General features: G+C 40.4%; 2 protein-coding genes across 2 annotated transcripts in view; both read left to right on the top strand.

Moving 5' to 3' along the window:
- Window positions 1-41,918, top strand: part of SLC35F4 (solute carrier family 35 member F4) — a 187,584-nt gene extending 145,666 nt beyond the window's left edge. The window contains exons 2-8 of the mRNA XM_058163007.1: window positions 16,788-16,976; window positions 23,565-23,862; window positions 24,595-24,814; window positions 32,927-33,052; window positions 37,089-37,281; window positions 40,219-40,308; window positions 41,478-41,918. Coding sequence (XP_058018990.1) covers window positions 16,788-16,976; window positions 23,565-23,862; window positions 24,595-24,814; window positions 32,927-33,052; window positions 37,089-37,281; window positions 40,219-40,308; window positions 41,478-41,719 — 1,358 coding nt within the window. The 3' untranslated portion in view covers window positions 41,720-41,918. The remainder of the gene's footprint in view (window positions 1-16,787; window positions 16,977-23,564; window positions 23,863-24,594; window positions 24,815-32,926; window positions 33,053-37,088; window positions 37,282-40,218; window positions 40,309-41,477) is intronic.
- Window positions 41,919-53,044: 11,126 nt separating this feature from the next.
- CCDC198 (coiled-coil domain containing 198) lies at window positions 53,045-71,607 on the top strand. Its single transcript, XM_058162737.1, has 6 exons — window positions 53,045-53,255; window positions 58,982-59,037; window positions 64,008-64,094; window positions 67,187-67,276; window positions 68,595-68,757; window positions 71,348-71,607. Exons 1-6 carry the CDS (start codon window positions 53,045-53,047, stop codon window positions 71,605-71,607), a joined length of 867 nt encoding a protein of 288 aa, XP_058018720.1.
- Window positions 71,608-72,089: the final 482 nt, after the last annotated feature.

Raw genomic sequence — 72,089 nt, 5'->3', positions numbered from 1 at the left:
GAGGTGCAAAACCAATCTGGTTATTTTGACACAAAGCAGAAAAGCCCTCAAACTTCTCTCCTATCATTAACTGTAACACACAGCAACAGAAGATGACATAAGTAATACTTTGGGCTGCCTGGCTCAATATAGCGCTTAAGGAAGGGCAGTCTAGATTTATCTGAAAATCAATCCCACTATTTTCTCCTGAAAAACAAAGTATTGTATGAACTTTCTTAGAAAAGCATGCCACTGGAGACCACTTCCTGATAGATCTAGAACCACTATTTTCAATGTTTGAAAACCTTCAAATAGTTTGAACCACAGATTTCATGTTAGCCTGGCCTTTGACCATATTGCTTTATTGAAGAGATTATTGAATTTGAAGTCTAGCACATGTAGGTGAACCCCAAAAGGGAGAAGGTTGTTGTATGGAAAGTTCAGTCATAACTACATCATATCCTCCAGATATTTTAAACCATAATTCTCATAATCTTTGAACACTGTTAGATGTAGTGCCGCAAATTTCTGGAGGATACCCAATCGGAATATAAGAAATGGATGGGTGAAATGTGCAATTCAGCACCAACAACTGTGACTAAACCAAAAGGACATATGACTAGGAAGTTTGAAGTGTGTAGAGCAGGGGTGTCAAACTTGATTTCATTGAGGGCTGCATCAGGGTTGTGTTTGACCTCTGGGGGCCGGAGTGGACATGGCCAGCTCAACATCACTCGCGTTGTGGGGGGGGCACTTGTAGTGGCCCGAGTGCTCTGCCAGAGAAAACAGGCTCATGAGCTCCATTTTCAGCTGTGTCGGCCTTCTGCAACTCTCTGCCAGCAAAAACGGAGCTTGGAAGGGCTGCGGGTAGCCCTCCCAAGCTCCATTTTTCCTGGCAGAGGCACCGTAGGCTAGTCTTTCGCTGTTTCCAGGGCAGCCCTGCAGGCCAGATCTAAGCATCCCGTGGGCCAGATCTGGCCCCCGGGCCTTGTTTTTAACACCCCTGGTGTAGAGTGTTCCCATTGTCCATCTGACCATTGCAGCAGGCTCTGTTGTGTATTATGGAAACCTTGGTTGATGTGGATGTAGTTCAGTGGTATTTTTTCCCAAGGAATTGAACTGGTTGTCTTTGTAGGGTAGCAAAGGTTTTTAATTAGGCATGGAAACTTGAGTTTAAATTTTTGTTCAGTTGTATTTATAATGTTGAAGGTATTTTACAACCCTAAATTATGGCCATGGCAAGCATGAACAAATTATGAGTGTTCTCTGCTCTAATTTCCCTAGTTGCTTTTTACCATCTCAGCTAATGTTTGCCTTTATCCAGAACATATGGACTTATTTCCAAACAAACACTACACAACAGTTATTCTTTTTTCCCCTAAGAGTATGTGGGATTTATGTGGGCCTAGAAACATTTTATGGCTAATTTCAAAATAGTATGCTAATTTCCCATATCATGAATTATGAATTAAAAGACGAAGTACAGGTAATCCTCGACTTATGACCTCGATAGAGCCCAAAATTTCTATTGCTAAGTGAGACATTTGTTAAGTGAATTTTGTCCTATTTTATGGTCTTTCTTGCCACAGTTGTTCAATGACTCACCTCAGTAGCTAAGACAGTAACACAATTGTTAAGTGAATCTGGATTTTGCTTGTCAAAACGTCACAAAAGTTGATCATGTGTCCCCGGGACACTGCAACCGTCATAAATATGAGTCAGTTGCCAAGTGTCCAATTTTTGATCATGTGACCAGGGGATGCTGCAACAGTCATTAGTGTGAAAAACTGTCACAAATCATTTTTCTGTGCCATTGTAGCAGTCACTAAATGAACTGTCGTAAATCAAGGATTATCTATACTTAAAAAGAGGGGTTGCTGAGCTGGTACAATGTTGGAATATGCAGACATATAACCCTTGCTTGCCTGATGACCTTGATTCACATACTGACCGTCACTGACCTATCTGACAGTATTGTAAGAGCTGTGGTGGTCCAGTGGTTAGAATCCAGTATTGCAGACTAACTCTGTTCTCACAGTGCCAGGAGTTTGAGTCCTTCAAACCTGACCAGCTCAAGGTTGACTCAGCCTTCTGTTTATTTATTTATTTATATTTATTTATTTATTTGTCACAACAGTATATATTATGATATATAAATATAAATATAATTTATATTTATAAGTATATAAATATAATCATAAGTATGTAATAACTATATGAAATTATAGGAATACAGGAATGGTAGGCACGTTGGTGCTCTTATGCACGCCTCTTACAGACCTCTTAGGAATGGGGTGAGGTCAATAGTAGATAGTTTTTGGTTAAAACTTTGGGGATTTTGGGAAGAGACAACAGAGTCTGGTAGTGCATTCCAGGCATTAACAATTCTGTTACTGAAGTCATCTTTTCTGCAATCAAGATTGGAGCGGTTCACATTAAGCTTAAATCTATTGTGTGCTTGTGTATTGTTGTGATTGAAGCTAAAGTAGTCTTCAACAGGAAGGACGTTGTAACAGATGATTCTATGAGTTAAACTCAAGTCATGTTGAAGGCGGCGGAGTTCTAAATTTTCTAAACCCAGGATTTCAAGTCTGGTGGCGTAAGGTATTTTGTTGTAATCAGAGGAGTGGAGAACTCTTCTTGTAAAATATTTCTGGACACGCTCAATTGTATTAATGTCCGAAATGAGGTATGGGTTCCAGACAGGAACATCCTTCTGAAGTTGGTAAAAGGACCCAGATTGTTGGGGGCAATATGCTAACTCTGTAAATCACTTAGAGAGGGCTGTAAAGCACTGGGAAGTGATATATACAGTAAGTCTAAGTGCTATTGCTATTCTTGTAAAGGTAAAAGAAGGAAGTTGTGAAGGAAAGAGATTTGTTCTTTTTTTCTTACACATTTTTTTGGAATATATGTTTTATTGGTGCATTTTTCCATTAAAAACATAACAAATTCTATGTCTATCTGAACAGCAAAATTGATTTTATGTTTTTACCTTTGTTTTTACCTTTGCTAATAGTCTTTTTTATTCGTACAATTTTGAGAATCAGAAACTCCTCTAGTCCTTTGTACCTAATCATACTTTTTATGATGATTTAGTCCCCCTCCATCCTTTTTAATAATGGGCTTGTTTTGGCTTTCCCTTAAAAAAAAAATTCTGGTAAGCTTAAAATGCAGTGGGGTTTATTTCACGTTATGAGGTCCCTCTCAGTACCCAGTTAGCTGTTTTTTGATGCAGTGCTGGTTTTCAAGACTTCCCTCCCATCCCATTATATTTGACTAAGCAGCAGGAAGCCTCCCCCCTCTTTCCCTCCACCCCCATCCCTCAGTATTAGACCAGAGAAAGGTTTGCAAGTTTAGTAGATGCAGCCCACATAACCTCTCATACGTTTTCGTAGCACGAAGTACCAGTAAATTGTACTGTATTGCATCTTTCCCTGCTGTTGTCGCCAAAGGATCGTGTGCCTGATTTGTGGGCATAGAGAGGAGCACTGTTTCATGCCAAAAGGTGCCGGCTTTCAGGAGGAGTTTACTCCGTCTTAGAAGTTGAAGGAAGGTGTATTTGGCAATACGTGTAGGGTATTGTTTTCTGAACCGCTGGCCGTGTCAGACTGACACCGAATGCAAGAGAAAAGTATTGGCTTTGAGGTCAAGCATTGTTTGCATGTGTTGCAAATGGTTTCCCCGGGAAACAGCAGATCTGCCCTCCAAGCTTGCTGCAGCATCTTCAGAACAGCATCTTGTCTCTAGACACAACAGAGAGGTACCTTTTGATATTGGGGGGGAGGGGGGGCAACCAAAAACAATGTGGAGGGAAAATGCGGAGAAGAGACCATAACATCTGCGAGCGGACGTTTCCAGAGAATGAAGAAACATACATCGAGAGTGGCACCGTTAGAACCTTTCAGTCTTTCCACATTAAATTCACCTAGATCAGACGGTAAATGCAATTTTATTTTCCTCCTATGTTATCTTACCTAAAGAAAGGAATTAGCTTCCATTCTGTTCTCTCTCTCCCCCCCCCCATTTTTCTTTTTGAGCCCATCTCTTCCTTTGAAAGATGACTGAAAGCCATTTGTAAAATGTTTAAAATGTAACTAAATTTTTTTTTTAAAAAAAATTGTGATTAAAAGCCCCCTAATGTCTGGCTTTTATGGCGTATAAAAACTGTTTTATGGGGGAAAGAAAGAGATTCAGCTGAGGGAGGAAAAGTTGGTTGTCTTTCATTGTTAGTTTGAGAAGTGCTAAACCAGCTCTCCCAGTCTGCCTGTGTCATCCAATAGTATTTCAGTATAAAATCTTTCCATTTTTCTCTATTTGAAATGCTGTATTGTGTCACGACAGTCTCTGAGGATTAGCTGCTTATTTGGAGGGATTCGTAGTTTAAAATAGCTGGAATTTGAAAGGGGAGAAAATCAGGACATCTTCCTTCAGCAAAATAGCAATCAATGACTTTAATGAGGTTCTAAATATGAAGGTAGGCAATTAATTACTCAAGGAGAAGGGGGGATTTCATCCTTCAGGTACTTTCTGTATCACCTGTTTGCAGGTGTGTATATTGGTTATGCATATTAGTCCTCTCACTGCTCTTTTTACCACAGAGTTGCAGATTTCTCTGAAGGAGGAATGTCCTCCAATGCCAGCTACCAGAGATTTAAACAATTTTGACAGCAAGAGACAGTCAAATATCACTTAAAGCAGCATTGGCAATTACTGACAATGGGTTTGTATTCATAGACGGGCTTTTGATATAGGATCAAGTTGGCATTGTTTTTGCTCAGGGATCCATTTCCCCCTTTAAAATTGCTCCCCTATCCATGGCAAGGAAGTGTCCCTTGACTGTAATAGCTACAACAGTGAATACCAAAGGCAATTTTCTAGACAGCCTAAATATAAAATGACATGGTGGATTTATATAAATGTAGTACAGAACTCATAATCCATAGGATTCCCTGGTGGCTGAAGTTAAAACTGATTTCCCAGAGGATGTGAAGTAGGGCTGAAAGCAAATATATCAAAGATACTTGGGCCAGGGAGGTCTGTATTCAAATTTAGTGAGAGAAGCTTATGTAAACTTTTTTTTAAAAAACACTTAACATTAAGGAAAGCAAAGAAAGTCTAGCGCAAAGGAAGGAATTTAAGCTAATTCTTCATCAGGATGAGCATTGATTCTTATACATTTTATTTAGAATTATTTATCAAGCAAGGAACAAAGTTTTGCTAAAGTCCGGGAAGTTAAATATATAAATTTTGAATCATCAGCACACAAATAATTGTAATAATAAAAACTGAACTTGTTCACATGCATTGGTGCCATAGAGTCTTTCAAAATACTTCCAGTTCAAACTAGAAACAGAGCCTGGTTTACAGCATTGATTTTTTTTTTGTGACAAACACAACTTATAGCTAGTTAATTTGTGTGGCAAGCAATGATTTGCTGGAAGCAAAGAGATAACTGAATAATCTGTATTGTTCATAGAAGGTGAAAAAAAGGAAGCACAATCCTAAAATTCTTCCAGAATAATAATTATTCTAGGGTTCCATGTTATGCCTGATTAAAACAAATGGGCATCATACTTACACTAGATATGAAAGGTTCTGGGTTAGTTTTGGTCTTGATTTTTAAGATGGCTTTTGATTTTTAAAGTTCATGATGGTTGTGGTTTAATTTTTCCTTCTTATGTGGTCGCATTATTATATGGGGTCCTGCTTTATTTAAGGTCAGGACCACCTTAGTAAAATGCAGGCAGGGCCTTGCTTGTTGTTGCTCCAAGGGTTGTGATTTCTCAGGAGAGGCACAAGCCTGGTCAGGATTTAGAAGAAGAAATAACTTAGGTATTAGAATCTTTTGGACTGGTAAGGTTTGATTGCTTCCAAGTAAATTTTAAGACTTTTAAAGGATAAAATGGCATTTAATAAAAAATGATAAGACTTCTTAAATAGAGTGGTCTTAAAGTTGTTAAATAAATTGGCCCTTACAGCATCTTTGTAATATAACCCAGATTTTGTAATTTAAAGATTTTATGTAGAAATAAAAAAATTTTAAAAATCGAAGCACAAATTGTGTGCTGCAATGATTCTCAGTCTTTTCTCCATCTGAACTGTGCTGTTTATGTCTGACTCTGCTAATTTCTTGGTCTGATGGGCAGACTAGGAAGAATTAGCACAGTGATGCTAGCAATTGCTTGCTAGATCAGACTTAGTCTATACTCATTTAGCTGAGTGTACTGTTTCAAACAGTAGTCAGCCAGGCATCGGAGCAGGAGAAATAAAAAAGAAAGTGAGGGCAGGCCACAAGGACAGAAATAAACACAGCTGCATATCTTCTTCAACTGCACCCATAACTCAAGGAGTTACTTATCATAAAACAGAATAACAGAGTTGGAGGGGACCTTGGAGGTATTGTAGTCCAACCCCCTGCTCAACAGGAGACCACCTACCGTAAATTGATTCATGATTATCCTGTTGGGGTGGATCCTAACAAATTTGTTGAAAAGATAAGTTGTACTGGAATCTGTGGCAAGGTAGGGGACTACAATATGGTGTTTATGAACCAGGGAAACCTCTTTGTTGCTTTTGCCATCACAATCTCCAGGAACCACAAAATATGTTGTTGTAAAAATAAGCATGATAGCCAATGGTTAATTCACAAAACAAATGTCTTCCTTAAGTATGCAGCAGCCAGAAAGGAGGGATGGAGAAATGTGTCAACAGAAATGGAAGCTTTTTGGTCAACAAATCACCTTTAAATTGGGAAATGTGTTTTTACATCAGATAAATTTGAAATACCGTGCATTTTGATGAAAGTACAATAGAATCATAGGGTTGGAAATGGCCCTGAAGGTCTCCTGGTCCATTCCCTTGTCCAGGGTAGGCATTCTCTGACTATCCTGAACAAATGGCCAACCAGCCTTTGTCTGAAAACCTCTAGTGACAGAGCCCCTATATCAGTGGTGGGATTCAGCCAGTTCGCACCTATTCGGGAGAACCGGTTGTTAACTTTCTAAGCAGCTCGGAGAACCGGTTTTTGGAAGAAATCATTTTACAGGGCTAATCCTGTAAGGAAGGCAGGAAGGAAACATTCTGGTGTTGTTTCTAGCCTGATCTTTACTGCCCTGCTTACAGAAACTGCCTCTCTGCTTAACCCTTATTACATTGTAACAGCTAAGGTGAAGCACCCATCAACATGAATGACATTAAGTTGGCCACACCCACATGGTCACATGACCACCGAGCCATGCCTACCCAGCTGGTCATTAGGGCAGAGAACCAGTTGTTAAATTATTTGAATCCCACCACTGCCCTCTATACTTTCAGAAGGTGGCTGTTCCTCTACTGAATAGTTCTCACAGTCAGGAAATTATTTCTTATTTTGAGTTTAGATCTCTCTTTGTAAAGCGTTTGTGTTTCTTTTCTACCCCTTAGCCTTCTCTTTTGTAGGTTAAACAATCCCAGCTTTTTAAACCATTCTTTACAAATTTTAACCTTCATAACCGCCGCTTATCATCTTTGTTGTTGCTCTTTGCATTCTTTCCAGTTCTTTAATATCCTTCTTGTGGACACAGTATTCCAGGCACACCTCAACCAAAACAGAACTATTACTTCCCATGATCTCAACATTAAGCGTTTCTTGATGCAGCCTAAGGATTCAAAGGGTGTTTTTTTTTTTGGAAGCTATAGCACACTATTGGTTCATGCTTAACTTGTGCTGTACCGCGACAACCAGCCATTCTCCTCAACATAGCTTGAGTATGTTCTGCTTTAGAATTTTATGTCCTTTACCCTTTAGGAATTATTTTCCAAGTAATTGACTCAAAGTTAGAGTAGGAAGTAAAAAGGATCTAGAAAAAGACCATTGAAAACTACTTCCATTGTGTTTCCAAGAAAACTACATGAATTGTATGTTCATGAAGCAACTGGCACTAAGTTTAGGTAAAAAAGACCTTTCCTTTCCCATTTGTTGTGTGTGTGTGTGTGTGTGTGTGTGTGTGTGTGTTTGTGTGTGTATCCACCAAAAAAACCAGGCTCAAAAATTCATCCAGTAAATTGAGACAGGGCAAAGACATTTCTCTTTTACAGGTAGTCCTTGACTTACAACAGTTCATTTAGTGACTGCTCAAAGTTACAACGGCACTGAAATAATGGACTTATGACCATTTTTCATACTTACCATCCCCAAAGTCACGTGATCAAAATTCAGATAATTGGCGAACTGGCATGTATTTATGAGGGTTGCAGTGTCCTGAGGTCAGGCGATTCTCTTTCGTGACCTTCTGATAAGCAATGTCAATGGGGAAGCCAAATTCACTTAACAGCCGTGTTACTAACTTAACAACTGCAGTGATTTACTTAACAACTGTGGCAAGAAAGGTCATAAAATGGAGCCAAACTCACTTAACAACTGTCTTGGTTAACAACAGAAATTTGGGGCTCAACTGCAGCCGTAAATTGAGGATTATCTGTAGATACCCTGTGCAAGCCTCTCCTTCTGTCCATAGATTGGCTGCCTCAATAGCTGAAATTTACACTATACTATGCCATCATGTAGTTTGCTTGTTTATGGTTTTCCGAGTTGTATGAAACCAATCTATTTTATGTTCTTCAGCAAAATGAGGTTAAGCAAATCAAGAGTTACACTGTATAGCAGAAACCCCAGAGAATTTCAAGATGAATGGCTTAAGCAGAGAGAACATAACCTAGTGTTTTTCACGCAGAAGCTCCCACATTCCAGCTGTTCGTTAACTATCAGGTAGCAAATCGCCTGTATCAGTTTTCTATGCTCCTGATGGATGACTGCAAAGTCAACTGCCTTTCTGGCCTTGATGTCACTTACATTGTCAGTACAAACTCCAGACGCCCTGGAGTAATAGAGGGCATAGGAGTAAGAAAAGTTAGAAAAATATGCTGGAATATGATAGTTTGCCTTGATGGTGAGGGCACATCCCTGCAACGGCTTGAGTTAGGGTAGTTGAAAGAGTTTTTCAGGGTTTTCTAATAGCTATGATGAAATATTTATAAGCACTTGTTCTTCAAACATCAAGGAAGAAGGTAGCTAAAGAAATCAGATTCGCTAAAGTAATGAGGGTCTCTTAAGAGCAGTCTGGAGGCTCTTTGCTGTTTTGGACATAGAAGACAAGGGGGGAAAAGGATTGACAACATTTGTCCTGGATTTGTAAACATCTAAGATTGTTCCGTATGTGAAAGGGGGAGAAATGAACTACTACACAGCTCAGAGAACTGATTCAGTGTCCGTTAATCTTGCATTTTCTCATCGCTTCCAATTCCTCCTGAGTTGAATTCCCACGAAGCACGTATCACTATCTTTGCAATTCTCAGTGTAAATGCAAACTGTCTCTTTTAATTATGTGAACTTTCTTTACAGCTCAACTTTAAATTTGCTTTACTTGCTTTTTTTTTTTAAAAAAAGGAAAGTAAGAAAAACCCAAGTTTTCTTTAGAATCTACCTGTGTTGTCAGTTATGAATATATTTTGTTGCATCAGGAATTATGATGGGGAGGATTTGCAAATCAACTCTTACAGTGGCAAACAATTACATGTGCTCATACAAAAGGACCATTTTCTGAGTAGTAACTGTTTATTCCAAAGGTAAAGTCCCAAGAAGTGATTTGCTATCATGTCTTCATTTTCCAGTCTAGTTTACTGAATAGCCGTCATCGTGTCTTGTGGTAATGAATTTCACAGGTTAATTATGTGCTGTGTGGAGAACTGTTTCCTTATGTTTTTTCTAAATCTCCTTTTAATCAGCTTGGTAAGCTATTATCTGTTAGTATCCCATCTAGCCATGTCCAGTTCTGTGTAGCTTTTTAAGAACCATTTGTTCTTCTTTCTTCTATTTAAATTCCACCCATCTTTTAGGATACTCATGGCAGAAAATGTTGGGTTTAGTCTCACATCACATTAACTTCACACCAGTCCTATAAAGTGCATTATTCAAAGGCAGTGCTAGATAAATTTTTATGCGTTGTGCTTTCCTTTTAATTTTTTTCAGCCTCCAGAGACTGCAGAGGCTGTCGGTGAAGCCAACATGTTCAACCTGGTTTTAAGTTTTATTTTTGGAAGTTTAGGACATTAACATAAAACAGTTATATGTATTGTTCTGGAAGCTTAAGGGGATTTAAAAAAAAACACCTTACAATGTTAAAATGCAAAAATCCCACCCTTTGTTTTCAAAAGAAAACTAGAACAAGGTTGTATTAAAGCTCCCAAGCATTAAAAGGTAAAGGTAAAGGTCCCCCTCACACATATAGGCTAGTCGTTCCTGACTCTAGGGGGCGGTGCTCGTCTCCGTTTCAAAGCCGAAGAACCAGCGCTGTCTGAAGATGTCTCATGTGGTCATGTGGCTGGCATGACTATACACCAAAGGTGCACGGAACGCTGTTACCTTCCCACCAAAGGTGGTCCCTATTTTTCTACTTGCATTTTTTACATGCTTTTGAACTGCTAGCTTGGCAGAAGCTGGGAAAGTAGGGATTTGAACCGCTGAACTGCCGACCTTTCGATCGACAAACTTACCAAAAGGCATTGCACTGCCACAAATGCTAACTTGCTACCAAATTGCTGAAATGCAATCCAGCAATGTTTGGGAGAATTGCAAAAATGAGGCTGGGGTATTGCATGAGATCCAAGCGCAGCTAAGCTACATTAAGAAAATCATATTACCTAAAAACAATACTGTGAAGAGGAAGCAGCATTATTTTGGATCGTGGAGAGGTAGCTGTCTTAGTCTGTAGCAGGGAAAAAAACCATAAAATACTTACATAGTACATCAACAGCCCAAAGATGTAAGTAGGTTATAAGATTTTGTAGTTCAGATTCCAGTTTTATCACAGGCATGAAATCTTATGCCTTCAATTTAGTCAGTATCTGAAACATGGATGCTTTTGGTACCATTTTGGTGGGGTTTTGCCTGACAAACATTCCAATAATATTAGATGGAAAGAAGTATCTTTGGTTTTGCCATTCCCTTTTTAAAAATAAAAAGCTTTTGAATTAGAAAAGGAGATTACTCACTGGGCCTCTGTATGACTCTGCTTTCTCACTTTTTCTCCTTTTAGTCAGCCTTTACTAAGAATAGCTGTTTTTACCCTGTTTCTAAGTTAAGTAAGATTGAAAGATTTGCTCAGACTGGATATAGCAGAATTATTCAGAGGAGTTATTTTTGTTTTGCTTTACTATATGATATACTACAGATAGTCCTTATCTGTAGACTTGTAGACTTATGATTACAATTAAGCCCAAATTTCTGTTGCTAAATGAGATAGTTGTTAAGTAAGTTTTGCCACATTTTATGACCGTTCTTATGTACTTTCATAGTTGTTAAGTGAATTGCTGCCGTGGTTAAGTTAGTAACACAATTGTTAAATGAATCTGGCTTCCCCATGGACTTTGCTTTTCAGAAAGTCACCAAAGGAGATCCCATGACCCTGGGACACTGCAACCTTCAGAAATATGAGCCAGTTGCCAAGTATCCAATTTTTGATCACATGACCACTGGGATCCTGCAACAGTCGTAAATGTGAAAATGGTCATGAGTCAATTTTTTGGTGCATTGTAGCTTTGAATGGTCACTAAATGAATGGTTGTAGGTCAAGGATGTACTGCGGTCTTCAAACAATGAGAAGGAATAATATGAACAAGGGATTCATACTATGAGATGAGAGGGGAAGGTTAAGTTTTTAGCCATCAAAAGTCTGGATATAACTGTTGTGGCCCGCCAGCAGAGCTGGCAGCAGATTCGGACAGTGAAGAGGTTAGGGAGGAATGTGGGCCAGTCCTAAAGTCTGGGGAAGGGTCGGATGAGGTCTCTGAGTCAGAGGCAGAGAGGGGGCCAAGGCCATCTGGTAGTTCTTTTCTGCCTCCAGAGTCTCTGGAATCTGACAACAGTGAGGCAGAAGAACAGCATGAGACTGTTCCCAGTGTGCGCATGCGCAGAGCTGCCAGGAGACAGGAACAATTAAGGAAACAGGGTCAACTTGGGAGTAAGACTTGGAGATGATTTGTCCCTCCCATAAGACATAAAAGAGAAGTGAATGGGACGTGAGCTTTTGCAGGAAGCAATTAGTTCATCTGGCAGATTCAAGAATTGAAAGTTCTGTTTGACTCTGTGCCAAGTTTGGCCTTGCCCTGTGTCTGGAAATTAGTTTTTTGGCAGCGTTCCATGTGAGATAGGTGGGTGTTGATAACCTTCCTCTGAAAGGCTGTTTATCAAGCCTTGCGGACTGTAAATTTACACTTGTATGAATTAAAGAGGTTTGCCTGGACTAGGTTTGGTTGTTTACTTTTTAAGGAAGCTTAGGTGAGAACAATAACTAGCATTAGGGAATACAACTAGATTTTAGTCAAATCCATCATTTGCACTAAAAAGTTAGAATTGACTGAGTTAAGTGAAGTACTTTACCTAGCAGGAATAGCTAAATCCCAGCAATATAATTGGGACATTTGCAAATATCAAATATATGACTAGTATATACTATTTACTACTGTGCTCTCCATTGATCTCGTAACATCATGCCTTGGAACAGGACAACCCCTTCTATAGAATGAGGCTTTAAATTTCAGTATGAAAGAGATTCTGATGGCCGTATCCAAATGAGCTAATCATTCATTTCAGCTACAGCTTCAAAACATATTTGTTAAGATGAGAAAATGTAGCTACTTCCTTGAAATATGGAGACCTTTTAGGTTGTCCTGTAACAATTCTCTAAGATATTCCATTTTCAAGAAAAGAAAACAATCTAGTCATTTCCAGAGTGTATTCAGATCTTCACAGAAGACTTCTATGAGATGCTTTTACAGCGTGGAACCAGGAAATGCTATCTTCAAGATGGCCATCATCAGGAAACTATAAGAGACTCTTAAATGAAATCTCCATGGAATGCTGGCTCACAGTATTTCATTTATTTAGAATTAGAATTAGAATTAGAATTAGAATTAGAATTAGAATTAGAATTTATTTGATTTCTATACTGCTCTTCTCCCAAAGGATTCATGGCGGTTTACAGCCAACATAAAATTTTTTATAAATAGAATTAAAAACATTTTAAAAATCTAATTCAATATGGCTAACCCCATTTAAAACTATTAATAGAAAAATGATTTAAAAAACCAATTAAAAACCATAATGCATTAGGCCAGCCCTGCGCGGTAAAACAGAAAGGTCTTGAGTTCACTTCGGAAGGTCCGGGGGTCAGGGAGTAATCGTAACCCCAGAGGAAGCTCATTCCATAGGGCAGGTGCTCCCACAGAGAAGGCTCTCTTCCTGGGGGTCGCCAGCCGACATTGTTTGGTTGACAGCACCCTGAGGAGACCCTCCCTGTGTGAGCGCACAGGTCGGTGGGAGGCTATCGGTGGCAGCAGGCGGTCCTGTAAATAGTCCGGTCCTATGCCATGGAGTGCTTTAAAGGTGGTAACCAACACCTTGAATTGCACCCAGAAGACCACTGGCAACCGGTGCAGCTTGCGCAGGAGAGGTGTTATATGGGAGCCACAAGTAGCTCCCTCTATTACCCGCACAGCCGCATTCTGGACCAGTTGGAGCCTCCGGGTGCTCTTCAAGGGGAAACCCATGTAGAGAGCGTTACAGTAGTCCAGGCGGGAAGTGACAAGGGCATGAGTGACCGTGCATAGGGAATCCCGGTCTATGAAGGGGCGCAACTGGCATATCAGGCGCACCTGATAAAAAGCTCCCCTGGCGATGGCCGTCATATGTTCTTCTAATGACAGCCGAGCATCCAGGAGAACGCCCAAGTCGCGAACCCTCTCCATAGGGGCCAATGACTTGGCTCCAACAGTCAGCGATGGAACCAGCTGGCTGTACCGGGATGCCGGCATCCACAGCCACTCAGTCTTGGAGGGATTGAGTCGAAGACCGTTCCTCCGCATCCAGACCCGCACGGCCTCCGGACACCGGGACATCACTTCAACGGCCTCGTTGGGGTGGAAATGTACAGCTGAGTATCATCAGCGTACTGATGATATTGCACCCCAAAACCATGGATGATCTCACCCAGCGGCTTCATATAGATGTTGAACAGGAGAGGCGAGAGAACCGACCCCTGTGGTACCCCACACGTAAGGCGCCATTTAATTGATGATCATGGTGTGGTTTTGAGATATTGGCCTAGACATTTAAAAAAAATATCAATTGTTAGCAAATTAAAGATGTTGCAGCTGAAACCCTAACTTCTACCATAGAATCCCTGCTCCTAACCCTAAGTGCAGGGGTGCTATTCAACAGGTTCTGACAGGTTCTAGAGAACTGCTAGCGGAATTTATTTATTTATTTATTATTTATTATTTAGATTTTTATACCGCCCTTCTCCTGAAGGACTCAGGGCGGTGTACAGCCAGATTAAAACAATACAATATACAATTTTAAAACAACAAATTAAAATAACATATTTTATTTTGAGTAGTTTGGAGAACTGACAAATACCACCTCTGGCTGGCCCCAGAGTGGGATAGGAATGGAGATTTTGCAGTATCCTTCCCCTGCCACACCCACCAAGCCACACCATGCCCACCAAGCCACAGCCACAGAACCGGTAGTAAAAAAAAATGAATTACACTACTGCCTAAATGTGTGTGCCTCCACAGTTGCTCACATATTGCAAAAAAGCATTCTGCACGTCTTGTGTTCCAAGGCTGATTCCTGCTAATATCTACGGAGATTCTCAGTCATCCAGGTCATGGTTGTCCCAAAGATGCTTTTTCAAGAGGCAACAGGACTTCCTTCCATTCCACGCCATCCAGTCAGAGCTGAAAAAGCTTCTTGGATGAGGAGCGAAACATCTTCAAATAAAACCAAGAAAGTCCAGTTGCCCCTTGAAAAAGCACTTTTAGGATTCCTGATACTGATGGTCCTCGACTTACAACAGTTCATTTAGTGACAATTCAAAGTTACAACGGCACTGAAAAAAATGCCTTATGACCATTTATCACACTTACGACTGTTGCAGCATCTTCAGGGTCATGTGATCAAACTTCGGATGCTTTGGCAACTGGCTGGTGTTTATGACGGTTGCAGTGTCCCAGAGTCACGTGATCACTTTTTGAGACCTTCTGGCAAGCCAGGAATGAGGAAAGGAGGAAACCAGATTCACTTTACAACCATGTTACCAAGTTAACAACTGCAGTGATTCACTTAACAACGGTGGCAAGAAAGTTTGTAAAATAAGGCAAATTTCACTGGCAAGAGAAAGTTTGGGCTCAGTTGTGGTCGTAAGTACCTGAAATTTTATTGGGAGGCTACTTATGAACTTGGAGTAACTACAGATGACACAATAGTGATCGGTCTCGTTTGAGACAATGATGAATCCGCATATAGACAGGAGGTTGAACAACTAGCCTCGTGGTGCGACCAGAACAATCTGGAACTGAACACATTCAAAACCGTGGAAAAGGTGGTAGACTTTAGGAGAAACCCTTCCATACTTCCACCTCTTACAATACTGGACAACACAGTATTAACAGTAGAGATCTTCAAATTTCTAGGTTCTAGAAAATGGACACCTAACATCAAAAACATCATCAAAAAAGTACAACAAAGAATGTTCTTTCTGCACCAACTCAGAAAGCTCAAACTGCCCAAGGAGCTGCTGATCCAGTTCTACAGAGGAATTATTGAGTCTGTCATCTGCACCTCTAAAACTGTCTGGTTTGGTTCTGCAACCCAACAAGAAAGACACAGACTTCAGAGGATAATTAGAACTGCAGAAAAAACAATGGCTACCAACCTGCCTTCCACTGAGGACCTGTATACTGCACAAATCAAAAAGAGGGCCGTGAAAATATTTACAGACCCCTCACATCCTGGACATAAACTGTTTCAACTCCTACCCTCAAAACAACACTACAGAGCACTGCACATCACAACAACTAGACACAAGAACAGTTTCTTCCCGAATGCCATCACTCTGCTAAACAAATAATTCCCTCAACACTGTCAAACCATTTACTAAATCTGCACTACTATTAATCTTCTCATCATTCCCACCACCTATCTCTTCCACTTATGACTGTATGACTGTAACTTTGTTGCTTGTATCCTTACGATTTATATTTATATTGATTGTTTCCTGATTGCTTATTTGTGCCTTATGACTATCATTAAGTGTTTTACCTTATGATTCTTGATGAACGTATCTTTTCTTCAATGAATACCGAGAGCGTATGTACCAAGACAAATTCCTTGTGTGTCCAATCACACTTGGCCAATAAAAAAAAATGCTATTCTATTCTATTCTATTCTATTCTATTCTATTCTATTCTATTCTATTCTATTCTATTCTATTCTATTCTATTCTATTCTATTCCTACATCAGAGAAACCTCATCTGAACATCCACTTGAAGTCTAAACTGCCACAGTGGAAAGAAATCAAGTCGGTTAGGATGACATGTTTCTTTACCAGCTGTGTGTGAGCAACACTTTATAACGCATGGACCGTCATGTATATAATAATTGCATGCATTTGTGGGAATGCTCCTCTAATTTGTTCTTTTCTACAGAAACAAATAACACTATTGCATCTGAGAACCCTTTTCTAATTCTTCCATTAACTTAATCATTTAACCGCATTTATAGATAGGAGGAAAAAAATAATAATTTTTGGCTTTCCATTGCTACGAGATGCATTTTTTTTCATCCAGTCAGCAAGCAGTTTACTTTCAGTTGCATGTATCTTTTAAAGCTTCAAGATGTTTTGATGGAACAAAACGTGAGTCAGTTGCGCATCTCTTGCTTCTAGGAAGTTTACCCACCAAACTGATGCAAACTCTTTCTTCTCAGGTGCCTCCCGATCCTCTGTCATCCGATGCAAGCCGGGAGCCAACTGCCCCAGCACACAGACTGGCCTCCGCAGGCAGCATTCCCCTTTATCCGCTGCTGAAGAGTCTGCTGCTCCCATTCTAGAGCTACAGAGTCGAAGTCCCTCTGGGTTTTGCCGGCACGGCAGAGGAGAGAGGCAGGACAGATCAGGTAGGCTTACAACAGACTTGAATTAAATGAAAATGAAATTTAATGGGGAGAAAAGCAGGGGTGTACATTTAGGCAGAAACAAAACAACAAAGGTACAAGTACAGATTAGGCAAAACGTGGCTCAAAAACAGTAACTATGAGAGGGACATTGGAGTCCTAGTGGACGGTCACTTAAATATGAGCCAGCAGTGGGTGTCAGCAGCCAAATAAGCTAGTACAACGGTTGCATAAACAAAGGCATTGAATCAAAATCATGTGAAGTATTCGTACTGATGTATAAATCCTTAGTAAGGCCGCACCTGGAATACTGCATCCAGTTTTGATCACTACATTACAAAAAAGAGTTTGAGACTTTGGAAAAAGTGGAGAGAAGAGCAACTAAGATGATTGAAGGCCTGGAGAGTAAAATATATGGAGAATGGTGGCAGGAATCGGGTATGGCTAGTCTAGGGAAAAGAGGGACTAGAGCCATGATGGTGAACCTATGGCATGCGTGCCAGAAGTGGCACACAGAGGCACATCTGGGTTCCGGTGCGCATGTGCATGCTGGCCAGCTGGTTTTCGTGTGTGTGGGAGCACTGGAAACTGGAAGAGTAACTCCCTGGCACACATGCGCATGCCGGGAAGCTGAGCTTCCGGTTTCCAACATGCCGAAGGCCAGGTGACTGGCACGCATGCGCACGCCGGAAACCGGAAGCTCAGCTTCCCGGTGTGCTAATGCGTGTGGGGGAATTTTTCTTCCGGTTTCGGATGCTCCCGTGCATGCGCACCAGGGAGCAGATCTTCTGGTTTCCGGTGCTCCCCTATGCGCGAAGACCAGTTGGCCATCCAGCTGGTTTTTGGGGTTCTGGCATGCACATGTGCACATTCCAGTTTTGGCACTCGGTGCCGAAAAGGTTCACCATCACTGGTATAGGGTTTCCTGCCTTTGCAGTGGGTTGGACTAGAAGACCTCTAAGGTCAGTTTGTTCTATTCTATTCTATTCTGTTCTGTTCTGTTCTGTTCTATTCTATTCTATTCTATTCTATTCTATTCTATTCTATTCTATTCTATTCTATTCTATTCTATTCTATTCTATTCTATTCTACTCTACTCTACTCTACTCTACTCTACTCTATTCTATTCTTTACCTCTAGACTAACCTGAACTTGATTCTACCATCAGAATACTAATTTTATCTATCTTGGTCATGATGAGAAGAGGAAGAATAGAATGGAGGAAAAGGCTTTTCTCTGATCCTGGTGAAAGATCAGTCTTAAATCACCAGGAATCTGTATGATAGAGAAGGAAATATTTTTCCCCTCAAATATAGCTTTCCCCATTGTTGGCTTTGGCTTAAAAAACAAAATAATCAGAGAGAAAACTGTAGAAATGTGATTTTCCCCCCCTTTGCCTTGTGACTTTCTTATCTCATGATTCCTCTTTTGCTAATCTCTGAATTTGTTTTGGCAGGCTAAGAGCAGCCACAAAAAAATGCAAATGTATTATTTTTCCACCCTGTCTTTCAATTTACAGAAGTAAAAAAACCCGATGCGGGTGATTTACAAAATGCTGCAATGAAAATATTAAGATAAATACAGTTATATTATTATCCAAATGATATAGATTAAAATATCAATATATTTCAGTTATTAATACACCGCCGTACAGATCAAAAAGCTATTCAGTGGATAGTCAGAATTATCACTGTAATTTTTGCAAGGTCTGGATAAGAATATATTATTGTGAAATGGGCATTGCTATGAAGAAATTGTAGAAAGGTGTTATTGTTGTAATTTCGATACAACGTAATAGCCATTGTGTTACCTGTCTATCTAGACCAGGAGTGTCAAACTTGATTGCATTAAGGGCTGCATCAGGGTTGTGTTTGACCTTGGGGTGGGGGGGTGGGGGGTAGGGCGTGGCCATAATGGGAATGGCCAGCTCAACATCACCCGTGTTGGGGGCGTCTGGTGGCCCACGCGCTTTGCCAGCAAAAACGGAGCTCAGGGAGGGCTGCACACGGCTCTGTTTTCCCTGGCACCATGGCACCATGGACCGATCCTTCACTGGTCCCAGGGCAACCCTGCAGGCCAGATCTGGCCTGTGAGCCTTCAGTTTGACACCCCTCGATCGAGACACTAGAATTTGAAAACGATATTGATGGAACATATGGTGTAGGGTTTCCTGCCTGGGCAGGGGGTTGGACTAGAAGGCCTCCAAGGTCCCCTCCAACTCTGTTATTATTATTATTATAATCAATTAATAATCAATGTTATTTATCGAACATCTGCCAGTGCTAGAATGCCTAGTACGATATTTGCGTGTAGAAATGTCTAGAACAATATGCTGCTTCTTTCAAATTGACAAAAAACATTGTTTGTTTGTTTATTTAATTTATAAGCTGCCTAAAGCAACTCTTGGATGTATTCCCCAGTTGCAAACTCTGCCCCTTCCATATCTACATTTGTGTGATATCATACACAAAAGGGACAGAGCTCTCTCCACCTCTGGTTGCATCCTCTATCATTTGGGGAGAGGAGGCAAATGATATTTTGCATTCAGATTTATATTTTTATATAGCTTCAGAAAAGAAGCTCCCAAACAGAGCTTCAGAGGTTTTTTTTCTGAAGCTCTGTTTCGGAGGCTTTCAGAGGCAGAAAAAAAAGCAAAAAAAAAAAAGGAAGGCACAGAGCTCTGTTGCTAAAATTTGCCTCTGGGAACAGCTGATTGGGGGTATTCCGGGAGGCCAATCCACCTGCCAATCAGCTTTTTTCTTGTTTTCCTCCCCAAAAACTAAGGTGCATCTTATACTCTGAAAAATACGGTAAGTGTTTTTTCTGGTGAGACCGGTCTATCAGGGCAAACTAGTCTACTCAATTATGGGATGGATCATACTGCTTACACTTTTGCCTTTCAGCCCCAATCCAGGCCTTTGCAGGCAGTCGCTTTCGCGACAAACTATTTTTGTGTTGAATTTATGTTTACCGACAAAGAAATAGAGGGAGACTAGTATAGATCTATTTCAGGTTATTTAGAGGTTAAGGGAATGGCTAGCGGATGAAAGCTAAATAGCTTGAAATAGATCTATACTAGTCTCCCTTTATTTCTTTGTCGGTAAACATAAATTCAACACAAACATAGTTTGTCGCAAAAGCGACTGCCTGCAAAGGCCCCTGGATTGGGGCTGAAAGACGAAAACGGAAGCCGTATACTCCGTCTCATAATTAGATAGACCAGGTTGCCCTGATAGACCGGTCTCACCAGAAAAAACATTCATGTTTTGAAAAGTTCCTTTGTAAACTAATTATTGCAACCAATCCTAATCCAATTCTTAACAATTGGAGAAAACTAAATTGTTTCTCATTCTTTTAATAAGTCAGCCAGTCAAGTAGCTGTTTTTGTGCATGCACAGTACCATAAATTCATTAGACTGGAGTGAAGAAGTTGATGATCAAGATAACAAAACAAATCCAATTAGTCAAGGAAGATAAGGAAAAAGAAAAGCAAATCTCTCAAAATAGAGAGATCATAAAGACCTTAATAAGTTTTCAGCCTAAAGGAAGTCAGACAGCTGGGAAATGGAATTTTGTTTCCCATATTTGGGATAGCTCAGAACAGGGAAGAAATCTACTTACCTTCCTTACCCGCTTGGAAGCCCACATGCCTCCCACACGTGCACGTCACATGTGTATGCATGCTTGCACAGAAGATAAAAAACACATTACGTCCTGGTTAAAACCAGGGTGGCAGGTTTCGCTGGTCGTTTGGCGATCACTACCGGATCACCGAACCACCGGCCATGATCGCTACCAGATCGTGAGATCCAGTCAGAACCAGGAGCATTTCACCCCCAGCTCAGAACCAAAGAAGAGAGTCCCCATGAAAATAGTCCATATTTTAATTTAGAAAATTTAATGTCTGATAAATTAATCTTTTGCTTTGTGGAATGATCAGAAAGCAAATAATTTGTCGTGAGCTATGAGAAGAAAATGAATCTAAATTTCAGTATTCGCCGGCACCAAATTTTTTCTAATGGAAGAAATCTTTCCCTCTCTCTATGTACCAGTTGATTATTTATTTATTAAATGTATATGGCTGCCCATCACATAAGCATCACTCTGGGCAGCCGAGAGAGCAAAAACAGAATTAAAAAAACAAATAACATAAAAATAGCAGCCAGGAACACTCTCAGCATGTCACATTTAATATAGCCAAGAAACAGGCTCACCACAATAACTGAGCCCTAAGCTTATGACAAAGCCAAGTTTTTAATGAGTTGGAGAAGGCCAGTAGTGTTGGGGCAACTCTGATCTCGAAGAGGGTGATGTTCCAAAGAGCAGGTGCCAGGGTAGAAAAGTCCCTCCTCCTGGGTCCTGCCAATGTCATTATCTTGCAGATGGGACCTAGAGCTTGCCTCTCCTGCTGGATCTAATGGGATTGCTATTCTATTGTTTATACAAGGTTTACAGATACAAAATTCCTTTGTATTGAATTGTTCCTAATTAATTTATTTGTAGCAATCTCTAATAGTTTTGGATTTCAGTAAGAGTTCGTTAAGGGACTCAGTGGTGCAGGGGCTAGGACGTTGAGCTTGTCGATCGAAAGGTCAGCAGCTCGGCGGTTCGAATCCCTAGTGCTGCCGTGTAATGGGGTGAGCTCCCGTTATTTGTCCCAGCTTCTGACAACTTAGCAGTTTCGAAAGCACATAAAAATGCAAGTAGAAAAAATAGGGACCACCTTTGGTGGGAAGGTAACAGCGTTCTGTGCGCCTTTGGCATTGAGTCATGCCAGCCACATGACCACAGAGACATCTTCGGATAGTGCTGGCTCTTCGGCTTTGAAATAGAGATGAGCACCACCCCTAGAGTCGGCAACGACTAACACGTATTTGCGAGGGGAACCTTTACCTTTACCTTAAGAGTTCGTTAGTTGTATATCGTCATGGTTGGACAAAACAATTTACCTAGAAAGGTTGTCACAGTAGTAGTAGGTGATTTCCAGGAGCTCTAAGCCCTGTTCAGGTGATACCTTTGCAGCTAGATCTCAACATGCAAGAAATGGTGAGCAGCTCCTCCACTTTATAAATTATACTGGTCATTAAAGGGCTGATTTCCATGGCTACAGTTGATTATCTGGGAAAAGGGCTTTACATCATAATGGAAAGTTCTAACTCAGTTGAAAGATTTAACTCATAGTGGAAAGATCTAACTCCTATTAATTGTCCCATATATTCCTCCTCTAGCATCCCTCCCCAGCCATCTGGTCTCCTTAGCCATATACATTCTTCTAAGGTGGCACCACTTGATGTTGGTGGATAATACTTCTTGTCCAGGAAGATGCTAGCCATTCATAATTCTCTATTTTGAGAATCTCTTTAGAGCAGCAGATACTGGATAGCCAACTGGAAGGCCAACCAGCCAAGAGAAATGGCTGCTTTGGGCACTGGTTGCAAGATCAACCAATGGGACCTTGACCCACTTTGTTTCTCCTCCTGGTCCCTCATCAAAAGCACCTGCTTTGTTATACTTCATGACAGGGCCAGCTCTGATACTCCATCTATTGCAGTAAAAAGTTCTATTTTGCTAATTCTGTTAATTTGCTACAGTTGATATCCTCTGCACATTTTTAAAGCTACCGGTAAGTATATAAAATAGACATCCCCAGCCTGGCATTCACTAGAAATATTGGAATTGAAACTTTTAGCATTCACAGCTATCATGAGACTGTCCTACTATACCTTCTTAAAGATCAGAATAACCTCATCAGCTACTGACCTTTCTCCTTGGTTTGCTATTCCCTTCTTTGCTTCTACTTGTCATGCAGTATCCTTTTTGCAATTGTAAGGAAGAGTATTATTGAAAAGGCAACCCAATGTGAGGTGCTGAGTATGGCAAGTTTATCCACCTTGGAAGAATGGAAGGCTGAGTCAAGCTTGAGCCAGATAGAATTGAACTGCTGGCGATTGGCAGAATTAGCCTGCAATACTGCATTCTAACCACTGTGCTGCTATGGCTCTTATTCAGGAAAGATGGATATCAGCATAGGGTGTCTTATTTAAGGGCCCACTAAATATAAGAATTGACTTCATAGATGGAAGCAAAGAAGAGAAATAGTTGCTGCAAACTGTGATGTCAAAAAGATGCATTCAAGGTATGTAGTTCTCCCCCTCCACCCCAAGAAAGATTTACATCAATTCTGTTCCCCTTTTGTGAAAGTGCATAATATAGAAAACTTGCATGAAGGCTGCTCAGATACTAGTGATATGAAAATCCCATAACTGTGATATGATGTTCTTCTAGTCTACCAACATTTACAAGATTCCTTAATCCTAATTCCTTCTCTTCTTGAAATCTTCTTGGCCAGCATTTCCCATCCTGGCATCTTCCAGTTGTGCTGAAACAGAAGCTCCCCAAACTCATACAAACAGAAGCCCCTGTTTTTGGCAACACGAAAACATTTTTGGCATTTTGTCTGGATGTTAACAGTGTTTTGAAATGTTATGGTTTCTTGTGATTCCTCCTTTTTCATTAACCAAGAAAATGCACTGGTCTCCAACATACTGTAGCCTTCATTTCCTTAATTATCTTCATTGCCTCTGTTTGTAGGAGAAGAAGGGACACAAACTCAAGCTGAAAACAGCAGCCAGGAGAGCCACGCACAGACCCGTTGTGAATCTTGTACATCTACATTTCTCAAGATCCTCTGGGGATTTCTAATTATTTTGTCAGTCTCATCCTCTTGCATTGGAACAACACAGATTGTCAAAATCACATATAAGAACTTTGATTATCCATTTTTCATGACTTGGTTTTCTACAAATTGGAATATTATGTTTTTTCCCGTTTATTATTCTGGACATCTTGCAACTGCCCAGGAAAAGCAGTCTCCAATCAAAAAATTCAGGTAGGTTTCTAGCAGTCTTTCCTGTTTGGTTAGACTTCAGTCTTATCACTTAAAAGACTTTGATATTTTTTCTTCATTCAAGGAAAAAAAAAGTGATTGGGGAAAAGTTTTGTAGCTATGTCAACGTGTTCAAAGAACAGTTCTTCAAAAAGTGTTCTCATTTTTTCTTTCTTGTACATATATAATAAATTCTTTCGGTTTAGAGGTTTAAATTCTGGCAGGTCTGACAGATTGCAAGTTTTAGCCTTTTTCTTATTCTGGCATCTGGAAACCAAAACTCTGAAGGAAGAGGGGAATCATTGTTCAGTAATAAAATAATACTTGCATGCAGAACCTCTCTAGTCCAGGGACTGGTGTTCTTGTATAAAAATAGCAGATTATTTTAGAGAGAGATTATTTTTCATCAGGTACTTTGAAGGATTGTAGCTAAATACTACTCAGTAGTGCTGAATTTGATTTTTTACAACTAATAATAAATTCCATGATTTTTTTTTAACTAAGATTAAGTAGGGAATCAGCTAAGAATCTACCCCTGGAGTAAAACCTACCACAGAGCACCATCTGCCTGCCATTCTGCCTGAACTTATCATCATGATTTAAAATAATTGGTCAGCTATTCTGAAGCCTGGCTGAAGAACAAGATTAAAAACTTAAAAATTATGCTGCTGTGAAATGGCAAAATTGGGAGGAGATTTGTACCCCCTAAATGAGGAATCTTTTTTATTTTTCTAGGGAATGTAGTCGGATCTTTGGCGAAGATGGTCTGACGCTGAAACTCTTTCTTAAAAGAACCGCTCCCTTTTCTATTTTGTGGACTTTGACTAACTACCTATACCTGCTGGCTCTGAAGAAGCTGACCGCCACGGACGTCTCAGCCCTGTTCTGTTGTAACAAAGCCTTTGTCTTCCTGCTCTCGTGGATTGTCCTGAAAGACAGGTTCATGGGTGTCAGGGTAATGGCCTAGACAGCTTTTGCTAATGATGGTTTCCATTGCCCAAACTTTACTTCGAAATTCTAAGACAACTATTACACTCCTAAAACGCATGTCAGGTTTAATCCATTTTCTGGTTACCGTATTTTTCGAAGTACAAGACGCTCTGGACTATAAGATGCACCTACCTTTTTTGGGGAGGAAAACAAGAAGAAAAAAATCTGCCTCTGCCTCCCAGCAATTTGCCTCATTGCAGCAAACAGCAAACAGCCTGCTTTAGTTTCATTTTCATTTCCAGCACAGCCTGATTAGCACAAGAAAAAAAAAATCTGCCTCCTTGCAGCAAACAGCGCAGCAATAGGAAATGGCAATCCCTGCAGTTTGAAATAGGAGGCCAATCCTGTTGAGGGTCAGGAGGCCAATCCAATGACATTCAACTGCTTGTGCTAATCAGGCTGTGCTGAAGCTGAAATGGGCTGTTTTCTGTTTGCTGCAAGGAGGTAAATTGCTGGGAGGCAGAGACTAAAGGGTTGGGGCCAGCGGGTGGGCGGGGCTACATTTGGTGCATAAAACACACACAAATTTTCACCCTCTTTTAGGAGGAGAAAAAGTGCGTTTTATATTCTGAAAAATACGGTAAGTGTCCATTGAGTACTATAAATGGAGGAGATTACCGAATTAGCAGAAATGGTTCCAGGCAATGAAGAATTTGGAAGTGGCTACAAGATTCTCTTGTGTTTGTGTCCAGTAGACTGTCATTATGAGGTTATCTTTTCATATGACTGTTTCTCAGTTTTCTGTTCTCTTGAATGCTGCCCTCAGATGGTGATAGTGAAATACAGCCACAAGCTATTAAGAATTAATATATAATTCCATACAGTGTCTTGCTTTGGAATGCATGTGGGAGATATTATTATAGAAGAATTATGGTGAAACATTAAAACTCGTATAATCTCATATTCTTATTCTTTGCCAATATAATAGGAGGATGTAGAATAACGGTGCTTAATTTTATTGTTTTTAATTATGATCCAAATTTAAAAACTACTTTTCAGCTTGCATTCCCAAACATAACATTTTACTTTTCCCGTAAGAGCAGCAATCCCATTCACTTATCTGAAACAAAGAAAAGAGTGGATTTGCAGTACTGTTCTGGTGGGAAATAGATTAGTTCTTTGCTTCTAATCTCAGAGACAAGGCAAGCTTTGCCCTCTTTCATCTGCATCCCAGATGTCAGTCTGTTTACTTAATTTCATAGAATTGAATGAAAGTGATTAAGAATGGCAGCTTATTCTTTTCTTTGTTTGCGAACTCCATCCTGGTTCCTACTACTGTGCGACAGAATTTAGGCAGCTGGCTTTACCACAATCTGGAGAAATAGTTGGAATTTCAACTAGGTTACATTTTTAAAAGATTTTTTAAATAAATAACTAAAGGTGATGAACATACCTAAAATTCCTTTCTCCTCTTATTTTCCCCACCGCACCAACCCTATGAGATTGGTTGTGTTGAAATGACTGGCCCAAAGTTACCCGGCTGGCTTTTATTTCTAAGGCGGAACTAGAACTCGTAGTCCCCTGGTTTCTAGCCTGGTACTTTAGCCACTAGATCAGTGGTAGTCAACCTAGTCCCTACCGCCCACTAGCGGGCGTTCCAGCTTTCATGGTGGGCGGTAAGGGTTTTGTCCAATACTGAAGCACTTTCCTTTCTTTAAAATTTAATTGACTTTTTTAAAAAAAATCATAGCATTATTTAAAAACATTTTCATTAGGATTTCATAAAATTCCCTGTGACAATTTAAATTTCTGAAAATATACTATTTGTATCGCCCGTGCATAAGTTTAGTTCACATTATATAAGTGAAACTAAATAGCGCTATAGTGCGACCGCAAACAAAAGACCCTCATCCCAGAATAGCTCGTGCATCTCCCCGCACACCACCCAGCTGTAACAGACAAGCAGAGCTGGTAGCCGGCGCCCCCCACAACCCCAATCCACGATGCGTGAGAGGCATGCACAGAAGACGATACATGGCACATTACTGTGGAACCGATGGGCGGTTAGAAAATTTTACTACTAACAGAGATACAAAAGTGGGCAGTAGGTATAAAAAGGTTGACTACTCCTGCATTAGATCAAACAGACTCTTTTGAAGTGGGATGGACCTTTCTATTTTTAACTGGCAAACAAGAGCAGTATAAATTACGATAACTGACACTCTAAGTCACTATATTGAGAATGTCAGGATGGGTGAGAGGGAAAGATTCTTGTCCGCTAAATTCACTTGAAGGAAAAGCACTTTCCCTCTGCAAATTCTCTTCAGCTGAATTGTCCAGCAGAAATTAAAATAAAGGTGCATTTTAAAGAAGACTTGGCTGAAAGGGCTGAGGGGAAATTAATCTTGGTGAGTGGAATGTTTAACAAAGATGATTAGGGGACTGGAGGCTAAAACATATAAAGAATGGTTGCAGGAATTGGGCATTCTAGTTTAATGAAAAGAAGGACTAGGGGTGACATCATAGCAGTATTCCAATATCTAAGGGGATGCCACAAAGAAGAACGAGTCAAGCTATTCTCCAAAGCACCTGAAGGCAGGAGAAGAAGCAATGAAACTAATCAAGGAGAGAAGCAACCTAGAATTAAGGAGAAATTTCCTGACAGTTAGAACAATTAATCAGTGGCACAACTTGCCTCCAAAAGTTGTGGGTGCTCCAGCACTGGAGGCTTTTAAAAGAGATTGTCTGAATGGATGCCATTTGTCTGAAATGGTATAAGGTCTCTTGCTTGAGCAGGGGGTTAGACTAGAAGGCCTCCAAGGTCCCTTCCAACTCTGTTATTTTGTTATGGGCATATATGGTATCTTCTGAAATAAAACAAATAAATGAAGTAACACCATCAAGCCAAGTCAAGGAATTACATTATTATAAATGCTTACTGATATCAGGAAGACATTGGAGGGAGGGGCTCATATTTCATTGAGAAAAGACTGGCCTTTAAATATGCCAAATAAAATTGCAGCTGCAGACCTATAAGAGGATCATGTTCTTACTTTCCCAACCATAACATGAAAATAAAATCTCCACTTTTGGGGAGTCCTATCCAATATTCTCTTTAAGCATCATAATACATGATTAAAAGTCAGCAGTTAATGTATTTTGATTGATCTCAAAAACTAAGGCAAGTTGGCCCTGGTTATTACCTGGGAATTCCAGATCTATTTTCTAGACTGGGAAATCAGTTGGAAATCACTTTAGTAACACTGCATGGATGCAGTGATCAGGAGTTGTCTTCATATTCAGGGCATCTTTACTTTTCAGTATCTGAATACAAAGCTGCTGTTGCCAATTGTATTATTTTTGTCTGCATGGACCATCATTTTAGCTTCATTTTTGCTAGAACTATTTCAGCAATTGAATCATATTGAATCATAATATCCGGTGGAATGGGGAATAAATTCTAACAATCTCCAAATCAGTGCCAAAGCAAATCTTTAATTGAGGCTATTAATTAAAACAAAACAGGATCAGCCCTCCAAATATTTGTTGTATGTGTTGATATCAGTAGAATTTGTTTGTGATTGGGCTGTTACATAATTCTCTAGTAATCCATTTATTATTTGGGGGCAGAATCTGATCAAATTGATGGAAGGCCTTTTGCATTGATGGGCATTCTCAGTTAAATACTAAGAATCTAATCTTGACAAATTTAATGTTTAATCAATGGATCCCCAGGGCTAACTGGATTTTACCATTTTATCTGAATATTCCAGGGCTAAGCTAAGATTTTTCACATGCAGAGCAAAAGCTCTGAGCTATGAATTTCCTGCCAGGCTGAGTCACTTAAAAGTTAGCTACTCACTTTCTCAGACTTCTCCCATCTCAAAGGTCCTGGTTAGTGACTTGAGCATATAGTAGACCCAAATAGATCCATACAGTATAGTACTGGTGATCTCTCCTGGACATTGTTGAAAACTGGACTTGTTGAAAACCTGTTGAAATCATTATTATTTTATTAATCATTAATAAGGGAGCCACTTTGGTCTAGTGGCTAGAAAGCCAGAGACTATGAGTTCAAGTCCTACTTTAGCCATGGAAGACATCACTCTCTGTCAGGCCAACTCACTTCACAGGATGGTTGTTGTTATGAGGAAAATAGGAGGAGGAAGGTGTGTTGGATAGGTTTGCTGCCTTGAGTTGTTTGTGAAAATAATAACAGTGGGATATAAATGAATGAATGAATAAATAAACAAATGCATACCTATGTTACTTCCATTAATTGATTTCTGGGCAATTAGGGACAGACAAGAGAGACAGTTTGGTATAGTGGTTAAGGCTACAGTTTGTAGCTACTGGTTTACAAACCTCACCTTACGCATGAACCCAGCTGGAAGGGGTCAGATAATTTCTCTCAGTCCTAGCAAGGGGGCAATTATTATTATTATTATTATTTATTCAATTTTTATACCGCCCTTCTCCCGAAGGACTCAGGGCAGTGTACAGCCAGGTAAAACAAGCAATATAATATACAATTAAAATACGAATTAAAAAACTTATTACATAATTGGCCTAAAACTTTGGAACATGAAAACTAAAACCCACTAAAAAATTACTAGTAAAAAATTTAAAACCAATAAAATTTAAAACCAATAAAATTTAAGCCAGCCCCGCACGAATAAATAAGTATGTTTTTAATTCGCGGCGGAAGGTCCGAAGGTCAGGTATTTGGCGTAAGCCCGGGGAAAGCTCGTTCCAGAGGGTAGCAGCCCCCACAGAGAAGGATCTACCCCTGGGGGCCGCCAGCCGACATTGCTTGGCGGACGGCACCCTGAGAAGTTCCTCTCTGTGTGAGCGTACGGGTTGGTGGGAGGCATGAGGTAACAGCAGGCGGTCCCGTAAGTACCCAGGCCCTAAGCCATGGAGCGCTTTAAAGGTAGTAACCAAAACCTTAAATGGCAAACCACTTCAGAAAAATCTTGCCAAGAAAACTGCAGAGACTAGGATAGAGAGTTGACAGAAGTCAGCAATTACTCAGGCACACATATAAAAAAGTTGGAGGTGCTTAGGGATGTATGTGAAAAATATCAATTAAATGAACACATAAAGCCCCACATTTTCAAAGTATTATGGACACACACATTATTATGCTTTTTTAGTGATGGGGCAGCTCATAAGGCCAATTAAAAAAATGCACCCACATTTTCAAATGAAGAAGTTGCCCTCAGCTTCCCCACACATAAAAGCAACTGAAGAGGCAATTTTCTTTATGAAGACAACCCATGCCTAGGCTACCATTTGGTATAGCCCACATCACAATGAACAAACCAAGGGCAGTATTTGCCATTTTCAGGAATGTGCCTACAAGTTGTACTCAGAGGACTTTCCAAAATAAACCTGCCAATCTGTTGGATGGATTTCCATCTGGAAACTAGCTAGGTGGGGAATTATAAACTAGCATTGAGGCCAAAATTCTTACACAAGAACTTGTAACTTGACATTGATGGTAACCTGCCTTGCATTCCTCAGAGTTGAAGCATTTGTAGGGCACAAAAGTTCTTCAAGGTTCATGGAGCATGATTTACCAGGATGGTGACAGTAGCAGCAAGGATTTTTAAAATTGAAAACAACGGCTTAAATTTGTTGGGCTCTACTGAAATGAGTTATTTCTGACTGTTTTAATTCCATTTCTTAACTCACCTGACACGTAGCCGCTTTCAAGAACTTGCTACGTCTTTTTCACTTGCCCTTTAGGTGTGACACTGTGGTTTGGATTGTTAACTTAATCTATTCCATGTTTTGTATGAGGGAAATCTGCTTGTGGAAGAAGAGAGTCAAACTTAAAGGACTTGCTTTCATCCCAGCTCCATTCAAGAAAATAAGTTCCTTCAGTTCATAGTGTAAACCTTACATTTCCATATCCCCTTCATCTAATTCATAGGAGTGTTCATTAAAGAGAAAAGTAAATTGGACAAGCTTAAATTGGTTTCATCCGTGGATTAATCAACAAAACCTGCAGTTAATTAATTAGTAGAGACAAACTCTAATTTGATGTATAAATTTTAATAACTAGTGCTGGGAGGTAAAATACATAGCCGTTCTTAAAGCTTATTTTAGCGCTGGTGTGTAATGGGGTCGTTTGTGTGCAAGTATCTAAAGCTAAATCTTTCTTTTAAAGACTGAATATAATATTTGCTTCTCAATTCATAAGCTGTTTCACACAAACTTCAATATCTTCAAAATGTGATCTATTGTACAGAATACAAAGGTTTTTGTAGAGCCGAAAAATGATTTAAGTGTGTGTGATAGGTTTGATAGATAAAAATGCAGGTAAATAACACTAACAGCTTTAATATCTTCATTCCCAAACATTTCCTAGGCGATAGGATCAGTGTTTGACACCAAATTGGGGTATTAAATTATTACGTTTGAGATTACAGAAACATTGTATCAGGCAGTATGCAGCAAAATTTTATGAAATAGAAGCTGGGAGAAAATATATGTCTGTGAGAGAGAGAGAGGATAAACGTGGCAAGTGAGGTTTTCTAGAGATTTTTTAAAAACCTTCATTGTGACTTTTTCCCCCTTGTGGGTTTCTGCCAGAAATCAAATGATGACAGATAGTAAGAGCTTGGATCAGTAAAGGGAAGTAGGGACAGGCTGTCATTTTAGCTTTCTGCAGTAACTTATCCAAGTTTTGTTTTAAAGATCATTGCCATCACTACTGGATTTAATTGAGTGTGAGCATTTGAATTAATGACACAGAGCACTATTATATTGAACTTGACCAATTGGTCAGTACTCTTTGGGTGGATTCACAGAATATATTGAATTCTAAAACTGGGTTAATAGAACACAATTGCTTCATTCACATAAATATGCTATGTCTGAGAATCACATAACATGCTGAGATTGTAACTCAGTCCTCATCACATACTGAACTACTGTATACAGTACAAATTACCCAAATTCATTTTAGCATCCTCCAGTGTGTTGTAGGGTCCCTGCATGATAGCAATAGCACTAAGACTTATATCCTGCTTTGTAATGCTTTACAGCCCTCTCTAAGTGATTTACAGAGTCAGCATATTGCCCCCAACAGTCTGAGTCCTCATTTTACCTCGAAAGGATGGAAAGCTGAGTTCCAGTCAGGACTGAACTCCTGGCAGTGGGCAGAGTTAGCCTGCAACACTGCATTCTAACCACTGCGCCACCAAGGCTCAGTGATATAAACACATTGAATTGGGGAAATAGAGTTGGCTGTAGAGTTCTTGATGCTCTCTAAGTTTGTTATTTGCTTGCAGATGTTGCATTATCCAAGTGGTAACATCACCTGTGACACAATTAGCTGAAGTTTGGTTACTTGTATACTATTAAATTGTGGTTTTATGCAGGCTTTCCCAGCATGAACATTTCACCAGATGCCAAATCCCAGAATTCTCAGCCTACACAGATAATGGTTGTGCCTGTTCAGAATTCTAGGAGTGTTTCTCAACTTTAGCCACTTTAAGATGTGTGGACTTCAACTCCCACAATTCCCCAGCCAGCAATAATGGCTGGGGAATTGTGGGAGTTGAAATCCATATATCTTAAAGTTGCCAAGGTTGAGAAAGACTGTCCCAAAGTATTAGGAGTCATCAGACTGGGGAAAAGTCATTTAACCTAGCACTAGAAGCATTGGAATTTGGTACTTTTTTCAGTCTGCTTGTACTCACCATGAGAAACAAGCTGAAGTTTATTCCACTGTTGCATTTTGCTGATGAATGAACCTGCCTGTTTCGTGTTTTGAACCTTATTCCCTAGAGCTATAATTTCTCTGACTACACTACAGTGACCAAGCTAAGTTTATGGCTGTCAACTTGTGAAACAAACTAATCTGATCTTGAAGCAATTCTGCTTGAATGGGCTTCAGTCTAAAATAACCTAAGAAATAATCCTTTTGATTTTCAAGAAAAGAGAACAAGGTTTTTGTACAGTCCCTCTCTGGGAGGTACATAATCTGCACAACTGTTGTAGTGTTATGTTCCCATTCCATGTCCTCACGTCATTTTAATGTCTCTCACACGCAACACTCATCTTATCCATGGTTCTTTCCAGATAATAAAGTCCTTCTACATGTCTTTCCTTTTGGATTGCACAGATAGTTGCCGCAATAATGGCCATCACTGGAATTGTTATGATGGCCTATGCAGATGGTTTCCATGGCGATTCAATTATTGGTGTTGCATATGCAGTTGGATCTGCTTCGACCTCTGCGCTATATAAGGTAGGTTATTTTCATACCATTTAATCCTTTTTAAATGCATGCGTAGACAAACAAAGCAAGATGTGTTTAAAACAATGCTCCTGGTTGCTTAATTCACATTCTGAGCAATGTGCACCAGAAGAAAGTTGCAGCTAGATAATTACGTGGTTGCCTCCAAGGATTCGGCTTGGCTTCCCTTTATCAAGTCTTAATGAAATCTCTATTATTGCACAACAGCAAGATTAGCATCCATGAGTTTCCTCTTATTTTATATGCCAGCAGTTTATGACATTCAACTGTGACACACAAGCGAAAGAAAATGAAAAAGAAAGCTAAGGATGATATTTTCAATGAATGGGGGGAGCTTTCAGGAATGATCTCTCTGTCACTCTGCTGAGATTCCCGGGGAGATCTTGGGATTTCTTAATGATTCTATGTTTTACTAATCTCTCCAATTATATTTTAGTTTAAATCAAAACTCTTCTAAAATTAAGGGGAGTTTAACTCAGTCTGTAGAAGTTCAGCTCCATTCTTGTGCTCCTCAGAAACTCATCTGATTTCAGGGTACAACTGTCCCAAACTGACATTATAGTTTTCTGCCATTTCAAACCAGTGTGTACAAAACTTGAATTATAAACTCTAAAATTGCCCTCTTAAAAAGAAGGGGGAAAAAATCCCTTCACCAAATGAAAATTCATGATGTATTCCCAACTGTTTTACGTCATGGCCCAAACAGTGACAAATAATTTCCATACTGCTTTTCTACTAGGTTATACTAACCTATCAATTAACACTGATGTTAAAATTGTAAATAAAAAGCAAATGCACAACCAAACAATTCATTGAAAACAAATATATGAAACAAATGACTGCACCAAAACATTGCAGGAATCAGGAATGTATTTGAGAGCAGTAATATCTAAAAGCCCATAAAAATGTAAAATATTTCCTGAAGGGTGAAAAGGTAGTTAATTCAGATTTGGTTGTAGCTACCAATGATTTCCTGTTCTAACTCCTGTCACAATACAATAGATGAGAATGTGTGTGGCTCAGGATTGAACTATGGTGTCCTACTGTAGATGCCCTTTAAGTTTGGTTGTTTGCTTGTAGATGTTTCATTAACACCTCCAGTGCTAGAAGGGAGTGAGGTTTGATCTCTGTTTATATATAGTATAAAGTGACCAGATTTCAGCGATGGCAAAGCGGGACACCATTGACGGAATGGGGGAGGGGGGGCTGCGCATGCGTGCTGAGTCTTGCCATCTGCCTGAAGGAGGAGGAGCGGCGGCTGCTTCTCCGCTCTTCCAGGCAGGCTCGGCTCTCCTCTCGGCTCTTCCAGGCAGGCTTGGCTCTCCTCTCGGCTCTTCTCTTCCTCTCGGGTGAAGTCAAGCGGCGTCTCTCCTCCCTCTCGCGCCCCCTTTTCTGCCACTCCCCCTTCTCCGCCTCCTCCTCTTGCATTGCCGCCTCCCATTTTCAGAATGGGAGTGAAACAAAAAAAAAATTGGGACTTTTTGGAATTGCCGCGGGACGCGGGACAAATTATTAAAAAGCAGGACTGTCCCGCCAAAAGCGGGACGTCTGGTCACTATAATATAGTAGCTTGCCCTGCCAGTTTTGACAGCTAACAGTTTCTTCTGTTAGCTGTTTCTGAGATGCCTTTGATGTATGGCAGTCTTATCCATAACCAAATAAACAACCAACAAACCAATCTAGTAGTAAACAACAGCCTAATCATTGTACAACACACAATGTAAGGACTGTAACAGTCACCGTGTAGGACCAACAGGCAAAAAGCTAGCGGAACATCCATGAACATAAACTAACAGTGAGAAGACAAGTGAAAACTATTTAATTTCACAACACATAGATAAACTTAACCATAGTTTCAACTTGGAAGCTCAGCATCATAGGCCAAGCTCTATCCAAAAGCATTAGGGAATTCCTGGAAGCTTGGCATTCAAATAAACCAGCTATCAACAGTTACATGGAGATAAACCCCATTTATACACCATTCAAAAGAAACACCATTCATAAAAAAAACTAAAAAAGGAAGCACAAATACCAGAACATTGCCTTGGCAGCAGTCAACACTCATATAAGCAGTAAACAATGCAGGTAGTCCTCAACTTACAACAATTCATTTAGGGACCATGAAAATTTATATCATCACTAAAAAAAAGTGACTTCTGGCCATTATTCACACTTACTATTGTGGCATCCCCATGGTCATGTGATCAAAATTCAAATGCTTGGCAACTGGCATGTAATTATGTCAGTTGAAGAGTCCTGGGGTCACATGATCACTTTTTGCAACTTTCCCGCAAGCAAAGTCACATTCACTGTAGCAAGAAAGGTCGTAAATTGGGGCAAAACTAACTTAACAACTGCCTCGCTTAGCAACACAAATTTGGTCCTCAAATCTGGTCATAAATCGAGGACTAACTGTACTCTAATCAAGGAACTAGCCAGTAGAAAATGACATGAACACTGGCAGGGCAAGCTCCTGTATATAAACAGAGAACAAACTCCACTCCCTTTTAGCACTAGTACCTGGTCTCAGGGGTGGCTGCTGGGGTTCGCAGGGGTTCAGGAGAACCTCTAGCTAAGATTCTGTGCAGTTTGGAGAACCACCAAATCCCACTCCTGGCTGGCCCCGCCCTCTCCTCCCCTCCACAGAATCCCTGTTTTGGATGCAGGTAAGGACAGGGCGTGTGCGGAGGCTCGGGGAAGGTGAAAAACGGGCCTACCAGAAGTTCGGAAAGGCCGGAAACAGGCCCATTTCCAGCCTCCAAAGGGTCTCCGGAGCCTGGGAGGAAAACCTCCGGAGCTCGGGGAGGACAAAAACGTGTCCCCCCCACCCGCCATGATGCAGGAGGCCAACTAGCCATGCCCACCATGGCCACACCCACTCAGCAACTGGGCAGAGAACCACTTGTTAAAATTTTTGAAGCCCACCTCTGCCTGGTCTGGTAATAAAATGTCCAGAAATGACCAGAGAACACCAAGGACTCCACAGTCCTGCCACAATCTTATACCATTTGGAAATTCAGAAGGCTTTTCAGAGGTAGCTCATGAAAAGCACTCGGCAGTGAGCAATTATTGAGATTAGCAAGCTATAAATAACAGTTGCCAAAATCCTACTCTTCTGACAAATTGACTGCATGTGTGTCCCTTTTGCACACAGCCCTGAGTGCTCTACATCAGTAAAGATAATATGCCAAATCAAGCCTTCAGCCCTCTTAGAGACAGAAGGATGTAAATATAAATAATACAGCAAGATGTGTTGATCACATTTCAATAAGCCCATCGCCAACCTAATACACTGCATAAGAGACGCTCTTGGCTGTTGCCAACCCTGAGGCCCAAACTAGATGCTATATATAAGCATGTTTAATTGATATACTAAAGATTTAATTACCCCAGTGACCAGTTATGATGAGGACAAGTCACTTCAAGTTGAGGTGGTTGGAGAAAACATTGTCTGGGCATTGTTATGCGCATGTCACATAACTCTTTAGCAGACCCTTGCTGGGTTTTCAAGGTGGATTAGACTACATCTTCAATAACTCCAAGCTGGCAAAGTCTTTGGTACCAGGTTGGAGATGATAAAAGTAATTCAGTTACTTTCATCTTGGCTTTTTCCTCAGGCAAGCGATCTGTGAGCCCTGGATTTCAGTATGACATACCTAAACACACACTTTTCTTAATCCCCCTAAAATCCAGTGATTCATCATTGTGGAAACAAGTGAGAAAGTGCAGGGCCAAAGATGTATCTGAAGATCAATTTTTGTAAATCCAACCAATCCAGAGGGACACAGAAAGTCTTAGTCAAAGTGGAACTTTCCAACAATGGATTCTTGCCATGTGGTTCCACTGAGAGCATCTCTGCATATACTTCATGGTATTGTCCCAAGGGTGCTTTTTCAAGAGAAAGAAAAACCAGAAAGTCCATTTGCCACTTGAAAAAGCACCTTTGGGACAACTATGACCTGGATGACTGAGAATCTCCATAGACACCTCATGGTATGCTCATTTTTTCCTCCTTTCTTCTTTTTAGGTTTTGTTTAAGATGTTTCTTGGAACTGCCAACTTCGGTGAAGCTGCTCACTTCATCTCTACCCTTGGCTTCTTCAACTTGATTTTCCTTTCCATCACTCCCATCATTTTGTACTTTACCAAAGTGGAATACTGGTCACCTTTTTCAGCTGTGCCGTGGGGCTTTCTGTGTGGAATCGCAGGCCTCTGGCTGGGTACGTGTCTGAGCAAATGTTTCAGTAGCCCAGTGCTTCTTTCAACTTTATTTGCAGCAGAATCTTTGGATCATTTTAGTTTACTCTTTGCCAGTTTATAAGAAAATCTGGCCTTTTCATTAAATGCAACTGCATACATTTCTGGATTTCTTTTCAAATAGGTGAGAATTTTAGAGGATGAAAGTTTATTTATTTATCAAATTTATTTACTGCCTATCTCATGATTCAAGATGCCTCTGAGCAGCTAACAGCAAAATAAAACAGTAAAAAAGTGACATTTTAGTACTAAACTGGAGAAACTATTGATTGGAGGTGGTTGGTGCACTAACAGAGAAGCCACCCCACCTCTTCCCCTCCAAACCCTTGTTTTTTAATTTGTTTTAATTTTTCTAATTTTAATTTCTCTCTGTGTACGCATGTATGTATGTATGCATATGTGTATCATTCACACACACACACACACACACACACACACACACACACACACACATAGAGAGAGGGTTTTTTTCCTATCGAAGCAACCTGGTCTGGTCAAATATGGGAGGGTGCCTACTGCTTCCCTTTCGCCTTTCAGCCCTTTTGCCTTCAGGAGCCCTCCAGGCAGTCGCTTTCATGACAAACTATTTTCTGTTAAATTTACTGACAAAGAAATAAAGGGTGACCAGTATAGATCTATTTCAAGCTATTTAATTCTCATCAGCTAGTCATACCCTTCTGGGATTCGAACGTGGGCTTGCTTGCATAGGATAGGGGGGGAAAAAACCATTTAATTTTTTCCCTGGTACAGCTGACAAAAAGGAGAACCTCTGGCTTAGTGGTTAATACATCTGCCTAATATGCAAAGAAACCCAGGTTCGAAACTCAGAAGGGTATGGCTATCTGATGAGAGCTAAATAGCTTGAAATAGATCTATACTAGTCTCCCTTTATTTCTTTGTCAGTAAATTTAACACAATACAATAAATATATATACTGTATATACTGTATATATATGTGTGTGTGTACATATATATATATACATATATATATACATACATATATATGTTTTCTGAGGTTTTCACGGGTGTTTGTATATAGGTCTTTGGTTGTTCGGGTTTTCTCCCGTGTAAAATTGGAAGTGTCTTGGCGACGTTTCGACGAAGTCTCATTCGTCATCTTCAGGCTTCAGCTTCGTGCTTCTGGGAGCAATGTGTGATCGCAGCTGTTTCTTCCTTTTAACTGCTAGTGGGGGTTTGAACTGATTGGGTGGGAGCTTGGCTGTGCTCTGATTGGATGGGGGTTTTTCTGTGCTCTGATTGGCTGGGGTGTGTCCTGTGTTGGTGGGGGCTTGGTTGTGCTCAGTCTAATCTGTGCTGCAGGGGATTTGAGCTGGTGAGCTGCACTGCTGCTGTTTGGCTTCGTGTTCGTGGTCGTGCTACATCTTCATAGTGGGTGTCAGTCTGCTGCATGTATGGATTGGAGGGTTTGAAATGGCTAATGTTGCAGCTGCGGTCTGGCTTCTGGTCCTTGGTCGTGCTTCCTGATCAGTGTGGGTTTGGGTCTGCTTTCTGGGTGGATGTGGTGGTGACATCCTGTGTGGACCTCGTGAGTGTGGGTCTGGTGTCATTCCTCGTGTTAGGGACACGTTTGTCAATAAGGCAGGTTTCCAAATGGCTGGTAGGCGGGAGGTATCATCTCGTTTGTTCATGCTGTGTGGGCGTTTTCTATCTCGATGGCTTCTCTGATTATTCTGTTGTTAAAGTGTTCAGTTTTGGCGATAGTTCTGGTCTTTTAAAGTCAATATAGTGTCCTGTGACTTTAAAGTGTTGGACCAGGGAAGAAGTTGGTTCCTCTTTTTTGAATGAGTTCTTGTGTTCAAAAAAGAGGAACCAACTTCTTCCCTGGTCCAACACTTTAAAGTCACAGGACACGATATTGACTTTAAAAAGACCAGAACTATCGCCAAAACTGAACACTTTAACAACAGAATAATCAGAGAAGCCATCGAGATAGAAGAACGCCCACACAGCATGAACAAACGAGATGATACCTCCGCCTACCAGCCATTGGAAACCTGCCCTTATTGACAAACATGTCCCTAACACGAGGAATGACACCAGACCCACACTCACGAGGTCCACACAGGATGTCACCACCACACATCCACCCAGAAAGCACACCCAAACCCACACTGATCAGGAAGCACGACCAAGGACCAGAAGCCAGACCGCAGCTGCAACATTAGCCACTTCAAACCCCTCCAATCCATACATGCAGCAGACTGACACCCACTACGAAGATGTAGTGTATATATGTGTGTGTGTACATATATATATATATATACATATATATATATATGATGATACACACACACAAACATACACATATATACAAACATACCAGTGGTGGGTTGCCCCCGGTTTGGACCGGTTCTTGCGAACCAGTAGTAAAACTGGAGGCAGGTTCCGCCCACCCACCTGGATGTCATCATAGGAGAGCCAAGTGTGCGCGGGTGTGTGATCCTGTTGCAAACTGGTAGTAAGGGTAAGTAGAACCGACCCCTGATACACACACACACAGAGAGAGAGATTAAAACTAGAAAAATTAAAACAAATTAAAAACAAGGGTTTGGAGGGGGAAAGGTGGGGTGCCTTCTTTGTTAGTGCACCAATCAATAGTTTCTCCTGTTTAGTACTAACAGTTTCTCTTGTTTAATACTAAAATACCACTTTTTTACTTAGAAGTTACAAATTCAATAGTAGTATGACAATTCAGCATTTCGCAATACACACACACACACACACACATCTGAAAATCAGATGCTGGGTACTACCAAAAGAAGATGGTTTGGATAAATTTATTGGGATTTAAATGAATTAATTTCAACCTTGCAGGTTGAGATCTAGTTATTGGGTGAGAGAGACTTCTTTACTTTCTCCTTTTCTTTTCTCTTTCATAGCTTTCAACATTTTGGTGAATGTTGGTGTTGTGCTTACATATCCAATCTTAATATCAATTGGGACAGTACTCAGTGTTCCTGGCAATGCAGGTACAAATGATGAATTGCAATAGTTTTCTTTAAAAAATGTATACTGATAAATTCATTTATTAGTGTCTTCTGTATTGCTGGAATAGATCTCCAGTACTTCTTCAGAGGAAACACTAGATTCTTCATAAAAAAATTCCCAAAGAATAGCACAGAGAAGGGATTGCCATCCTAGTGCAAAAGGAATCTAGATTAATCAGGACAAGCAGAGAACCTCCTGAGAGATGCTACAAGTGAATTTAACTAGATATACACCTCTTCAGCATATATGCAAATTCTAGTGGAGACAGAAACCGAGCTTTAACTAATTACTCCCAAGCACTACATAAAACGCATGAGCCTGTTTGCTTCTTCGACTTTGATCCATGGCCCATTAGCCTCTAAAGTTCTTGGAAGATGTAACAGCCTCTCATCACCTTAGGCCCTGGCCGAGATGTATTTTGCTTGTTCCTCAGCCAAGCTGATTTTCATAGCCTGCTTAGCTATTAAGCTGTCTCCTGATTTTCTGGAGCTGGAGCTCCAAGAGGTCAGAATGCCGATGAATGTTCCACAGTGGTCACCCCAAATCAGCTGGTGGGAAGAACAGGTTTCAGTGAGACAGGCAGAGTCTTATCCTAATTCTAACTAGTAATTCCTGGACACTCCATATTCTATCCTGCCATATTCTATCATTGCTGTGATTTCAGATGAACAAAATTGATGATACCAATGTGCCCTATACCAGGGGTCTCCAACTTTGGCAACTTTAAGACTTGTGGACTTCAACTCCCAGAATGGAATTCTGGGAGTTGAAGTCCACAAGTCTTAAAGTTGCCAAGGTTGGAGACCCCAGCCCTATACTACAGATTCGGTGTGAGAGAGTGAAAAGAGTTGTTTTAACAAACTGAATTAGGGAGCCAAAAGTCAGTGAAAGATTCTTCTTTTGAATTCCAATTCTTGGGGAAACCCTTACATTCAGGGAGGGCAGCCATGCAGTCTGTTTTTCCACGGATTGATGGTGTCCAGCAAAAATTGTGGACACCATCCAAAAATAACATAACTAGGTTGGAAACATTTGACACTGAAAAATTATTAAAATGGTTGCCCCTGTTGTCTCCCTTCCCCATAATTGGGTTGACAAATGGAGGAAGGATATTTTGATTCAGTCTCTTTTCATTTTTTCCCCCTGGTAGCTGTTGATCTCCTCAAACGTGAGGTGATTTTTAGTGTCGTCAGATTGGGAGCCACCATCTTCATCTGCCTTGGGTTCCTACTAATGCTTCTTCCTGAGGAATGGGATGAAATTACTCTGAGATTCATCAATAATTTAAAAGAGAAGAAAAGTGAAGAGCATGCTGAAGATGTTACTGATTCAAACATACACTTCAGGAGCAGAAGTAGAGCGAATGGGACGGTGTCTATACCGCTGGCTTAGAGCTGGTGATTTCTTGATTGCACGACCATGTATATTCTGTGAATATGATTTAATAATTTTTTCTCACCCACCTGTACACTAAAAAGGACAGTGATAATGTTAAAACCAGGGATGGATTATAAATTTAATGCTCAACACATTGGTATGTAAATGATTTACATTTGTACACTTGTCCAGCAGTAGGTAAAAATAACCACAATAAATTCCTTTTTTTAAAAAAAAAATCAAAACAAAACAAAATGTTTTTTGTACTTTATAAGAGGATTCACAGAAAACAAAAAGGTCTTTAAATCAAATCCATAACTCAGTTTAAGAATTAGGCAGATAGATATTGACGGGTGGCAGCAGCTTCATTATTGGGTGATTCAGCCATTGAGTCTTATGAAAATTTCCTCTGGTATATCATGTGCTGAGTTGTGTGTAGTGTGTGCAAACGCCATAGCAGGTTTATCCAGCCTATTACCCTTCAGCATTTTTTGGAAGATGCAATCACAGCAGATCTAAATGAGTGTAAAGTCAGAAAAGGCTGCTCTGGGAAAGTACAAGATCCAAATCGTTGCTTTTCCAGTTCCGGTTGCTTCATTCTGCTACAATCACAAACACTCCAGCTTTGTCCAATTACTAGCCATAGGTGTTTGCAGGGAGGGTCAAGTGACAAAATGTGTGTTATAATATCATTTGACTTTTGTTTTGTCATTCTGGTTAGTGGCAGATGTTTGTGGGACTAATTATGCTACAAAGCTAATTGTAATTTTGACACTGCAATTTTGACACATGCACAGACACACCCCAACACCAGAATGTAGCTTGTGTCATGCTTTCTAGGTTATCATGTCATCCAAAATGAAATCGTTGCAATTTCAAGTCATCATAACCTAAGTTTCTTGTAACCTAGGTTTCCAGTTTCAGAAAAAGCCAGCATGACAGTTTTTTCATTTTTGGATGTCACATTCTAAGCCATAAAACTTACTTAAAAACTTACTGTGCGCAGCATAGAAAGAAATGGCAATAGCAATAGCACTTAGACTTATATACTGCTTCACAATGCTTTAGAGCCCTGTCTAAGCAGTTTAGAGAGTCAGCATATTGCCCCCAACAATCTGGGTCCTCATTTTACTGACCTCGGAAGAATGGAAGGCTAAGTCAACCTTGAGGCTGGTGAGATTCAAAACTTTACGGGCTGGGCAATGGCATTTTGAAATAAAAACATCAAAACAAATCTGGTCATCCTTAAATCTGTAAATAATTCTAGAATTGTGGAGTTAAAGGGGCCATTTAGATAACTGAGGCTGACTCACTGTTCTGAGCAGGAATGCAAATTAAAGCATGGCCAATGGCCATCCAGCCTCTGCTTGAACAGGAATGCAGGAGACTCCACCATGTCTTTCAATCAGTTCCATTGTCAAATTGGTCTTTACTGCTTGGAAATGTTATCTCTATTCAACTGGAATTTGCCTTCCTGTAACTTAAAACCACCTTTCCAGGTTCTCTATTCTGGAATGATTAAAAAAAAACAACCCAGGCTATTCTAGTTTATCTGAATCATAATATCCAGAACTGATCATAGTACTCAAAGCAGGGTTTGATCAAGATAGAATAAACTGTCATGGTTATTTGAAACTGAGTTGCTGCAGCCTAAAATTGCCTTTGTCAACTCATGCTTTAGCACTACTTCACTCTTGAAACAATCCTTTTCCTATGGCCTTTTGCCAGTTATCATAGTCCTTCAATCATTAATAAGAATGGGTTTTTTTGTTACTTTCCCTCTACACCTACCATGGCCCAATTTAATTAAATTATCCCTAGTTAATGAAAAATGCATATTTGATACAAATGATTTCTCATCTCATTTGGATCACTCTCTGAAAAAACTTGCACAATTATTGGGTTCAAGATCACCTGGACAAAGAAGAGGGAAAGAAACCTACTTCTAGCTCCTTAATGACAGGTTGCATTAAACACTCTCAAGTATTAAAGTATTAAAGCCTAAACTGTGGAAACTCACTGGGTGACCTTGGACAGTCACTCTCAATTCAACTTGCAATGGTGGCTGAGGAATTTTGGGAGTTGCAATTCACACAGCTTAAAAGTTACTAAGGTTGAGAAATACTGATCTATGTACACGATGTCATGCCATCTGATGGCAGTCAAAAAGCTCTCTTATGTATTCATTTGCTGGGCTGCTAAAATTTGTGCTGACATCATCACTAAATGGTCAGGGCTCCAAAAGGCAAGTGTTAGAATTTTGGGGCAAGCAACAAATTTGTTTCGTTTTCATTTTTTTTTCTTTTTGGTAATACTTTAGGGCCAGTAATGGTTAAGGTATCAGGCAAGAATTTGGAAGTTTTTAAATTCTAGTCCCACCTTTGGCAGAAAGCCAGCCGGGTGATCTTGGGCCAGTCAGTTTCTTTCAGCCCTAAAAAAGAGGCGATGGCAAACTTCTTCTGAAAACCTTGCCAAGGAAACTGCAGGGACTTGTCTGAGCCTCTCAGAAGCAGATGTGATTGAACAGAAGGGGGGGAAAAAACCCTAAAAAAAAAACCCCTAAAGAAATAGATGTACCCTTTTCTTCTTTTCCCCAAACAATTGGAAATCGGACCTTGTTTCTCAGTAGTTTATTGCTGACACACGTTACAATTTCTTAGGTTCTGAAGGAATCCACAGATATTGGGGGAGGGTTTTTTGGATGAAATGCATCCTGGAAGTCAGAGCTTGTCAATTCCTGTGGCACTTTGTGCACCAGAAGGAGCCTGCCAGTGTCTCCAGCAACTGGCTCTCGGCTGCAGTTCTGGTTACTGTCTTAAAAGGCTGAGCTCAGAGAGGGACTGATTTGCCCCATATGTGAGAAAAGAACCAGACAGCTTCTCTTGTGCAGGCAAAACTCAATCATCTAGAAGTGCAGAAATCTGCTAACTTAATTTTTGTTAGACAGAAGTGCCTCTGGGCTCTAAGAATAGGAAGAGGAGAAAAAGAAAATGCAGTTTGACAAATGAGGCAGCTGCGAGATTACATTCTTCGGCACGTAAACCTCTCCCTGAAAGCAAAACAAAACGTGTCGTGAATAATGCAAGCTGCAGAACTATCCCAGGACTTAATGCATTTCTGAAAAGGCAGGAGAGAAGCCATCGTAATAGTAACTCTTTTGCACAGGAAATGAACATGCAAGCCTTTACTGCGGTTGAAACGAATCTTCTCTTAAAGCACACGGTTGATGAGACTGAACTTAAAATAGAAGACCCAATGAAATCTATGATGCCCCATAAGCATCATCATCTTTTAATGACCCCATATAATCCCTTGCGGGGTGGAGTCTGGGCAACTGAATGGAGCTAGCAGAGTGTTTAATGGCTGGATACTCTTCCTGTCGCTATGATGCATTCTTATAACCTGAAATGAACATTGAAGAAAGCAGTCTCATTAGCTTGCAAAACCAACCATTCATACATCTTGATTTGATCACAGCACAGAGATGGGGTGACTTAGAAAATACACACGTAGTCAGTGGTGGGATTCAAATAATTTAACAACCGGTTCTCTGCCCTAATGATTTCTTCCAACAACCAGTTCGCCAAACTGCTCAGAACGTTAACAACCGGTTCTCTCGAAGTGTTGCGAACTGGCTGAATCCCACCACTGCACGTAGTGCTATGTGTGCTGCTCTCATGCCCTGGTCCTTCAGGGGAGGCTGTGGCAAGTAAGGAAAATTAGAATCCCGTAAATAAATCTCGTGCCTTTTGCTCTGATACCGATCAGAAAACCAACTGCTGAGATCCAAGATTGTCCTGGATCACATTCCAATTTTTCACTTTTTAATACCACCCCAGTACAGGAAGTCCTTGAATTAAAACCACAACTGGGACCAGAATTTCTATTGCAAAGCAAGGTGATTGTTAATAATTCACACCCGATTTTATGATTTTTGGGGAGCCACAGTTATTAAACAAGTCACTGTAATTTTAAATGAATCATACAGTTGTTAAGTGTATCCAGCTTCCCCAATTTACATTGCTTTCTTTCTTTTCTTTTATGTACACTGAGAGCATATGCACCAAGACAAATTCTTTGTGTGTCCAATCACACTGGGCCAATTAAAAAAAAAAATCTATTGTTGGAAGCTGGCTGGGAAGATCAGAAATTGTAGTCACGTGATCTCGTGATCTGCTTCATCTTTTGTACATACATGCTGGTTGCCAAGCGCCCAAATTTTGATCATGTCATAATGCGGATGTTGTGACGATCATAAGTACAAGAGTGGTGGTGGCGCAGTGATTAGAATGCAGTAGTGCAGGGTTAACTCACTGCTCAATCCAGGAGTTCAATTCTGAGTGGCTCAAGGTTGACTCAGCCTTCCATCCTTCCAAGGTCGGTAAAATGAGGACCGAGATTGTTGCGGGCAATATGCTGACTCTGTAAACCGCTTAGAGAGGGCTGTAAAGCACTATGAAGTGGTATATAAGTCTAAGTGCTATTGCTATTGCTACAAGGACTGATTGTAAGCCACTTTTTTCAGTGTTGTTATAACTTTGAACAGCCGCTAAACAAATAGTGGTAAGTCAAAGGACTAACTGTAATAGATAATTGCACATTTAAGTATACTTTGATAGTTGAAACAATCTGTTATTATTTCTGATGATTAGTTTTTGTTGACAGGGAATGACTAAGAGCTCAGCAGGGAATTACATGGCTGAATAAAGGTTTTTGACTTGAGTCCTAAATCCCCTTTTTTCCAGTCCATCACTGATCACTGATCACAAACCATGATGTGGTTTGCTAATATATGGTAGACTGTTGTTGTAATCCAGCCATTAAGGTACAATCATGGCTTGTATGTAAACCTAGCTAAATGTGTTCGTTCAGCAAGCCATGATTCAATAAGCTGTTGTTTAATGTTGTACACCCAAAAGGTGAATGAAAGAATTTCAGCATTTAAATGGAAAGGGAAAAGGGAAGGATGCACATATAATATATAGGCTGTTGGATCAGGAAGATACTCTCTTCACTTTTATACCAAGCCTACATAATCCAGCAGGACATAATTCAAAACAAATATAGGATCAAACTTTCAGCCTTGAATTGTCAATATTAAACCCTTATTTAGCTTGCTGCATTGTAGGAGGAGTTCGCTTATTTTTTCTGACTAACAAAAATTATTAAAAGGCAAAACCTATTATGAATCATGAAAGCCTTTTAATAAAATTTGTTACATAGTTGGAAAAGATTAACTTCCAAGCTCTTTCTAATTTTGGACTGTAAAGAGAACAATCTTTTATGAACAATCAAGCCACCAAAAGAAAAGGCATTGCTTTTATGTCAAACACATTTGAGAAACACATTTGAGAGAAAATAGTCCTTCACAATGAAACCCTTGAAAATAAAGATGTAAAGCTGAGTTTTTTAACTCACTACTTAAAGCACACTGAAAGCTTCTGATCTTATGGCAGAAACATTCAATTTTGGAGCCCAGCGCACTGTGAAAGGACTAGGTGGTTCATAGTCTTTTCATCTCCCTTTTCCCACCTCCAATAACTCCCCCCTTTTTTGCCCCCACTCCCCAGCAATAATCTCCATTCAATCAGTCACTGCTTTGCAGTATAACTATAACTTTGCAGTATAACTATGAAGTCGATGAAGCGTGAAGAGAGTTTTTATGTGGGTGAGTAACCTATATTGCGGAAAGTCAGTCGGAGTGATGCAGTTCATTCTTGCTCTTTGCAGAAGGACTAAAGCTATCAGTCCAGGCCCTCCCTAACCATCAGCACCGAAACTATGGGGCAAAATTGCCAGAGAAACAATCCATCCAATGCAGATTTGTGATGGGGACAATGGAATAGAGGAAGCATCCTGAGGCCCAGACTGATCATTTGTCCATCTAGTTCATAGGCAAGGCCTCTCTAATGTAACTCCCTTGGGCCCCCTAGAGGTGGGTTTCACATAATTTTATCACTAGTTCGTTGAACACTGAAAAAGTGAACATGCGCGGGACCTTCTGCACATGCACTTTGTTCCCGCATTTGCACAGCTTAGAAAATGTGGCTAAATAGGATGGCATAACGCCGGGGCGGGTGCAGGTCACCACTATTGGTTTGCCCGAACCGGTCCGAACTGGCTGAATACCACCACTGGTGCTCACCAAACTCCCTTTGCAATCTGACTCTTGAAAAGATTTAACCTTTTATCTCTAAAATTGATAGTGCCACTCTATGGAAGTGACAGGACCACCCTATTCTGTGCTAGTGAGGCTGCATCTGAACGCTGCATCTAGTTCTGGTCACCACAATAAAAAAAGATGCTGAAGCCCTAGAAAGAGTGCAGAGAAGAGTGACAAAAATAATAAGGGGTCTGGAGGCTAAATCATACAACGAATGGCTAAGGGAAGTAGATAAGCAGTGGTGGCGGGAGGTGAGTAAGGGGGCCGGGAGCATTTTGGGCTAGACTTACTTATGTTACTCTGCCTCCACTCGTCCTGCCCACTGCAATGTATGTTCATCCTAATGAAGAGAAGGCTCAGGGGAAATAGTCACAGAAGAGGGTGTCAATTTACTCTCGATAGCACCTGAGGGAAGATCAAGAAGCAATGGGTGGAAGCTCGTCAGAGGAAAATTCAAACTGGAAATAATAATAATAATAATAACAACAACAACAACAACAACAACAACGATGATGATGATGATGCTATTTGTGATGTATTTTTGAATGTTCAGTTGACTGAGTTTCATTTTTAATGAATAAAGTAAATAATAATCATACATGTAACAATGATACCCATTGTCATCGGGACACTTGGTACCATGTCCAAGGATTTTATAAGCTATATCAACAAATTGCAGCTTCCTGCAATAACGCCAGCAGAACTGCAAACAACTGTGCTACTTGGAACATCATATATCTTAAGAAGGTACTTGGTTGATACCTAGGACCCTGGCAGCAACCCGTATCAACCATCAGCACCAGTCAATGGTATTTGTGATGCCTTTTTGAATGTTCAGTTGACTGAGTTTCATTTTTAATGAATAATGATAACAACAACAGCAACAACAACAACAACAACAACAGCAACAACCCGTGGCTGGGCCTGGATGGCTATCGGGTGCAGTCCGTATGGTTATGGGAATGCCAGTCTTCGGATCAGTAGTGGGTTAGCCACCGTGAACCAATCCAGGCATCTACCATCACCAATGATGAGAAGAAATCAACAAAATTCCATACCAGATAGGTCGTCACCCGGGTCAACAAGGAACATGCCAGATGCTATGGCTCCTGGATATCTGCCAAAAAATGAGCTATAGAGCTCAGTTGCTGCTGCTGGGGAACCAGGGTGTGCAACTGTAAAGCAACTGAGACAAATTGCAAAACTTGAAACTTCGTACATCTTAAGAAGGTACTTGGTTGATACCTAGGATGCTGGCAGCAACCCATATCAATCATTAGCACCAGTCAATGGTATTTGTGATGCATTTTTGAATGTTCAGTCGACTGAGTTTCACATTTAATAAATATAGTAAATAATAATGAAGAAGGAGAAGGAGAAGGAGAAGGAGAAGGAGAAGGAGAAGGAGAAGAATAATTTCCTGACAGGGATAACAATTAGTCAATGGAAAAGGTCGCTGGAGGTTTTCAAGAAAAGATTGAACAACCATTTGTCTGGGATGGTATAAGCAGTTCTATTTTAGGCAGGGGGATTTGGATTAGAAGACCTTCAAGGTTCTTTCCAGCCCTATGATTCTATGAGTCTGTAGAGATTCTCAGTCATCCAGGTCATGGTTGTCCCAAAGGTGCTTTTTTCAGGAGGTAACTGGACTTTCTTGTTTTTTCTTTGAAGATGTTTCGCTTCTCATCCAAGAAGCTTCTTCAGCTCCGACAGGATAGTGGGGAATGGAAAATGCTTCCGTTACTATGATTCTATGATTCCTTAAGAATAAAAAAGAACTTAAAGAGAAAACTGGCATATATATGTAGCGCTACCCCCGTCAGGGCTGCTGGAGTCCGAGTTCTCCTAGCCCTTTTTGGTATGGCAACCAGTCCACACTGGTCCCTCGCTCAAACACCTCTACTAGCCTGGGTCATGTAGGGTCATGGTGGTCAGTCTCCTCTAAGCAGGCAGGTCACGTGGTGAGGTGATGGTCAGTCTTTTCCCAGCTGGCGGGTCACATGATGAGATGGTATTCATGTGGCTGGTCATCCTTCTTCCTTTCTCTTTCTTTCCTCTCTCCCTCGCTTGAATTTGCCTGCTGAGCTCCCCTTCCACCGCCTCTGCTCTTTCGTGGATTCCTCTGCTTGCCCCACAGAAGCCTCCTCTATCCTATCCCCTTCTTTTCCTCAGGCTTGCCCCACAGAAGCCTCTCCTTCCTATCTCCCCTTTCTCTCTTGGCCCACAGAAGCCTCTGCTATCCAATTCCCTTATCCCTCCTTTTTTCCAGGTATATCCTCCTATCCCTCACCTTCCTTTTTTTATCCAGCTAAGCCCCTAATTCTTCTCTTGCACTCCCTCTATCTCCTCCCTCTTCCTCCCAAACCCTCTTTTTATTCTCTCCTCCCCCCAGCTACATATAAAACTGTGCATCAGACATTAGTATCTCCTATTCTTTAGGAATGCCACAGACTTCACAAAGATTCCCTGGGTTAAGAGAGATTTGGAGTTCATTCATATCCCGTAAATAGGTGCTTTGTAAAGAATCAGTCTCTCAAGGCAGGTTCTTTGTGAATGGACCCATCACATTTGCTCATAATTCAAACTGTCCCCAGCTGAAAAAGGATACCTGGTCCCAATCTTGGGATGCACTACCAATTTTATTTTTCGTTTAGCCCCTGGAAAAAGCAAAGAATGATGTATTTTTGAAAGATTATACACATGGAAATTTTAAAGGGCTTTTTCAATTTAATTTTAGCCAACATATAAGTTGAGTAACTTTGGGATCACATTGAGTAATTATACTTTTGCAGCCCCCAGAACAAACCCAGATTATGCCAGTTAAATTCAGTGGCAACCAATGATTTTCAGCCGTGTGATTTTTCATGTTTTGGGAACAAAGTAAGAACAGCAGGACTCTATGAGGCTTGGCAAACTTTGCAGATCATTTAATACCTGCTGGAAAGCTGGCACAAGACACAGAACTAGTGGACTTTGGCTTGAAACAGCAAGGCGCTTCAAATGTTCTTCAGCTGGAATGCATCGTCCCGGGTAGGTTTCTAGCTCATAGGATTTGGCAGTTTCAGCAGAAATCAAAAGAATCCACATACCAGAAACCAGAGCAAAAAGGTACCAACCACGCCATTTTGAGCTCAGTAATGAGCGCTATTAGTATCATGTACCACGGGGATTACAGCTCTAATTGCCAAAGACAACTCTGTTAAGGTAGCAGTCAGTGCCATGACCTACCTGCCAGAGTTCCTGAGTGGATGAAAAGTGGATCCTTTTCTGCTTCAAGAGTGCTGAGATTACAAAATAGCAGAAACAGGCCTCAATAAGCTATATAAAGAAGAAACAAACCAGAGGTGGTGTTCAACAGGTTCTGACCAGTTCTGGAGAACCAGTAGCGGAAATTTTGAGTAGTTTGGAGAACCGATAAATACCAGCGCTGACTGGCCCCACCCCCATCTATTCTCTGCCTCCTGAGTCTCAGCTGATTGGGAGGAAATGGGGATTTTGCAGTATCCTTCTCCTGCCACACCCACCAAGCCATGCCCACTAAGCCATGCCATGCCACGCCCACCAAGAACCAGTAGTAAAAAAAATTTAAATCCCACCACTGGAGCAAACCCCACATCTGCAAGTAAGCAAGCAAACTCAGAGAGCACCAGGAACTTCATGGTTCAATCTTGAGCTACAGATATTCTCTTCTATTGAAACAGTGAGCTAGATCAAGAGCCACATATTCCCAGTTCATTGTAAGCACAATCAGAGGTCACTCCAGGAGTCAAGGGAAGAGTGAACCATCAAGCAGTATAAAGATCCAGGGCTGACAACTGAAAATGACCATCAAGAGGAAAAGGTCTAGCGATGTAGAAAGAAGTGAGGGACATGGGTGGTTTTAAAATTTGATAATAAATAATTATCGTCAAGATAGCACATAAGACCTTGACATTTTCGTGTTAGTTATTAGAAACTGAAACAAAACCCTTGAAAACCCCAAATTTAAATCACTAGAATAATGTTTTTCAACCTTGGTAACTTTAAGACGTGTCCATTTCAGCTCCCAGAATTTCTCAGCCAGTTTTACAATAGGGGTCTCCAACCTTGGTCCCTTTAAGACTTGTGGACTTCAACTCCCAGCAAAGCTGGCTGAGGAACTCTGGGAGTTGAAGTCCACAAGTCTTAAAGGGACCAAGGTTGGAGACCCCTGCTTTAGAAGATGTAACTAGAAATGTTGATTGGGGTATTCCGGGATTTAACATCCATACATTTTAAAGTTGCTAAGGGTTGAGAAACACCACACCAGAGCATCTATAAAACAACTCTCCTTTTGAGTAAGACCTTACTTCTAAAGTCTTATCCAGGAAAGCCTGTTTCCAAGGCACATGATGTATGTACTATTTGGGTTTCTCATTTTTTAAAGCGTGGAAACCAAATATGGCATTCCAAGTAGAAGGGGTGTGCTAAAAGCAACCACCGTATCTGACTATTTGGGATTAACTATGCTTTGGTGAATAGAAAGAAGGGCATGTTCTCAAATTCCTGTTCTGTAATTTTTTTTTTACACTGGATTCCCAGAATGCTTGGGGCAGATTTAATATTCAGGTTGAGTAAGCCAGATACCCATTCTTTCCTTTGAGGAAGCTCCCAGACCAGGTCAATGTTTAACTGGACTCACCAAGTGTGGTAATGGGAAGAGTTTATAAAGGAGTTTCCATAGCAACACATGGCCTTTGGCTCTTGATAAATGTGTGTTTTGGCACATGCGCACATACGCATATGGGGATATTCTGCAAGAAAAATGCCCTTGGAGAACTATATTAGGATACGTTGGGAATCCAGATTCATCTCAAGAAGCTACTAAAGAAATCAACAAGACAGAATACCAAAGCTGGTTTCTCCTCTTCTGTGCGTCTGCCTTCCTAAGGAAATATCTTGAACTTCATTTTGTGTTTTATATTTCTCTTGATTTGAAGCAAAGCCCTTGAGAACTGATGCCTGCATAACAAAATGTTCTCCAGCTTTGAGGTTGGTCTTTCTCAGTGCTACCCCATTATGAGGCCTGCATTGTATTATTTTTGAGGCTGGGAATGAGGTTCTCTATCTCTTTCTATGTTGAATAACTCCAAGACTGAGCTTCCTCTTTCTTCTTTCTTTCTCTTGTGGTGGAAAGCCACTCACCCGAACTCCAAAACATGGGCTTGAATTCATCCAAGACCCATAGGAAAGTCACCAAAGTGACACCAATGCCATGCAAAGAAAGAGAACCAAAACAGCCAAATAGCGCGACAGTTTATTCCTTCCAGACTTTGCCAAGCTCATTTGTTTCCTCATCAGGGAGAAATCCAGTTCTGGAAAGACAACTTCCACCTTTGCGAGAGACATGCTACGGAAGATATCCCACAGGTAACCTAACGTTTCCTTTTATCTTTTTAAAATAGAACATGATCGACTTCTTTTTTTTAAAAAATCCACTAACTTCAAGGCCCTCTTTGGTTTTTTTTCCCCCTCTCCTCCCCCATATCTAAAATGTGACGTGATACTTTTGGAATCGAAAGTAGAACCTGAAATGTTTGAAGAAGTTTGGATTGTAGTGTGACTTTTTTATCTTCATTGTTCCAGGTAGCATTAGCACATACGGACGGTTCTCAATTTACAATCATTCATTTTGCAACTGTTCAAAGGTCCATCAAAATTTGAAAAAACCTGACTTAGGCTGGTCCTCACACCTATTATTGCCACACCATCCCCAGGTCATATGATTGAAATTCTAGCATGTATTTACAGTGTCCCAGGGTCACATGGTAGCCATTTGTGACTTTCCCAGCCAACTTCCAATGAATAGTCAGTGGGGAAAATCAGATTCACTTAATGATCACATGACAGCTGCAGTGATTAGGTTAACAACTGTTGCAAAAATTTGCAAAAATCAGGTTTTTGAGACCATTGCTAAACAATTGCTTTGTTTAGCAATGGTCTCAGTTGTAGTCATAAGATGAGGACTACCGGTAATGCTTCAAACCCAAACCAAATGCAAACAGAATAAAGACTCTTTGCATGGAGATTAAGATTTAGAAATCATTCACGGATTGAAACCATTATGAGATGGTTTCTTGGCCAAGTATGGCAAATTGGTGCCAGCAAATCTTTGGTGGGTCTATCCTTTTCCACTGTTTTGTGGAAAGGTGTATTTACTTAACATAACATAACATAACATCAGAGTTGGAAGGGACCTTGGAGGCCTTCTAGTCCAACCCCCTGCCCAGGCAGGAAACCCTATACCATCTCAGTCGGATGGTTATCCAACATTTTCTTAAAAATTTCCAGTGTTGGAGCATTCACAACTTCTGAAGGCAAGTCGTTCCACTTATTAATTGTTCTAACTGTCAGGAAATTTCTCCTTAGTTCTAAGTTGCTTCTTTCTTTGACCAGTTTCCACCCATTGCTTCTTGTTCTACCCTCAGGTGCTTTGGAGAACAGCCTGACTCCCTCTTCTTTGTGGCAGCCCCTAAGATATTGGAACACTGCTATCATGTCTCCCCTAGTCCTTCTTTTTGTTAAACTAGACATACCCAGTTCCTGCAACCGTTCTTCATATGTTTTATCCTCCAGTCCCCTAATCATCTTTGTTGCTCTTCTCTGCACTCTTTCTAGAGTCTCAACATCTTTTTTACATCGTGGCGACCAAAACTGGATGCAATATTCCAAGTGTGGCCTTACCAAGGCATTATAGAGTGGCACTAACACTTCACGTGATCTTGATTCTATCCCTCTGTTTATGCAGCCCAGAACTGTGTTGGCTTTTTTAACAGCTGCTGCACACTGCTGGCTCATATCTAAATGGTTATCCACTAGGACTCCAAGATCCCTCTCACAGGTACTACTATTGAGCAAGGTACCACATATACGGTACTGGTGCATTTTGTTTTTTTGGCCTAAATGTAGAACCTTACTTTTTTCTTGAGCCTGCTTATCTGATGTATTCAATCACATACATGATCTTGTTTCTTGGTTGGATAATCAGTATTCTCTGACTGAAGCAGTGGTGAAATCTGAACCGGTTTACTATCGGTTTGCAGGCTGTGCATGGGCGCTGTGCGTGCATGCACAGTGTGTACTACGCACCAAATGTGAGGTGCGCGTGCAGTGCAAGCCAAAAGGAGATAAGTAGAACAGTGCACGGGGGAGGGGGGGTTGATCAGCTGTGCTGCACAATTTTTTTTTTACTTTTAAAAGCATTTTTTTTACAACCTATTCGACCGAAGTGGTTGTAAAAAAATGCTTTTAAAAGTAATAAAAAAAGACTCTGACGATTGCACAGCTCAGCTGGGATCGTCAGAGCCTTTTTTTAACCTTTTAGAAGCATTTTTTTTTTACAACCTATTCGGCCGAAGAGGTTATAAAAAAATGCTTTTAAAAGTAAAAAAAAAGGCTTTGATGATCACATGGCTCAACTGGGCATGGGCAGGGGGTGGGGGCAGGGATTTTTGCTACCGAACATGTGTTCTCCGAACCACCCGCTGCCATCGCTACCCAATCACCCGATCTGGTCCGAACTGGGAGCATTTCACCCTTGAACTGAGGTTTCCTCTTGACCTGCGTTTCTCTACCTCAGCAATTTTGAAATGTGTGGACTTCAACTCCCAGGGTTCTCTGCAATTTGAAGTTGATTCCTAGTTGATTCAAACACTTTATTTGGTTCCTAGTATTCACACTTGCAAAGAAATCCTGGGCACTGAAATCTCTGTTTCTAAAAAGTTGAGAAAAGCTGATTGCAATTCAGTTGTGCTTTTCTTCTTCTCCATGCAGTGATCAATTTGATGCACTCTAGATACTCTCTGCAGAACTAATGCATAGACATAACTGTTCTCTCCTAGGCTGCTGATGTGCCACCCACTTCCAGTGGCCAGAGGAAGGGAGTTGCACATGAGAATGCTTTCTGTCTTAAGCTTTCCACTTTGCCTCATTCTACTACCGCCTACATCTGTCTCACTATTCCCAGACTGCCACTCTGTCACATGCATGGAAATTTATATACAGCCTAGAATTGTGACAGCGTAATAATGTTTGTAAATATATAGTAAACATAGGAACAAGTATATTTCTCCAATCTTTACTTTCCCCTAATATTCTATGCCCATTTCTATGGTTGTATATGATACATTTCTTGAAAAATTACTTTGGGAGGTAATTTGCATACAAATCCAAGCTAAATAATTTTACCATCTATTCTTAACACCGACTTATCTGGCTGTTAGCTTTTGCCTGATCTTGGACATATGCCGTTTAAACATAGTCTTATTTTAACAAACACAAGGAGAAGTCATTTTCTTTTCTTTTTTTGGTTTTATATAATTTAATGTGTTTCCTCACAAATAAAAAATTACTCAAATGTAATAATTTTATTTCAATTAAATCTAATTACAACTAAATTATCATTATTAATAACAATATACCATAACAATTTTAAAGATAAAATTTGGAGCTGAATTTTGCCATCGCTACTATATTTTATGGTTTTCCTTAGTGAATGATATTGCTATTAATAATTGTTGAAAAACAAATAGCTGCAGTGAAAAAACATAAAAAATTAATTGGTAGGCAGTATGTCCTTCTAAAAATTATTGAAACCAAAACGAGAGAATATGCAGTAATGGCAAAACTTACAATAGATATTCATAACAGAAGTTTGATTAAATTCAAGTAGGAATGAGTCCTTTAGACAGATATATTACATAGCAAGACAAATTGAAATACAGTTTTAGGAAAAGAATCAAGAGACCAGTTAGAAACACATTAATTGGTTAACTTGGTAATGTGGACTTCACTTCCCAGAATTCCCCAGCCAGCAAAAAAGATTAAACGGGTCAGGAAGTCTGTCTTGAGCCTGAAAGAAAGTTTTGTAGTTGCATTGTCACATCACCTATTACTGCTCCTGAATAAGGTCTTAAAAGCAGGGGTGAAATCCAGCAGGTTCCAACAGGTTCTGGAGAACCGGTAGCGGAAATTTTGAGTAGTTCGGAGAACCGGCAAATACCACCTCTGACTGGCCCCAGAATGGGGTGGGAATGGAGATTTTGCAGTATCCTTCCCCTGCCATGCCCACCAAGCCACACCATGCCCACCAAGCCACGCCCACAGAACTGGTAGTAAAAAAAAATAATAAGTACGACTGCTTAAAAGTCTCTTGAAGCAAAGTGCTGAGTAAATATTCCCGTGGTTCAGAGCTTAATGAGAAGTTGAGTAGTAGAAAATCCCTTCTCAAGGGGGGAAGACCAATTCTTAAGAGGAGAAATTTAAAAAGCAAGGAATGGGGCCATTTTAAGCTTTCTTTGTGGATTTACCTTCTGCTTGACTGTTATGGAAACAAACGGCGGCACCAGTTGGCTTTTGGTTCTAGTCCAGCTAACTTGTGGATCAGACTGCAGACAAAATCTTGTTTGGTTGGTTGATTGATTTATTAATAAGATGTGATTTCTAACTTGCCTTTCTAAGGTAGATAGTATTCAAGGAATCTGACAGAGCCACCAGTTGCCTTATATTTCTTGAATGTTTATTATTAACAATTTTAATAATAATTTAATAATTTTGAAAATATCATTGCCAGATGTAAACAGATTCCAGGTAAATCTGTCTTTGGCCTTTGACTGATGGTAACTTTGTCAATGCTGATGGTGTTCGAGTGGTGCTCCAGATGTTTTAGCATTGTACACAAGGCGCCAATTACTATCTGTATTACTTTGCTGTCTTTTGCCATGGTCATTCTACTTCTGGTTGCTGGACTTTGCATTCTGTTATCTTCTCGAGTTCTTTCTCTTCTCTTCTGCTCTCCAGGTACTGCCATGTCTACTACCAAGACTTTTTCTTTCTTTTTTCTTATCGACAGTTGTTAATTCTAGGATGTTGTACGGCAAGATACTTTTCTGTTTGAATTTTAAAGTCTCAGAGCACATTAGCTTTTAAAATTTCTATTACTTTGTCTTTTTTATGGTTGCACGAGTTCTGGCTTGCAGACAGGTGATATTTCTTGTAGATATGCCAATGCACCATTGTTGGTAGTTTGTCATGCTTTGTTTTTGTTTCTTGTACTTATTTCATATTTTGTACCTATACCATGAAAAGATAATCTGTTTCCCCAAAGATAATAATGATAATGTGATTCTGTCTGGCTATTTCCTCCTCCTCCTTTCCTGGATAATCTAGCAGCAGATTATTCTCTTTTAAAGATGAAAGGAAATGTACTTCTACTTTAAGTGGAGTCACTTCTCACAAGTTGAAAGACTACAGAGAATACAAATGCGTTCTGGTCATTTAGCAACAGATCCTGTATTGTTTCATTATACCACAAGCACTTGCATAAACATCTGGGTCTGATGAAAAAGATTTAAAAAATGGATTCTGTTGTTTATAATGGAAAAGTGATTTCCTGCAAAAGGGAGTTTGTAATTCTTTTGCAGCCGTTTTCTCACACAAATCCTGCTGAAGTGTCAGTTTTGTGAGTGTCCTGGACAGTGTCTGTCATGAATCTCTGTGTCAGGGTTCCAAGTAACATTCCCAACAAAAGAAATATTTTATCAGAGATGTCATATTGGCACATCTGGTAAAATGGAACTTTGAGGAACCCCAGGCCTTGGAGTCTTCTTTCATTTGGGTTATTACTTGGAACTCTGACACTCTGCTTTGTGTACTCACAAAAAGGGCCCTTCCTTGGGTAAATAGATTTGGACTGATAAGAAGGGATATGTTATATGCAGTGTATCTCAACCTTGTCATCTCTAAGATGTGTAGACTTCAACTCCCAGAATTCCTCAACATTGCTGGCTGGAGAATTCTGGGAACTGAAATCCACGCATCTTAAAGTCAACAAGATTGAGAAACACTGGTTATATGTATCGACCATTCCTTGTTTCTATGAATAAAATCTAAAGGCAAGAATAAAAATGAGCTGGGTTCCCCATTCTTTATTTTAAAAATAGCAAATAATCAGTCTTCCATGACAAAAAAATAGTAAATCACTAATTTTGTATAACTAGCTCAGATTTTTAAAATACTTCCTTTCCTTCAAGTGCCCAGGCCAACTCTGTTAGACCTCAAACAAGGAGAAGGAGGAGGAGGTGGTGGTGGAGGAGGAGGCGGAGGAGGAGGAGAAGGAAGCATCATCAAGCAACATCCACCTCGAAGGCTTCAGGTAAGATGCCTCTTGATCCCTAGTTCCTTCTCTTTCACACTGAAGCTGAATTTAAATTGCTGCTATCTTGTCTCTTCAAGCCACATCAGCAAATTCCAATGAGAAAAATCCACTCCCCAAGGAATTCTTGTTAGTGTTCTTCAATTTGCTAAAATCTCTTTGAAGGTCTTTTCTCCTTCTTCACTCTCCTCAATCCCCTCCAGCACCCTCTTCTTGTTGAGAATACTTTATGAGATCCTGCTGGATGCATTTTGCTAGCTTGTTGGGTCTTTTCATGTGGCCTAGTTTTGCAGAGTTAGAAGAATGCTTCAGCAATGAGTAAGATTAAAAGAAACTGCAAAAGATGTTTCATGAGGAACCTTCCATTCCAAATTTCGGGCAAAGTGGTAAGGCTCGGAATAAAAATTTTATTTTATTATTTATTTTTTATTTTTTTATTTATTTTTTTATTTATTTTATTTTGCCAATTAGGCAAAAAGGAGAGGAAACATAACTCCAAATGCTCCAATGAAAGATGTCTCAGTGGAAGCTGAAGAAGCCTTCTCTGATGAGATCTGTGTTACATCCTTAAGGGCAGGGTTAGGTTGCTACTGGTTCACCCGGTTTGGGAAAACTGGAAGTGGCGGTGGCGGGAGGCTCTACTCACCCGCCCAGACATCATCAAAAATGCTCTGCGCATGTGCAGAACCTTCTACACATACGCAGAACCTTCTACACATGCGCAGAAGCACCGTGCGCTCACAAAGCCCACATGCTCCCAATAACAAACTGGTAGCACCAGGATTTGAATCCCACTACTACTTAAGGGGAATTATATTCTATCCAGTCTGTAATTTTTATTGGCAAGTCTTCACCCAGAGGATTCACTGACCTCGTATTTTATTCATTTCACTTGTCAATAGGGCTCCACTTCTTCCTCCGAGATAAGTTCCACATAATTTACAAAAGGGGAAAAAACAAAGCCTAAATAAATGAACCAACAATTTTTTCAAGTAAGCTATAATATGGGCTCAGACCGCTAACAATATTTAAACTAGCCTGGGTTAAGCAGAAGACCTGGTCATCTTATTACAGTACAGCATGAAATGAGAAATATCACTGAAGGTTGAGAATACTTTATGAGATCCTGCTGGATGCATTTTGCTAGCTTGTTGGGTCTTTTCATGTGGCCTAGTTTTGCAGAGTTAGAAGAATGCTTCAGCAATGAGTAAGATTAAAAGAAACTGCAAAAGATGTTTCATGGGGAACCTTCCATTCCAAATTTCGGGCAAAGTGGTAAGGCTCGGAATAAAATTTTATTTTTATTATTTATTTTTTATTTTTTTTTTATTTTATTTATTTTATTTTGCCAATTAGGCAAAAAGGAGAGGAAACATAACTCCAAATGCTCCAATGAAAGATGTCTCAGTGGAAGCTGAAGAAGCCTTCTCTGATGAGATCTGTGTTACATCCTTAAGGGCAGGGTTAGGTTGCTACTGGTTCACCCGGTTTGGGAAAACTGGAAGTGGCGGGAGGCTCTACTCACCCGCCCAGACATCATCAAAAATGCTCTGCGCATGTGCAGAACCTTCTACACATACGCAGAACCTTCTACACATGCGCAGAAGCACCGTGCGCTCACAAAGCCCACATGCTCCCAATAACAAACTGGTAGCACCAGGATTTGAATCCCACTACTACTTAAGGGGAATTATATTCTATCCAGTCTGTAATTTTTATTGGCAAGTCTTCACCCAGAGGATTCACTGACCTCGTATTTTATTCATTTCACTTGTCAATAGGGCTCCACTTCTTCCTCCGAGATAAGTTCCACATAATTTACAAAAGGGGAAAAAACAAAGCCTAAATAAATGAACCAACAATTTTTTCAAGTAAGCTATAATATGGGCTCAGACCGCTAACAATATTTAAACTAGCCTGGGTTAAGCAGAAGACCTGGTCATCTTATTACAGTACAGCATGAAATGAGAAATATCACTGAAGGTTTGAGGAATACTTTAAATGCTATTTTTAGCCCACTTCTATACTTTCTTCCAAAATCGTAAAATAATTCGAAGCACTCAAGAGGGTCCTTGGGTTATGCTGAAATCTGACAAATATTGTGGTGTTTGCCCAAAATATTAAGCAAGTTTATGAATGCCCTATTTTATTTTATTTTATTGCCTCTGTCTTTCTCTATCAGATATCATAATGGAAACTTGGATAGGATCTACTGGTAGATCAGTATTTCTCAACCTTGTCAACTTTAAGATCTGCGGACTTCAGTTCCCAGAATTCGCCAACCAGCAATGCTGGAGCATTCTGGGAATTGAAGTCCACCTATCTTAAAGTTGGCAAGGTTGAGAAACATTGACCTAAGTAATATAGGATCTGTTCAGATGGACCAAAAGCTGTGTGTTCCTTGTATGAAATCTTACATAATTTTAGCATTTTGTTTTTATTTTAAATGGAACAATTATTTGTACATTTTTGTATTTTCAATCGTGCATGATGATGTTTAGCAGCTGGAAAGACTTTGACCTGTCTGCCTCCTCTCTTTTGCACATCAACAGCATTTGCAACATTTAAGGAAATCTTTAGCTTTGTAGTGTTACTGGCTGCCACCTAGTGACTGTACCTTGATTAGTAACCATTCTTTACGAATGCAAAAGGCAGAAGTTTCTCCAGTGGGAAAAATTCCATTGAATAATGTGGGATGTATTTGGGAGTCAATGTTTATAAATGTGCTATAACTTTTCTTTTGATTTGTCTCTTTTGTTGTAAGTCCATAAATCTGTTCAATGTAAGGTAGAGCGTGAAAGTCAAATTTTTATCTAAGGGAATACAACTATTCTTCTGTATCACACCTTGCATTTTGGATAAATAAATATAGGTTCAACATGCAATCCTTCAAAAGGTTGTTGGGAAATATACTACAAAGAGAAATGGCTGCCTGGCCAGCTCTAGGTAGTCCTTGATTTAGGATTGCAATTGGGACCACAACTTTGATTTCTAAGCAAAGAAAGTTGTTCCCTGAGTCACATCCAATTTTATGACCTTGTCACGGACATTAAGCGAATCACTGCAATTAAGTGAATCACATAGTTGTACACCCATTGACTCCGTTTGTCGAAAACTGGCTGGGAAGCTCCCAAATGGCAATCACATGACCCCATGACACGGCAACTCTGATAAATACTTGCCAGATGCCAAGAGCCCAAATTCTGATCACATGACCATGGGGATGCTGTAATGGTTGCAAGGGGAAGGACTAAGTCATAAGTCGCTTTTTTAATGCTGTTATAACTTTGAAAGATCACTAGATGAATGGTCGTAAGTCAAGGACTACCTATATCCCATTCTATGCTAACTGGCACTGAGTACCAAACTACATCCTTGTCTGATGGCAGAAACATTGAAAATTCCTGTATCGGAATGCCAAAAAGTCGTTGCACTTTTAAGCTCAGCCCCTCTTGAGAAGATATGAACCATCTTGATGTGTACAGAAAAGGGTTGAAGCTGACTATGCGAATGTCATCCGCCTAACCCACCTCCCTGCCTCAACCCTTAATCTTCACGGCTTGTGAAACATCATTGAAATGCCACAAATCGTTATAAGATGTAATAAATGCCCTTGAGAATGAAATCTAACAAGTGATAGTTTATTAGACTTTCTGTATATTGAGGATGGCACTTCATTTCTGAAATATAGGAGCAGAGATGGTATTCAGCCGGTTTGGACCAGTTCGCCTGAACCGATAGCAGAAATTGCAGGTGGGCCCGCCCCGCCCGCCCACCCTGGCTCTATGTCATCTTATTTAGGCACATTTTTGAGGCTGGGCGCATGCACAGAAGATGCGCATGCAAGCAAAGCACATGCTCAGAAGCCCAGGTGCATGTGTGGAAGGCAGGAGCGCGTGCAAAGCAAGCGTGTGTGCACGGGGCGAACCGGTAGTAACATAATGTGAAACCCACCGCTGTAGAGGAGATCAGGTCAGTAAAAAGGGGGAGAGCTTTGATCACATGGTGGTTTACTTTTCTTGACATCACCCCCATGGACACCCTGAGTGAAACCTTGAAGGCATCTCCTCTCTCTTTAGATTGTTTTGATCAAAGCAGCGTAAAAGCACCTGGTATTAACATATACATCTAAGTAAATTTTAAAACAATAACAAACAGTACACCGGCATTATCACCGGGGCACGCTGAAAACAGTGTGGTCATTTCAGGAAGTACAGTGAAGGTTTTTTCAATTCTTAAAAAATTCTACTACAGGGGTCTCCAACCTTGTCAACTTTAAGACTTGTGGACTTCAACTCCCAGAATTCCTCAGCCAGCTGGCTGAGGAATTCTGGGAGTTGAAGTCCACAAGTCTTAAAGTTGACAAGGTTGGAGACCCCTGTTCTACTACACACATTTTAGGGGAAAAGCACAACCTTTGTCTGGCCCCAAACTTAGAATAATAGAATAAAGAATAACAGGTGGAGGTATTCTAGTCCAACTCTCTGGTCAAGCAGAAGATCCTGTATCATTTCAAATAAATGGTTGTCCAGTCTCTTCTTAAAAATTTCCAGTGTTGGAGCACCCACAACTTCTGGAGGCAAGTCGTTCCACTGATTAATTGTTCTCACTGTCAGGAAATTTCTCCTTAGGAATGAAGAAGAATATATGTGTCCCAGGATTGGGTTGCAGGATCCAATCTGGTTCAGTCACTGGGACCAGCGTGAGTCCTAAAGCTCGAAAGACAAAACCTTTGGTCCCGGATTGGATCCTGCAATTGCTCCTTAGTTCTAGGTTGTTTCTCACCTTGATTAGTTTCCATCCATTGCTTCTTGCCCTGCCCTCAGGTGCTTTGGAGAATAGCTTGTATGAAAATCTCATGGACTGCAAATCTGCTCTTCAAGGGCATATTCAAATAGACTCTGCCACAGACATCAAGTTAGTGCACTCTGATTCCAGAGTGTTGTTTTACTCTTTTCTTGGCTTTGCAGAAATTGGAGCCATTTATTCTTGCAGACAACATCCCTGCAGCCAAATACCTGAATCTGCAAGGTGGGACAGTAACGCAGAAGGAAAAGGTAAATATTTAAAGAAAACTGGGGGTACAAAAACTGATTTATGAAATAAAGAAAGATGAATTTGGAATTAAAATTCAACACCCTTCTAAAAACAATGGGCATGCCTCCTCTTCAGTGGTGAAATCCAGCTGGATCTATCCAGCTTTCACGATACGGTAGGGCTGGCAGTGGGAGGGTTTTTGACCCTCTGTGCATGCGCAGAAGGCTCTGCATATATGGAGGAGGCACGCTCACATTTGCGATCCGGTAGCTGCATTTCACTCTTGCTACTCTTCCTTCTGCTCCTTCTTCTGCAGAGGGCCGTGAAAATATTTGCAGACCCCTCACATCCTGGACATAAACTGTTTCAACTCCTACCCTCAAAACGACGCTATAGAGCACTGCACACCAGAACAACTAGACACAAGAACAGTTTTTTCCCGAAGGCCATCACTCTGCTAAACAAATAATTCCATCAACACTGTCAGACTATTTACTGAATCTGCACTACTATTAATCGTTTCATAGTTCCCATCACCAATCTCTTTCCACTTATGACTGTATGACTATAACTTGTTGCTGGCAATCCTTATGATTTATATTCATATATTGACCATCAATTGTGTTGTAAATGTCGTACCTTGATGAAGGTATCTTTTCTTTTATGTACACTGAGAGCATATGCACCAAGACAAATTCCTTGTGTGTCCAATCACACTTGGCCAATAAAAATTCTATTCTATTCTATTCTATTCTATTCTATTCTATTCTATTCTATTCTATTCTATTCTATTCTATTCTCTTCCTCCACCATACAAAGAACACTGCTTTGTGATCCCAGATAGGTAGGAGGGATAAATATGGTTACATTTTTATTTGCAAAACCCAATGTGTTAGTTCTGTTACTTTCATATTTTAGAACTTCGTGCTTGACACTCAAGCCATTTGTGTGTGAGTGACCTATAGTGTCACCCAGCTATTGCTGAAGTAACATAAATCTTACCCATAGTACAGTTATTTTTATACAGTAATTGGGTGACTATTAAAAATTGCAATCAGTTGCTACTGGTGACCTCTCCTTATGGAGAATGGAGTTAGTGTCACAATTAGCCTACAGGGCTGTCACATGAATTGCAACTGCCTTGTCAACACAGCATATTGCTGCCAACCTAACAACATCCAGATGAGCCGGTATTCCAGCCTTCCAATTGGTAAACAACATAACCGTGAAAGTATTTCCATGTTGTTAGTTTGCAATCAATCTGTCAAGTTCGTTTGTATCTAAAGCAGAGGTGAAATCCAGCAGGTTCTGACAGGTTCTGGAGAGCTGGTAGCGGAAATTTTGAGTAGTTCAGAGAACCGGCAAATACCACCTCTGGCTGGCCCCAGAGTGGGGTGAGAATGGAGATTTTGCAATATCTTTCCCCTGGAGTGGGGAGGGAATGGGGATTTTGCAGTATCCTTCCCCTGCCACACCCACCAAACCACACCACGCCCACTAAGCCATGCCCACAGAACCCGTAGTAAAAATATTTGGATTTCACCACTGACCTAAAGTAACTTATTCCAATTTGGGCCCTTCCAGGTGTCTAAGCTTACTATTTCTATCTGATCATGGTGTGGCAAATGCTCAGGGATGATGGGAATTCTCTGTCAATTCAGTTAGGGAGAGTCACCTTATAGAAAGTCTTGAACTACATATCAAGAAATTGATTGGAGTACTTATCTCCAATTTATTGTCCTTTAAATGCCAGGCATTAAAAATACAGAAGCATTGGCATTATAAATGGAAGAAGGCAATCTAGACCAGCCAGATGTTTGATTTGACTGCCTTTGGTTCACTTCCTATGTTTCATTGTAGGAATAGGATATCTATAGGTGGAAATTTTTTTAAAAAGTCAAGTTGGTGGCTACACAGGCACAGCTCAAGTCCTGTTCATTTTTATGCCTACTGTACATACAATGCATATGAGGGTGGACAGTTGTGTAATCATGGTTGCCATCCTGACTTTAGATCAGGGGTCTCCAACCTTGGCAACTTTAAGACTTGTGGACTTCAAATCCCAGAATTCCTCAGCCAGCAAGCTCAGCAAGCTGGCTGAAGAATTCTGGGAGTTGAAGTCCACAAGTCTTAAAGTTGCCAAGGTTGGAGAATCCTGCTTCAGATGACTTAGAAAAGTTCAGATTGATGTAACATTGTCTCTGTATCTTTTTAAAAAGTTCTATGGTTACATCTGTTGGTAAAAAATCTGTGGTTTTAAATAGCTTAAAAGAAGACTGGTGACTTAAAAGAAGACTGGTGAAGACTGGTGAAGACCAGTAACACCGCTCCTGCGCAGACTGCACTGGCTACCTGTGGCCTTTCGGGTGCACTTTAAGGTTTTGGTTACTACCTTCAAAGCGCTCCATGGCTTAGGGCCTGGGTACTTACGGGACCGCCTGCTGTTACCGCATGCCTCCCACCGACCCGTACGCTCTCACAGAGAGGGACTTCTCAGGGTGCCGTCCGCCAAGCAATGTCGGCTGGCGGCCCCCAGGGGAAGGTCCTTCTCTGTGGGGGCTCCCACACTCTGGAACGAGCTTCCCCCGGGTTTACGCCAAATATCTGACCTTCGGACCTTCCGCCGCGAACTGAAGACACATCTTTTCATTCGCGCGGGGCTGGCTTAAATTTTATCAATTTTAAATTTTATCGATTTTAAAAAAAATTTAATATTAATTTTAATGGGGGTTTTAGTTTTATATATTTTTAAAGTTTTTTTAAGGCCAATTATAAAATAAGTTTTTTAATTTGTATTTTAAATTGTATATTGTATTGTCTGCTTTTACTTTTGGCTGTACACCGCCCTGAGTCCTTCGGGAGAAGGGCGGTATAAAAATCGAATAAATAATAATAATAATAATAATAATAATGTCACTGGCCTTTGGCTACCAAAATCCAGAGGATATTAGTTTTGTGCCATCTCGTGGCCATCCGGATTTTGGCAGCCGTGACCTCCCTAGTATATAAACTGGACAATGCAGTGATGTTCTCAAAAGAGTTACACAATCTTGGCTTTGTTTCATAAAAGGTTTTTTTATTATGTCTTTAAATCCTCCGCTTAACCTGGAAGGAACTAGAGAGAGGAGAGCACGTTGCTAGGCATCCCGCTGGAAGAAGGCAGTATTTACTCCAGATGAAGATGCTTGAAATAAGAAAAGAGGTAAACCTGGTGTTGGAAGAAATATCCTTCTGGGTTCAGTTCCAAGTGGGGAGAAAGACACTGGAAATATGGTGGCTGTTTGGAAAGATGGTTTTAATGGTGGACAGGATCAGATGCCTTGTTGATATTGGGTGAAGAAGAAAAAGGGCAGAGGTGATGAGAGTGCCTTGGTTTTATGCCCTTTCTGGGCCCCACCCTAGAGCTTCCTGTTCCTGTGTAAGAAATGCACTCTGATTGGTGGTCAGACTCCCAGGGGGCCATGCAGGGGCAACTCTGTAGGCTTTCCTGAGTCCCAAGCTTGGCTGAGTCTTGCTGGGTGATGTAATTTTCCCATACCATGTGATGAATTTCTGTTGCTAGATGGGTCCTATTATGTCCTAGAGGCCATGTCTTTTGTGTTGCGGTTCTGCTGGCTCAGGCCTTAATGAGACCTTTGACAAAGTGGGGGGGCTGACAAAGTGGGGGGGGGGGTTATTCCCGGTTTGGTCGGTTCTTACGAACCGGTAGTAAAAGCAGTGGAAGGTTCTGCCCACCCACCCAGATGTCATCATAGACGATCTGCGCATGCCATTGTGAACCAGTAGTCAAGGTAAGTAGAACCCACCCCTGGCTGAGTTTCTGGCTCCCTTTTAGGGGAAATATTCTGCCCTTTTAATAAATATTTCCTAAAATATTTCATTTTTCTAGGAGAGGGATGGGTGCTAACTTCCTACACTGGGATACTTTACTACTGGTGCAATATGATTGGAATATTTAAGGAGAAAAGCAAATGATAGAATAAATTGAAGGAGTTTCTGTTTTATGCACTGAATAGCAATTTGATGGCATGTGTTTTGTAGAAATTTGTATTATTGGTGTATGTATAGCAGTAATTGTTCAATCTATTTAACAACCTAGCTAGAAGCATATTAAACAGATGTTACTACACTAATCATGTGAAACTTATTCATTTGTATAGCAATTATATGTACATGTTTATTAAAACTTTATTTCTCAATTAACTTATTTTTTTTAAGAAATTGCACTTTAGAACTTTGTTCTTGTTTTTAAGATAAAATAAGAATACACTGTACTTTTAAGAGTATAACAACAGTGCAAACCTCTTTCATTTTTTAAAAAAATAAATAAACTACTGGCCATGATTTTCCACCAAGAATTCTCAGAAGTCTAGAGGTTTTTTGGTTTTTTTAAAGGTGATTAAAATTCTGCTGGCATTTTTGAAAAGAACTCCAGGTTCTTTCAGAAAGAAGAAGATCTCTTAAGCCATTTTGAGACCGTTGTGTATCTGTAATTTATAAGGAATTATTTATCAATTCAGGCAGAACTGAAAAGGCGTCTGCAACAGGAGGCTAGGCTTAATAAGCCCAAAATGAGGGATCTTCATGTGCTGGGCACTCTTGAGCATATGCAGGGAACTCAAAGCTCTGATGATGAAGACCAACACTCTACTGAGCATGAACAAACATTTAATGGAAGCCATGGTAAGTATCATCAAGGCAATCAATTTTTAAGCCAACGTCATTGATGCTGCTACAGGGTTATGGTGATTCCTAACCGTTTAATCTCTATATTGGCACCATCTTTGTTTTATAGTCTCCTTCTTAGAACTCTTTGTAAATCCATCTACATTGTGGTGCAGTGGTTAGAATGTAGTATTGCAGGCTAACTCTGCCTACTGCCAGCAGTTCGATCCTGATGGGCTCAAGGTTAATTTAGCCTTCCATTCTTCTGAGGTTGGTAAAATGAAGACCTGGATTGTTGGGGGTCAATATGCTGACTCTGTAAACTGCTTAGAGAGGGCTGTAAAGCATTGTGAAGTGGTATGTAAGTGTAAGTGCAATTGCTATCTTCTTGCACCACCTGCCAATAGATGTAGACCAATATAGGTAAAGGTAAAAGTTCCCCTCACACATATGTGCTAGTCGTTCGTGACTCTAGGGGGCAGTGCTCATCTCTGTTTCAAAGCCGAAGAGGCAACGCTGTCTGAAGACATCTCCGTGGTCATGAGGCCAGCATGACTAAACACATGGAACACTGTTATCTTCCCACCAAAGATGGTCCCTATTTTTCCACTTGCATTTTTTACATGCTTTTGAACTGCTAGGTTGGCAGTTGCTAGGTTGGATAGGTTGGACCCCATTATGCGGCACTAGGGATTCGAACTACTGAACTAATGACCTTTCAATTGACAAGCTCAGCGTCTTAACCACTGAGCCACCACATCCCCTACCAATATACTCAAATATTAATCATTGAACTATGACTGAAACAAGGATTTTGCATCTAGTAATCAAAGCTGCTCAGTAAATGATGCAGGAGGACGTCAGAACAAAAGATGCCCGTGAGCTCCCCTATAACTAAAATTAGAACAGGAAATACAGATTCCAACTGGGATGAAATTATTCCAAGGATCCAATCATAGATGAATTGTTTCTATTTTGTACTAGGCTTACAGATTGCATGCTGATTGACTTCCAGTATGGTAGAGATGACATAAAATATGAGGACCACATTGATACATTTTGTGTTTATTGCTTTTTAAGGGATGCTAATCCCATGCTTGCACATCAAGTGGTCAAATCCCTTCACCAAGTTACACAACTATGCAAAACTTTTAATTAGATATGTCATTTTATTGTCCAATTGTTTTTTCCGCTTTCCCATTCCAAATTATTGCATCGAACTCAGTGGTGGGATTGAAATAATTTAACAACCGGTTCTCTGCCCTAATTATTTCTTCCAACAACCAGTTCACCAAATTGCTCAGAATGTTAACAACCGGTTCTCCTGAAGTAGTGCGAACTGGCTGAATCCCACCACTGATCGAACTATTTCTCTTTTTTACTATACACATCTGTAATAAAAATATTTGATTTGACATAAAGTCCTTAGCCACTTGTATGGTACAGAATCAGGGATGTTGTAAAATTTGTACCATGCCATAAACTTTTAGAAATTCTACAATCTATTTCTGAATTGGAATAACACAGAATTCATTTCTACCTGTGACAAAGTCTTAGCATAGAATATGCTAGGTCAAAAAATGCCTAAAGAATGGCCATAGGCATGCATTCTAGAGTAGTTTCTCCCACTAACTGTACAGTAATCATTTTTAGAGAGATGCCTTGGGATTAACACTTGATTGTAGATTTTTTTTCCCCATTAGCTCTTCCTAAGTGGAAATGAGTCCTAAGTGGAAATAAGAATCTGTCAGTATGTAAGGGTTCATGAATTGGAATAGACATGGTAACAGGTCAGCCAATGGGGACTGTTTGGTGACCCAGACGGCTCGGAGCCTGGGCATGGCTTAGGTTCACTGATGCTTCTGTGATTCTTTAGCTTCTGTGATTATTTATTCTGGTTATGGATTCTGAGTTCTGGTCCTGGCTTCTGCTATATGGTATTGTATATAAAGAAGTTTCTTATGTAAACGAATCCTGCTGAATTGCTTACTTGTGTGCTGGTTGGATTGCTGTAAACTCTGACAGAATCTGCCTTTCCTTTTCTTGTGTTTGTTTCATAAAAGGAGACAATGATGGGTTTTTTGATGCTTCAAAGGCTAACAAATTTATCTTGGTTATTTTCACCACAAAAGACTAAAACAGCCTCTCGTACATTGATGGAAAAGCATGCCCTTTTGTTTCTGAAGAATGACACCTTTGGGAGAAAGCTAAAGGTCATTTTATTCAAGTGCAGTATATTGGGGGTGGGCAGTGTGATTTCAGACTTCAGGTGTGGAGCTCTGATATGTCTACTAGGATTCCTGATGCCTGATCTGTTAAAATATTTTAGAATAAAAAATTAGGCTGGAGTAACCAAGCCAAAGCACCACCTCTAGCATTTTATTTGAAGGAATGCTGTGGGGCCAACCTGATCTCCTTCAGAGAATTTGGTATCCCAACTCTCATAATCCATGGCCAATAAGGCCAATGCTGTCAATGGATTATGGTTTCTGAAGTGCTAGGTTGGGACTAAGCTGGACCAACTGGCACTGATCCAAGGTTGCTAATGCATCACAGTTCTTCCTGTGTATTTGTACAATATTGAAGCTTCCTTTGCTTGTTTTGTTAGGAGATTTGTGGCACCGAGAATTTCTTAAAGAATCGGGGTCACCTAAATCCCATCTGGACCAGAGGGACAAAGTGGAGACGTGGTTGTTGAAGCAACAAGCAACAACGGAGTCGTCTTCTGATGCTTCCAGCACTGACACCAATAATTGGAGCGATTGCAATGACAACTTTAGGAAACCTTATCAGAGGCCTGCTTTAGTGAGAACTAAGACAGAAAGGATTACCCTTTTTGATGATTTTTTTGATAAAGAAATTATATAAGTCAAGTATAAGACAGCTTTTAGAGATGGTATTCTGACATTATTCTCCCATTTATAGTTCTCCTAACATCTATCTATCTCTATTATCTATCTTTATCATCTATCTATCATCCATCCATCCATCCATCCATCCATCCATTTATCCTGTCTGTCTGTCTGTCTGTCTGTCTGTCTATCTATCTATCTATCTATCTATCTATCTATCTATCTATCTATCTATCTATCTATCTATCTATCTATCTATCTCTCATCTATCTCCATTTATATTTATTATTGCCTTAGAAAATCTATAGAGAAGAAAACAGTGTATGCCATTGTAGTTAATAATCAGCCTACATCACAGTATTGAAATCCCCCTGCCAGTCTAAATGCCAGGCAGCCTCTGAGTATGACTACATACCGGGGTGAAATGCTCCTGGTTCGGAGTGGATCGCCCGATCCGGTAGCGATGTCTGCAGGTGGTTCAGAGAACCGGTAGCAAAA

The sequence above is a fragment of the Ahaetulla prasina genome, chromosome 1, assembly GCF_028640845.1.
Source record: "Ahaetulla prasina isolate Xishuangbanna chromosome 1, ASM2864084v1, whole genome shotgun sequence".
NCBI classification, from domain to species: Eukaryota; Metazoa; Chordata; class Lepidosauria; order Squamata; family Colubridae; genus Ahaetulla; species Ahaetulla prasina.
Note: the sequence above shows the minus strand (reverse complement) of the source record. Positions and strands in the feature narration are given on the sequence as shown.

Excerpts from the sequence above, each read along its gene's own strand:
- CCDC198 (XM_058162737.1), top strand. The coding sequence starts at position 53,045 with ATGGGCTTGAATTCATCCAAGACCCATAGGAAAGTCACCAAAGTGACA. Across the intron at positions 64,095-67,186 it reads CAGTAACGCAGAAGGAAAAG|GAACTAGAGAGAGGAGAGCA; the intron begins GTAAATATTTAA and ends TTAACCTGGAAG. Across the intron at positions 68,758-71,347 it reads AACATTTAATGGAAGCCATG|GAGATTTGTGGCACCGAGAA; the intron begins GTAAGTATCATC and ends TTGTTTTGTTAG.